General features: G+C 44.8%; 6 protein-coding genes across 6 annotated transcripts in view; 3 read left to right on the top strand and 3 right to left on the bottom strand.

Annotated features, from left to right (window-relative positions):
- LOC127314400 (protein H2A.5) overlaps window positions 1-561 on the top strand; it is a 637-nt gene extending 76 nt beyond the window's left edge. The window contains exon 1 of the mRNA XM_051344863.2: window positions 1-561. This exon is cut by the window's left edge and continues 76 nt beyond it. Coding sequence (XP_051200823.1) covers window positions 1-427 — 427 coding nt within the window. The 3' untranslated portion in view covers window positions 428-561.
- Window positions 562-5,544: 4,983 nt separating this feature from the next.
- LOC127315619 (uncharacterized) lies at window positions 5,545-6,554 on the bottom strand. The gene has a single exon (XM_051346091.1). It carries the CDS (start codon window positions 6,552-6,554, stop codon window positions 5,649-5,651), a length of 906 nt encoding a protein of 301 aa, XP_051202051.1. The 3' UTR covers window positions 5,545-5,648.
- Window positions 6,555-35,823: 29,269 nt separating this feature from the next.
- LOC127315620 (uncharacterized) lies at window positions 35,824-37,102 on the bottom strand. Its single transcript, XM_051346092.1, has 2 exons — window positions 37,013-37,102; window positions 35,824-36,192 (listed from the first exon to the last, which is right to left on the bottom strand). Exons 1-2 carry the CDS (start codon window positions 37,100-37,102, stop codon window positions 35,824-35,826), a joined length of 459 nt encoding a protein of 152 aa, XP_051202052.1.
- Window positions 37,103-37,174: 72 nt separating this feature from the next.
- Window positions 37,175-37,879, top strand: LOC127315621 (cysteine-rich repeat secretory protein 38-like). Its single transcript, XM_051346093.1, has one exon. It carries the CDS (start codon window positions 37,175-37,177, stop codon window positions 37,877-37,879), a length of 705 nt encoding a protein of 234 aa, XP_051202053.1.
- Window positions 37,880-47,252: 9,373 nt separating this feature from the next.
- Window positions 47,253-48,728, top strand: LOC127314398 (L-type lectin-domain containing receptor kinase IX.2-like). The gene is made up of 4 exons (XM_071824177.1): window positions 47,253-47,674; window positions 47,784-48,400; window positions 48,494-48,610; window positions 48,697-48,728. Exons 1-4 carry the CDS (start codon window positions 47,253-47,255, stop codon window positions 48,726-48,728), a joined length of 1,188 nt encoding a protein of 395 aa, XP_071680278.1.
- A 16,918-nt stretch (window positions 48,729-65,646) lies between these two features.
- Window positions 65,647-66,901, bottom strand: LOC127314399 (uncharacterized). Its single transcript, XM_051344862.2, has one exon. The coding sequence runs from the start codon at window positions 66,852-66,854 to the stop codon at window positions 65,946-65,948; it is 909 nt and encodes a 302-aa protein (XP_051200822.1). The 5' UTR covers window positions 66,855-66,901; the 3' UTR covers window positions 65,647-65,945.
- Between the last annotated feature and the right edge of the window lie 4,599 nt (window positions 66,902-71,500).

Below are 71,500 nucleotides of genomic sequence, written 5' to 3'. Positions count from 1 at the left end.
GGCCGGAAGGAAGGGCGGCGAGCGGAAGAAGTCGGTGACGCGGTCGGTCAAGGCGGGGCTCCAGTTCCCGGTGGGCCGCATCGGGCGCTTCCTCAAGAAGGGCCGCTACGCGCAGCGCGTGGGGTCCGGCGCGCCCGTCTACCTCGCCGCCGTCCTCGAGTACCTCGCCGCCGAGGTGCTCGAGCTCGCCGGCAACGCCGCCAAGGACAACAAGAAGAGCCGCATCGTGCCGCGCCACCTGCTGCTCGCCATCCGCAACGACCAGGAGCTCGGCAGGCTGCTCGCCGGCGTCACCATCGCGCACGGTGGGGTCCTGCCCAACATCCACTCCGTCCTCCTCCCCAAGAAGTCCGCCGCCGCCGCCGAGAAGAAGGAGAAGGAGCCCAAGTCGCCCAAGAAGAAGGCCGCCACCCCCAAGAAGAAGTAGGCGCCGCTGCAGCGAACGTGTCTTGTTGTTGTTGTTTTTAGCTCCGTCTAGAGTTGTTGACATTGTGTGGTATGGTTAGGTCCTCCTGGATGTAATTCTGGTTCGAAAAGGCAACTACTGGTTGTGATTTGGTCTAGAGTTGTTGCTAATGGAAGCCCAAAATATTTAAATCTCGCTTTACTGTCTGCGAAATGATGCTCTTCATACCTGATTGGATCTAGATCTTGATGCCCCTATGCAACTTCTTGGCTCTGTTTTCCCCTTGTTAGTTCTCAAGGGCGGTCCCTAATTTATTTGGTTCAGTGGGGTGCGAATCGTAATATTTTTTTAGGGGAGATCTGTTTTGTGGGAGTGGGTGGGTTGGATGCATCAGAGGATTTGGGGATTATTTCTAGGGTTTCTGAACGATGTTTAATTGGTGAAGCAGAAGTGCCGCCCCATGCTGTTCCATTCGTGAAGCTGCTGAATCGAAGCTCCGCACTGTCTCCAAATCGTTCGTCGGAGGTCCGATTTCGTGGATCTCTTGTCTTGCGTTCAGGTTATGTTCAATTTATTTGATTCTCGGTCCTGAACCTCTTCTGTTCAATAAGATCTCATGGGCTTCCTGTTTACGTATGGTAATTTGTGTATCTACTTAGGAAGACAGGTTTCTTGCTAGATTGTGAATCATCCCGTCCTGCTTGCTGATTGCAGTCGCAGTGCATTATCCTGATGAGGGATTATCGCCTTCAATGTTAACTCCCATGTACTATATGTTAGGAGGAATTTGTCTGAACATTAAACAGGCGTAGTGTAGACTGATGTATGGTTCTGGAATTTTCTGATGCCTTGCTGTTTGATCTACTGACTTGAGTTACAGATTTGTTCTATGGCACCAATGAAATTGCTCTCAAGGTTGAATTATCGAATGCAGTAACCCACCTGTTCTGGTTATTTTTGGTGGTTGATTTGTGATGTTTGTCCATTGAAGATTGTCCTCTCAATTGATGCCTGTCAATTGATGCCAGTGTGTGACAGTGGAAGTTATATGCCGTCCTGTGACAGAGAAATCCAAATGATACGGTTTCGACTTTTCTTCGGAAAATGAAGCAGCTGCAGCATCGGAGAACATGAGCAAAGAGGTAATCATGTGTACAAAGTTATTGAAGGATAATAAGCAACGCTCAGTGCAGTTATTTTCCAAGGATTATAGTTTTTGTTGCCATTCCTGATTGCTCATACTATCATGCTAGTTTTATTTATGAGATTTTCAAAGGTACAACTACAACCAGGACCCATCATCATTCCTTGGTTTTCTTCCTAGGTTGCAACATTTTAAATATGTCTAAATAAATTGTGATCTCTGGCATGCTAAAGGTGATTGGAGACATTGGTGACAGTTGACCTGCCTTCGCTAGGCATTTTTGTGATTGCTGTTAGTGCACTCACTCCACCATTGAACCTGCAAAACATACTATTTAGCAACATGTAACGGAACGGTTCAAAAAGTGAAGCTACTATTTCCGATTCTTATTTGTTACAACAACATAATTTTTTATGTAGTTGTTGATAAATCGTATTTTTTCTGTAATCATATTTGATTGAGTCAAAGAAGCTGCATGTATTCATTTCTTCCCCGGAAACAAAAGAAGTTTGCAACGGAAATCCTTAATTGCTTTTTCTTCTTCGGCATCCATCCTATAATTTGGATGCAAATGTGATTTTTGAACCCCTGGTCCCAATATGTGGAGTTGTGCAGTCTAGCACAAGGGAACTGAGTTGCTTCTTTTTCGGAATGTGCAGAAAAGCACTTGCAGGTTTGAGAAGAATCGATTTAGAGGTGCTAGGAAGGCGTGTGTATGATGCAAAGGGCCAGGCCAGGATTCTTTTACTTCTTCAACTGTAAGGATTTACTGAAGGGAAGTGGTTATGCAAGTAAGTTATTTCGCATATGTGGTAGGTGCTTAGACATTTGGCATCCCAAATAGCATTTGTGCTTTAGGGCAACAGCAAGCCAACCTATGTACTCAATGCAAAAGATACCAGTGTTGCAGACAGAAAAAATGACTGATAAAATTTACTACTGGCACACAGGGGTTAGTAATTCTAGCAAATACTGTTGAATACCTTCTTTGGTACCATTGTTAATTTTCTTCTGTTATGTGCATTTTTCAATAGGTATATTGGCCATCTGAAGGAAAGAAGGCTCATGGACCAGATGGAAAAACTCCCAACTTATGTAATTCGCAAAGCTATGTGATGTAAGTGAAACTTCATCTTCTGTTTGTTTCAAGGATCGGTCATAGGTTCATTCTTTTTCCTTGTTGAAGACCAGATTACTGTATGCACATTCGAGTTGAAGGTCGTGCATCATGTGTCGCTGGAGCTGGCAGGCCACTAGTTCTTCAGTGTTGTTCAGTTTTCGTTTTCGTTTTTTTAGTTGCTTGTGCTTGGTCGTGGTACTCTAGCCTTTGGGCTTTGTCATTGGTTAATAAAATCACATGCACTTTTCCTGCATGGTTTGATCTATATTCGACTTGAAGCTTCTATGAAATCTGTATGAACTATTGTAACAACAATGACCCTGTTACAAATCGACAAACTGAATGCTTTTGTCATGCATCAGCTAACTGGTGATCAACCTAATCTCTTCTTATTCCCTAAGCCGTGAGATACCAATATATATAAGAAAATTCCACGAGAGAAGTTTAGTCTTATGTGCGAGCAACTTATGTTTTGCTTAAGTTTGTGATGTGGATTTCCATACCATAATCTCCCTTCCATCTTTTCTTCAGAAAATGAAGCAGCTGCAGCATTGCAGAAGATGAGCGATGGGGTAATAGTGTTCTCCACGAAGTCATTGGAGGTTAATATGCAGCCCTCAGTGCAGTTTTTTTTCCTCAGATTATAGGTGCTGATTGACATCCCTGATTGCTCTTGCTCATACCATCATGCTGGTTATATGTAGATTGTGATTTTGCAATCAGAACCCATTCATTACCACCTAGTATGCTGCTAGTTTTCTCCTAGGTTCTAAAATTCTAGATCTGTGAAGGAGTGAAGGTGATTTAACACATTGGTGACAAGTTGACCTGCCTTTGCTAGGCATTTTTATGATTGCTGCTACTGCACTTACTCCAACACTGAACCTACAGAACACATTTAGCAACATGTAATGGAAAGGTTCAAAAAGTTAAGCTGTTATTTCTGATGTTAATTTGTTACAACTACATTTTTTACTAGTTTTTGTATGTTACAACGACATATTTTCAAGTATATTTTTTTTTCTGCATCATCCTATAATTTGGATTTATGCTAATGCAATTTCTGAACCTGCTGTACTAATATGTGGGGCTGTGGCAGTCTAGCACAGTGGAACTGACTTGCTTCTTTTTCGGAATTTGAATCAAGCACTTGCAGGTTTCAAAAGATTCAATTTAGAGGGGCTGTGATGGTGTGTGTATGATGCAAAGGGCCAGACCAGGTTTCTTTTGCTAGTTCAACTATAAGGAATTCCTCATGGGAAATGGTTACGCAGTAAGCTATTTTTGTAAACGTGATAGGTGCTTGGACAGTTAGCATCCCAATTCCCAAATAGCTGTTGTGCTTCAGGGAAGCGAAAAAGCCAATTTATGCACCTCATGTAGGAAATGGAGACATGTGCATTGTACTCAATGCACAAGATATCAGTGTTACAGGAAGAAAAAGGACTGATAAAATTTACTACTGGCATGCCGGGTTAGTAATTCTAGCAAATGCTGCTGAATACCTTGTTTGTATTATTGTTAATTTTCTTCTGTTATGTGCATTTCCAATAGGTACATTGGCCATCTGAAGGAAAGAAGTCTGAAGGACCAGATAGGGATAAGAGGATAGGTTGACCAGGAAAAGATCCTGCTATCCTATTTGTCGATAACTGACTGATGGAAAGAAATTCCATCCTCATTGTTTATGGAAAAAGATCCAACTGAAGTGATTCGCAAAACTGTCATGTACACGCTTCCCCGTAACCGGCTGTGCAATGTAAGTGAAACATCATTTTCCGCTTGTTTCTAAGATTGGTCATATGTTCATTATTTTCTTGTTGAAGACATGCTACTAGCTTTATTTGCTACCTCATATTTGGTAATTTAGATTACTGTATGAATATTCGAGTTGAAGCTTCTATGAACTCTGTATGAACTATTGTAGCCACAATGGCACTGTTACAAACCGAATACTTTTGTCATGCACCAGTTAACTGGTAATCCTGCTAGTCTTCTTATTCCCTAAGCAGTGAGATACCGGCCTATATAAGCAAAATTCATGAGAGAAGTTCAGTCATATGTATGATGCGACTTTTGTTTAAGTTTGTGCAGTGGATTTCCATACCATAATATCCCTTCCATCTTTGCTTTTGTGATTTACACATGGCTGGTGTTTCGCAGAGTGAATTGCTGATAGGCCATGGTCTTATCTTTTTTACATCTTTATGATTTTTTCCTATTGAATGAAGTCTTTCTTCCTGGCCACTCCGGTAAAATCAAGTTCGTCTGGACTTTGGAGATTGATGGTTTAACACCTGATGTGCATATTCTCTCCCTTTGTTTCCTTTCCAAATTGCCATTTAACACCTGATAAGCAATTCTTGTAAAGCTTCTGACGGATGGAATGGATTGGCCTCTGGGAGGGAAGCACACATCTGGAGCTTGTTAGTAAGTTGCCCCCTGGAGTGAGTTAGTAAGATGTTCACTTCATGGAAAATTATACTACCTCTGTCCATAAAATTATGTCTCAAATTTGTCTAAATTCAGATGTATCTAGACACTCTTTAATGTATAGACATATCCAAATTTAGACGAACATTCAACATCCTTTTATGGACGGAGGGAGTACTGTTCTTGCCGCCAGCCGTCTCATGTAAATAAGCATCAGAAAGAAATTAAGAAACACAAGTATCGTGATGCTAGCTAGCTAGACTTTAGGACAGCGGCCCGGTTTTTAATATGACATGCTGATGAAATTCATCTGTCTTTTTCTCTATGCTTTTCCTATCTCAAGGAGTATATTGGACGCCTGCATTTGCAAAAATGGCCATCCATCAGTAGTTTTGAAGATGACAAGTCATGTGTCTTTCTGAAGTTCAGTGAAATCCTCTCTGAATCGAAATGCAACCATCTGCAGTTTGATTGATACTTCTTGCAGGGAATCATTTTACACGCTCTGAAATTTGAAGCAGGATCAGGAACTCCACTAGAATCCTTCATTTGTTGCCATTGTATGGCCTCCACACATCAACATACTGGCGCAGCTGCAGCGGCAACCTAGCCTTCCACGCCGCAGCGGCGTCCTCTGGCGCGCCGACCGCCGGCCCGGTCATGGCGACCCAACTTTCATCCACATCCATCATGGCGACCATCCCGTCCCCGAACGCTGCAGCCATCGCCCGCAGCGTCGCATCCTTCACGGCCTCGCCGTCCCTCCCCTCCTCCTCCGCCTCCACGCAGCCCCCGCCGCAGTTCACCATGACCGTCCCTCCGCGCGCCACCATCCCGCCTATCCGGCGCCACGTGTCCGCTTCCTGGAGCTCCGGCAGCACGCTTCCGTTGGCGAACAGATCCACCAGCACGCCGCCGAAGCCTCCCGGCACGGCCTCGGCCTCCAGCGCGTCGCCGACGTGGACGACCAGCCTCTCGGCGTGGCGCTTCTCGAGGTCGGCGAGGCCGAAGAAGTCCCGCGCGACGGCTATGACGGAGGGGTCGAGCTCCCAGCCGTGGACGGACAGGTCCGGGTAGAAGTGGAGGAGGGCGCGGGCGGCGGAGCCTGCGCCGAAGCCGAGGACGGCGAGGGATGGGCGCGGGAGGAGGGGCGGGAGGGCGGCGAAGACGTCCAGGTAGGTCCGGGTGAGCGGGCAGCGAGGGAAGGAGACGGAGTGGATGTTGCCGGGGCCGTCGAGGAGGAGGAGGCGGGCGCCGGCGAGGGGGTGCCCGGTGGCACGGCGGGAGACGTCGGCAACGCGGATGTGGTTGTGCGGCGTGCGGAGGTCGGCGACGAGCTGAAGCTCCTCCGGGAGGGGGTCGGTTCTTGCAGCGGAGGCACGTGTGGTGGCGGTGAAGTGGAGACGGAGGATAGGAGGTCCCGGAACTGGAACAGCGACCAGGAATGCCATCGTTGTCAGGCCAGCTAGCACTTGTTTTTTCAGTGCTTCTACCGCTGCAAAGCGTTCTTGTGCTAACGTGCTAGAAAAATAAGTAAATAATTGACTATTTTTTTTTAAAGTGAGAACCATTTGGCGAGCTTTATGGATTAGGGAACCAGTTACATTGTTTATCAGATCACGCAATACTCGCTTTATTTCGATGAATATAGCCTTATATTTTTTCTAAAAGGTCAAGTCGAGTAAAGTTTAGATTCTAAGAAAAATCTGTCAGTAAATATGATGTTCTATATATATATATATCATATGAAGGCTGGTGGACGAGCTGCACGCTCGAGTCAAGCTGCCGCGGCTCGTAGCCCATCTCTGCGCCGCCAACCCCCGCATGGAGATGATGGAAACCACCGGCGGGGCTGAGGTGTGCGTGGGGATCTTAGCGGGGAATAATGAAGGCCGGGACTGACCAGGAGACGGAGGCGGACGCCTCCTGCAGTGGTGTAGGGCGACGGGAAGACGAGGTCGTGCTCGACCATGGAGGAAGAGCAGCAGACGGTGCGTGCTCTTGCGGCGCCGCCTTCGGCCAACGCCCGTGGCCGTCCGGCTCCATCCCGGGGGTGAGGCGGCGCTCGCCTCCATCCAACTTCGAGATGAGCTTCTCCAGCGCCTTCTGCGGCCCAGGCGTGCCCTCTACGGCCTCACGCGCGGCTGCAGCTGGGAAAAGAGGCCGGCCGACGATTGGGGGAGAAGAAGAGACAGGGATTGGAGAGGAGAGGAGGAGCGGGGATTGGGGAGTGGATTGGGTGCACCTCGATCTAGGTTTTCACCGTCCAGGCCGCTGGAGACGAAAGGCGACGTGAACGAACAGCCGTAGCTGCCTCTGACCATTGGGCCCCGTACATAGCTGGCCCCATGCGTCAACGATTCAGCGGCAGACGAGGAAGTGAGGAAAAAACTCATCGATCGAACGGCTGCAGTGAAAAGTGGAACTGATGATTTACTGTGTGGGTGAAACGAATAGTGCAGATTGTTTTGCCCCTTTGAACCCTCTGGTTGGCCGAGTAGCACAACTTCCTTTAGAGATAGAATTCGTATTTCTTATATGATCATCTTCTTAAATTACTGCGCCTAGCGGAAAGACGTTAAAGAAAAGCGCTTATGGAAGACAACCCATATTTTATTTACAGTAATTTTTTTTTGTTTAGTCTTGGAAGTTATTACTACTGTAATGACCGCACCTTATCATTTTTTATTTCATTTTTGTGCCAAGAATAGCCTCTAATAGGAAGAAAATAATGTTTAGGGAAGTTGCTGTCCTGAAAACAGATTCTCTGTTGTTACCATAAAAATTCGTAAAAATAGCTAAAGCAGAATTTTAAAATGTAATTGTTTATGCATATGCTCCAGGTTATTATCCAACTTTCGTTAGTTGACCACTTTTCGATATGAGCAACGGAGAATTTTCAAAAAAAAATCGATCTTTACCTGCTGTTCTGTTTTGACGGATTTCTACAGTATTTGCATTCGCCTCTTAAATCTCTTTCTTTTTGAGTTCTTTTGATCAAAGAGCTTTTTGAAAGGTTGCTACAGTAGCTTATGCTTTAATAAATGTTTGATATATGTTAGTACTGAACACAAGTATATTTGTTTATTTTAATTGTACTAATGCTGCTAATGAATAATTGTGTGAAGTTTTTGTATGAAAGAAGTTTTCAAGTGCAGGGAGAGAAAAATGATGTGATGAGATGAAGAATGGACAAAAGCTCAACCTTGGGGATGCCCGTGCACCCCAAGACATATTCAAGAGGTACAAGCGTCAAAGCTTGGGGATGCCCAAGGCATCCCCTCTTCATCAACAAAGCAACATGTCATCTCTCTATACGCTATATTTTTATTGCTTCATACGCTATGTGTTGTTCTTGGAGCGTATTTATTTTTGTTTTTTGTTTAGTTTTGTTTTATTTGCTGTAGCATTTGTTGGATCCCGACATATTTGTTTTGGAGAAAGACCCGCTTCTTTTTAATTGCATAGAATGCTCTAGTTTTCACTGTTATTATTCTGCGAGTGTTCTAGTTTTCTGATACTGCGTTTAGCTCTTGTTCTTTCACTTAAATTTTATTCAGAGCACGTTAGTATTATTTATTTGTGTATGATTAGCTCTATTCATCTCCGAGAGTTATTTCAAATAAGTTGATTGGTGTTGGATACGAGTAAAATATTTCATGACTATAGTGATGCAAAAAAAAGCTTGTCTAGACTGTGACATAGACTTTGGCATGTTATGTTGGATGTTATTCTTGTCATATGCTCAGTGTTTATTGTTTTAGCATGACTTGTTTTAAATGGTCGAGATTGCATAATGTGTCATTGAAAGAATCATGTGTTATTTCTATCATAAAAGCATAATATTGTGGTATTCTCCTTGGATGCTTTATTGGGTTGACTTGGCGCATGCTTATAACATGTTAGGACTATAACCAGTCAACTAAAGCCTCTATGATCATTTAGTTTTTGACATGTAATATCACTTTATGCTTTGATTGATAATATTTTGTCGCCAATATTGCTCTCTTAGTTTGTCGCTCCCAGTCTTTTGCTATCATTCACCTGTACTGAGTATGATCGCTACTCGTGCATCCAAGCACCAAAAACCAAAGTGCCAACTGTGTCCACCATATCTACATGTATGTGGTATTTCACCGCCACTCCAAAGTAAATTACTTGTGTGCTACCTTTAAACCTTCAAAAATTGCTCACCTGTTTTTGTGTAATTTATAGCTCATGGGAAAGTACTCTAAAAAACTATTGTGGCAAGTATTATGTCTTGTGCATTTTTAGTTCTTATAAGTTGCTTTTAATGTGATAACCATGCTGTCATGGGGAACACCATCAATATGCTTTTGTTGAATATCATGTGAATTACTATGCATGCTCATCTTGTTTGAAGTAAGGGAGATTTACCATGAGTTGCAAAGATTTGAGTATGCATATTTTTAGAGAGGAACATTGGGCCGCCAACTAAAGCCATGTTCGCATGGTGGAAGTTTCAGCTGGGAAAAAGTCCAAATATTTGTTGTCCTTGTTTTCCGGTATGGATGTCCAAAAAAGTTAAGATTCATCAAAATTGAGAAATCAAATGAGATTCATCTCCTAGGACCTTTGTACAAGAGGCAAGGAGGTACCCCTTTGTGACACTTGGTTAAAACATATATATGTGATGAAAATCCATGGAAGTCCAAACTAATTAGGACAAGGTGTGAGCACTATTGGTATATTATGCATGAGGCAAGCAAACTTATAGGAAGTAATTATGCATAAGCCATACTATTTATCACTACCATTGACATGAGTTGCATCTCTCAAAATAAATATTTTCAACACTCCTATTGCATTCAAAATAAAAAGCTGTAGCACGTGGGTAATCCCTGCTTCCCTCTGCGAAGGGCCTTTCTTTTACTATTATGTTGAGTCTTCACCTTATACTTTATGCACTGATTAAGAGAACATAGTTGTCATTCTTAGTGCAATGTGCATAGTCCCAAAATTATTATTGATTGATTCATGATTGTGCTATTGCTTGCTCTCAAATTACTTGTATCTAGTCACCCTCTGAACTTTGAAGGTGTCCTTGCATTTATGTTTTGCTATTCCATAAGGACATGTTGAGTACCACTTTGTTATGTTTACTCTATGATTATAAACACACAATTGCTTTCAATGCACTATTATTCATGAATCATGATCCTTTGTTTGAGTTACTTCTCATGTTATAACATAGTTGCTAAGTTCTATTAAATTATATCTATCATGCATATGTTAGAGTACTTAGATCCCAGCTCACAATGTTTTACATGCTTGATCAAGATTGTGTTGGCTTCATGTCACCTCAAAATTTAGAAATCAAATGAGATTCATCTCCTAGGACCTTTGTACATGAGGCAAGGAGGTACCCCTTTGTGACACTTGGTTGAAACATATGTATGTGATGAAAATCCATGGAAGTCCAAACTAATTAGGACAACGTGTGAGCACTATTAGTATATTATGCATGAGGCAAGCAAACTTATAGGAAGTTTTATGCATAAGCCATATTATTTATCACTACTGTTGACATGAGTTGCATCTCTCAAAATAAATATTTTCAACACTCCCATTGCTTTCAAAATAAAAAAGCTCTAGCACATGAGTAATCTTGCTTCCTTCTGCGCAGGGCCTTTCTTTTACTTTCATGTTGAGTCTTCAACTTCTACTTTATGCACTAATTAAGAGAGCATAGTTGTCATTCTTAGTGCAATGTGCATAGTCCCAAAATTATTATTGATTGATTCATGATTGTGCTATTGCTTGTTCTTAAATTACTTGTATCTAGTCACCCTCTGAACTTTAAAGGTATCCTTGCATTTATGTTTTGCTATTCCATAAGGACATGTTGAGTATCACTTTGTTATGTTTACTCTATGCTCATAAACAAACAATTTCTTTCAGTGCATTATTATTCATGGTCTTTTGTTTGAGTTACTTCTCATGTTATAAGATAGTTGCTAAGTTCTATTGTTTGAATTATATCTATCATTTGATTCCAGCTCACAATGCTACATGATACGTCCAAAACGTATCTACTTTCCCGAACACTTTTGCTATTGTTTTGCCTCTAATTTGTGTATTTTGGATGCAACTAACACGGACTAACGCTGTTTTCAGCAGAACTGTTCTGGTGTCTCGTTTTTGTGCAGAAATCCAACTTTCGGGAAAATCCTCGAAATTTATGCAGAAGGCCCTATTTTCCCAGAATACTGACGGAGCCAGAAGGACAAGTAAGGTGGAGGCCCGAGGGCCCCACACCATAAGGCGGCGCGGCCTAGGGGGGCCCGCGCGGCCCTATGGTGTGGCCCCCTCGGCCGGCCTCCGACGCCCTCCTTCGGACTACTTATTGGCCTCGACCTAAAAACGCACGGGAATTCATTTTCCTGAAGAGGCAGATAAGGTATTAGGCGGCTGTTTGATACCACCAGAAAGACAAAAAAAGGATTCTAAGGAATAAAAAAAAAGCAAAAATTGGAGAAGTCGAGGTCGCCAGAAACCCTCCAGAACGCCGCCACATCGCAAAACTCCGTCTCAGGAGCCAGAAGTCTCCGTTCTGGCACTCCGCCGGGACGGGGAATTGGAGGAGATCATCGCCGCCATCACCGCCAACGCCTCTACATCAACCAGCCATGTTTCCCCCATCCATGTGTCAGTAATTCCCCCGCTGTAGGCTGAAGGGGATGGTAGGGATTGGATGAGATTGGTCATGTAATAGTCATAAGATTGTTAGGGCATAGTGCCTAGTATCCGTAGATGTTACTTTTATGATATTGTTGCAACTTGTTATGCTTAATGCTTGTCACTAGGGCCCGAGTGCCATGATCTCAGATCTGAACATGTTATTGTTTCATCATGATATTCATTGTTTATTGATCTTACCTGCAAGTTGTATACACATGTCGCTGTCCGGAACCGATGGCCCCGAAGTGACAGAAATCGGGACAACCGGAGGGGATGGTAGTGATGTGAGGATCACATGTGTTCACGGAGTGTTAATGCTTTGCTCCGGTACTCTATTAAAAGGAGTACCTTAATATCCAGTAGTTTCCCTTGAGGCCCGGCTGCCACCGGCTGGTAGGACAAAAGATGTTGTGCAAGTTTCTCATTGCGAGCACGTACGACTATATATGGGACACATGCCTATTATTAGTACTTGGATACCGTTTTATTATTATCTGCAAATGCCCTGCTATGATTGTTACATGAGTTTCTCTCATCCATGCAACGCCCGTCATCCGTCCCCGTGCCTACAGTATTTTAATCCTGCTGTTTACTATAATCACTACTGCTATCTTTGTTACTCTGCTGCTGTTATTTCACTACTACTACTGCTATAAAACTGTTACTACTGATAAACTCTTGCGAGCAAGTCTGTTTCCAGGTGCAGCTGAATTGACAACTCCGCTGTTAAGGCTTCCAAGTGTTCTTTGTCTCCCCTTGTGTCGAATCAATAAATGGGTTTTACTTCCCTCGAAGACTGTTGCGATCCCCTATACTTGTGGGTCATCACTACACAATGCTTGATCAAGATCGTGTTGGCTTCATGTCACCTCAAAAATTATTTGTTATCACTTACTTACTAGGGGACGAGCATGAGTTAAGCTTGGGGATGCTTGATACGTCTCAAACGTATCTATAATTTTTAATGCTCCATGCTTGTTTTACACAAATTCATATATGTTTTGTTTACACTTTGTTGCACTTTTACATGATTTCCGGCACTAACCTATTAACAAGATGCCACAGTCCCAGTTCCCTTTTTTCTGCTATTTTTGTATTTCAGAAAAGTTGCACATGAAATATTCTAGGAATTGGACGAAACAAAAGCCGAAGTCAATATTTTACTGAAACGAAGACGAAGTCCGGAGGGGGGATGAAGAGGCGCCACAGGGCGGCCAAACCACCCCTAGGCGCCGCCTGGACCTGGCCCGCGCCTAGGGGGTCTGGGTCCACCAGGCGCCCCACCGACCTGAATCCTCCGCCTATTTATACATATTCTCGGGAAAACTCTAGATATCCGAGCCTCCATCCACGAAAAGTTCCGTCGCGGCCGCCATCGCCGAACCCATCTCGGGGGGGGGGGGGGGGTGACTCCAAGAGGGGGTATTTATGCTCGATAGTAGGTTCATGCCTCTAGTTTCCTGGGAGAGTGACTTTGTAACTTCTAAGGTTGTAGATGTGCTGTTGCTACTAGGGAGAAAACAACAATATTTTATCCAAGGGTAATTTTATTGTTTAATTTACACACATTGCTTAATGTGATAGTCTGTTGCTTGCAACTTTATACTGGAAGGGGTGCGGACGCTAACCTGAAGGTGGATTATTAGTCATAGACGCAGTTGGATTACAGTCTATGTATTATGTTGTGATGCCCAATAACAAATATCATAGTAATCATCTTGTCATTTATGATTGATATTCTGTCAATTACCCAACTGTAATTTGTTCACACAACATGCTATTTCTTTATGGAGAGACACCTCTTGTGAATTGTGGACCCCGATCCTATTTCCTTTACTGATAAATTCAACTGCAATCATGTTCTGTTTATTTTCTGCGAACATCTCCTTCCACTCGATACGTCTAATCCTCTGTGTTCAGCAAACCGGTGAGATTGACAACCTCATTGTAAGTTGGGGAAAAGTAATTTGGTTGTGTTGTGTGCAGGTTCCACGTTGTTTCTGACGCCGGTAGTGCGTCCTGCCACTAGTCAGCTAGCAACACCTTCAGATTCACGCCTTTCTCCTACTGGTCGATTAAACATTGGTTTCGTATTGAGGGAAAACTTGCTGTTGTGCTTATCACACATTCCTCGTGGGGTTCCCCAACAGCGTGTCCGCATACGTCGAGTACACACTGATACGTCTCAAACGTATCTATAATTTCTTATGTTCCATGCTACTTTTATGATGATACTCACATGTTTTATACACATTATGTGTCATTATTATGCATTTTCCGGCACTAACCTATTAACAAGATGCCGAAGAGCCAGTTGCTGTTTTCTGCTGTTTTTGGTTTCAGAAATCCTACAAAGGAAATATTCTCGGAATTGGACGAAATCAACGCCCAGGATCTTATTTTTCTACGAAGCTTCCAGAAGACCGAAGGAGATACAAAGTGGGGCGACGAGGCGCCGACACAACAGGGCGGCGTGGCCCAGGCTTTGGCCGCGCGGCCCTGGCGTGTGGGGCCCTCGCGTCGCCCCTAAACCTACCCTTCCGCCTACTTAAAGCCTTCGTCGCGAAACCCCCAGTACCGAGAGCCACGATACGGAAAACATTACTGTGACGCTGCCGCCGCCAATCCCATCTCGGGGGATTCAGGAGATCGTCTCCGGCACCCTGCCGGAGAGGGGAATCATCTCCCGGAGGGCTCTTCATCGCCATGATCGCCTCCGGATCGATGTGTGAGTAGTTCACCCCTGGACTATGGGTCCATAGCAGTAGCTAGATGGTTGTCTTCTCCTCATTGTGCCATCATGTTAGATCTTGTGAGCTGCCTATCATGATCAAGATCATCTATTTGTAATGCTACATGTTGTGTTTGTTGGGATCCGATGAATATTGAATACTATGTCAAGTTGATTATCAATCTATCATATATGTGTTGTTTATGTTCTTGCATGCTCTCCATTGCTAGTAGAGGCTCTGGCCAAGTTGATACTTGTAACTCCAAGAGGGAGTATTTATGCTCGATAGTGGGTTCATGCCTCCATTGAATGCAGGACGATGTGAGAAAGTTCTAAGGTTGTGGATGTCTCGTTGCCACTAGGGATAAAACATCGATGCTTTGTCTAAGGATATTTGTGTTGATTACATTACGCACCATACTTAATGCAATTGTCTGTTGTTTGCAACTTAATACTGGAAGGGGTTCGGATGATAACCTGAAGGTGCACTATTTAGGCATAGATGCATGCTGGATAGCGGTCTATGTACTTTGTCGTAATGCCCTGATTAAATCTCATAGTAGTCATCATGATATATGTATGTGAATCTCTATTTGTCAATTGCCCAACTGTAATTTGTTCACCCAACATGCTAGTTATCTTATCGGAGAGACACCACTAGTGAACTGTGGACCCCGGTCCATTCTTTACATCTGAAATACAATCTACTGCAATACTTGTTCTTTACTGTTCTTCGCAAACAAACATCATCTTCCACACTATACGGTTAATCCTTTGGTTACAGCAAACCGGTGAGATTGACAACCTCACTGTTACGTTGGGGCAAAGTACTTTGATTGTGTTGTGCAGCTTCCACGTTGGCGTCGGAATCCCTGGTGTTGCGCCGCACTACACTCCTTCACCAACAACCTTCACGTGCTCCTTGACTCCTACTGGTTCGATAACCTTGGTTTCTTACTGAGGGAAAATTTGCTACTGTACGCATCACACCTTCCTCTTAGGGTTCCCAACGGACCTGTGTTAACTGCACGCATCAAACTCTTTTTCTGGCGCCGTTGCCGGGGAGATCAAGACACGCTGCAAGGGGAGTCTCTCACATCCAATCTCTTTACTTTGTTATTGTCTTGCTTTGCTTTACTTTATTTACTGCTTTGTTTATTTTCTATATCAAAAATACAAAAAAATTAGTTACTAGCTTTACTTTATTTAATTCTGTTCTGCTTAGTTTATTTTTATTACTGTTAAAATGAATACTCCTGAAAACACTAAGTTGTGTGACTTCACTAGTTAGGCTTAATGGAAAACAACAAAAATATTAGAGATCTTTATAGTATTTATCTTGAGTTAGGACATGAGGTGTTTGAAGAGAAAATTAAAAAACCTATGGAACTTTATATGCATGCTAATGGCAATGTTATAAGTATGAATGCCTTGAATACCACTGTTGCTAATGCTATGGAAGAATTTAAGCTTGGGGAGGTCGGTTTTGATGAAAATGATCTCTTTAGTCCTTCGGGTATGGTGGAGAAAGTTTATGTTGATGATATGCCTCCTATATATGATGTTTACAATGATGAATATGATATTTTCAGTCCATCTACTATTGAGGATAAAATTCATTATGATTATTCTATGCCTCCAATTTATGATGATTACAATGATGGTTGTGATAGTTTTACTCCCACTATTACCAATAAAATTGATTATGCTTATGTGGAGAGTAATGATACTTTTATGCATGTGGATCATGACAAGAATGCTGTATGTGATAGTGATATTGTTGAGTTTGTTCATGATTCTACTGGAAATTATTATGAGAGAGGGAAATATGGTTGTACAAATTTTCATGGTACTAAAACACCTCTCTACATGCTGAATATTTTGAAGTTACTCGTGTTTTATCTTCCTATGCTTGTCACTTTGTTCTTCATGAATTTATTTGTGTACAAGATTCCTTTTCATAGGAAGTGGGTTAGGCTTAAATGTGTTTTAAATTTGCTTCTTGATGCTCTCTTTTGCTTCAAACTCTTATTTCTTGCGAGAGCATCATTAAAATTACTGAGCCCATCTTAATGGCTATAAAGAAAGCACTTCTTGGGAGATAACCCATGTATGTTTTTTACTACTGTTTTGTTGAGTCTTGGAAGTTGTTACTACTGTAGCAACCTCTCCTTATCTTTATTTTATTGCATTGTTGTGCCAAGTAAAGTCTTTGATAGTAGGGTTGATACTAGATTTGGATTACTGCGCAGAAACAGATTTCTTACTGTCACGAAATTGAGCAGCCCCGTCTGTAGGTAACTCAGAAAATTCTGCCAATTTACGTGCGTGATCCTCAGATATGTACGCAACTTTCATTAAATTTGAGCTTTTTCATCTGAGCAAGTTAAGTGCCCCAGAAAAATCTGTCTTTACGGCCTGTTCTGTTTTGACAGATTCTGCCTTTTATTTCGCATTGCCTCTTTTGCTATGTTTGATGGATTTCTTTGTTCCATTAACTTTCAGTAGCTTTGTGCAATGTCCAGAAGTGTTAAGAATGATTATGTCACCTCTGAATATGTGAATTTTTGATTATGCACTAACCCTCTAATGAGTTTGTTTTGAGTTTGGTGTGGAGGAAGTTTTCAAGGATCAAGAGAGGAGGATGATACAATATGATCAAGAAGAGTGAAAAGTTTAATCTTGGGGATGCCCCCGTGGTTCATCCCTGCATATTTCAAGAAGACTCAAGCATCTAAGATTGGGGATGCCCAAGGCATCCCCTTCTTCATCGACAACTTATCAGGTCACCTCTAGTGAAACTATATTTTTATTCAGTCACATCTTATGCACTTTACTTGGAGCGTCTGTTTGCTTTTGTTTTTGCTTTTGTTTGAATAAACTCGGATCCTAGCATTCTTTGTATGGGAGAGAGACACGCTTCGCTGTTGCATATGAACACATGTGTTCTTAGTGCTACTTTTAATGTTCATGGCGAAGGTTGAAACTACTTCGTTCATTGTTATATGGTTGGAAACGGAAAATGCCGCATGTGGTAATTGGTATATTGTCTTGAATAATTTGATACTTGGCAATTGTTGTGCTCATATAGATCATGTTTAAGCTCTTGGATCATGTACTTTGCACCTATTAATGAAGAACTACATAGAGCTTGTTGAAATTTGGTTTGCATGATTGGTCTCTCTAAGGTCTAGATATTTTCTGGTTAAGGTGTTTGAACAACAAGGAAGACAGTGTAGAGTCTTATAATGCTTGCAATATGTTCTTATGTAAGTTTTGCTGTACCGGTTCATACTTGAGTTTGCTTCAAACAACCTTGCTAGCCAAAGCCTTGTACTGAGAGGGAATACTTCTCGTGCATCCAAAACCTTGAGCCAAAACCTATGCCATTTGTGTCCACCATACCTACCTACTACATGGTATTTTTCTGCCATTCCAAGTAAATACTTCATGTGCTACCTTTAAACAATTCAAAAGTTATTACCTCTTATTTGTGTCAATGTTTTATAGCTCATGAGGAAGTATGTGGTGTTTTATCTTTCGATCTTGTCATTTACTTCGGACAGACTTTCACCAATGGACTAGTGGCTCATCCGCTTATCCAATAATTTTGCAAAAAGAGCTGGCAATGGGGTTCCCAGCCCCGATTAATTAACTTATATTAACAATTCTCTTCACATGCTTTGCCCTGATCAATCAGTGAGCAACTTAATTTTGCAAAAAGAAAAAGAAAAGAAAAAATAGGCACTCCTCCATGGTATGAGATTGTTGGAAGGCACCCGAGGATTCGGTTAGCCATGGCTTGAGAAAGGAAAGGTGGGGAGGAGTGTCATCCATAAATAATAAAATGCATGTGTAAACAAAAGAGAAGAGGGATGATCTACCATGGTGGTAGAAATAACGTCCTTCATGGGAGCCGCTCTTGAAAGTCTGGTTGATAAGGTAGTTAGAGTACCCACTACCATTCGTTGACAACAACAAACACCTCTCAAAACTTTACTTTATGCTCTCTATATGATTTCAAAACTTGAAAAGCTCTAGCACATGATTTAATCCCTGCTTCCCTCTGCGAAGGGCCATTCTTTTACTTTATGTTGAGTCAGTTTACCTACTTCCTTCTACCTTAGAAGCAAACACTTGTGTTAACTGTGTGCATTGATTCCTACATATTTGCTTATTTGCATTCATCATATTGCTTTATGTTGACAACTATCCATGAGATATACATGTTACAAGTTGAAAGCAATTGCTGAAACTTAATCATCCTTTGTTTTGCTTCAAAACTCTCTACTAAGAATTTATTGCCTTATGAGTTAACTCCTATGCAAGTCTTATTGATGCTTGTGTTGAAGTACTATTCATGAAAAGTCTTTGCTATATGATTCAGTTGTTTAATCATTGTCTTTACCATTGCTTCGAATCACTTGATTCACTTCATATGCTTTACAATAGTATTGATCAAGATTATGATAGCATGTCACTTCAGAAATTATCATTGTTATCGTTTACCTACTCGAGGGCGAGTAGGAACTAAGCTTGGGGATGCTTGATACGTCTCAAACGTATCTATAATTTCTTATGTTCCATGCTACTTTTATGATGATACTCACATGTTTTATACACATTATATGTCATTATTATGCATTTTCCGGCACTAACCTATTGACGAGATGCCGAAGAGCCAGTTGCTGTTTTCTGCTGTTTTTGGTTTCAGAAATCCTACAAAGGAAATATTCTCGGAATTGGACGAAATCAACGCCCAGGATCTTATTTTTCCACGAAGCTTCCAGAAGACCGAAGGAGATACGAAGTGGGGCGACGAGGCGCCAACACAACAGGACGGCGCGGCCCAGGCCTTGGCCGCGCGGCCCTGGCGTGTGGGGCCCTCGCGTCGCCCCTAAACCTACCCTTCCGCCTACTTAAAGCCTTCGTCGCGAAACCCCCAGTACTGAGAGACACGATACGGAAAACATTACTGTGACGCCGCCGCCGCCAATCCCATCTCGGGGGATTCAGGAGATCGCCTCCGGCACCCTGCCGGAGAGGGGAATCATCTCCCGGAGGGCTCTTCATCGCCATGATCGCCTCCGGATCGATGTGTGAGTAGTTCACCCCTGGACTATGGGTCCATAGCAGTAGCTAGATGGTTGTCTTTTCCTCATTGTGCCATCATGTTAGATCTTGTGAGCTGCCTATCATGATCAAGATCATCTATTTGTAATGCTACATGTTGTGTTTGTTGGGATCCGATAAATATTGAATACTATGTCAAGTTGATTATCAATCTATCATATATGTGTTGTTTATGTTCTTGCATGCTCTCCATTGCTAGTAGAGGCTCTGGCCAAGTTGATACTTGTAACTCCAAGAGGGGGTATTTATGCTCGATAGTGGGTTCATGCCTACATTGAATCTGGGATAGTGACAGAAAGTTCTAAGGTTGTGGATGTGCTGTTGCCACTAGGGATAAAACATCGATGCTTTGTCTAAGGATATTTGTGTTGATTACATTACGCACCATACTTAATGCAATTGTCTGTTGTTTGCAACTTAATACTGGAAGGGGTTCGGATGATAACCTGAAGGTGGACTATTTAGGCATAGATGCATGCTGGATAGCGGTCTATGTACTTTGTCGTAATGCCCTGATTAAATCTCATAGTAGTCATCATGATATATGTATGTGAATCTCTATTTGTCAATTGCCCAACTGTAATTTGTTCACCCAACATGCTAGTTATCTTATCGGAGAGACACCACTAGTGAACTGTGGACCCCGGTCCATTCTTTACATCTGAAATACAATCTACTGCAATACTTGTTCTTTACTGTTCTTCGCAAATAAACATCATCTTCCAAACTATACGGTTAATCCTTTGTTTACAGCAAGCCGGTGAGATTGATAACCTCACTGTTACGTTGGGGCAAAGTACTTTGATTGTGTTGTGCAGGTTCCACGTTGGCGTCGGAATCCCTGGTGTTGCGCCGCACTACACTCCTTCACCAACAACCTTCACGTGCTCCTTGACTCCTACTGGTTCGATAACCTTGGTTTCTTACTGAGGGAAAACTTGCTACTGTACGCATCACACCTTCCTCTTGGGGTTCCCAACGGACGTGTGTTAACTGCACGCATCACACACCATCACCTATCTTTTACTTTTATGTTGAGTCAGTAAAACTATTTCCCTCTATCTCAAGCAAGCATTTGAGTTGTTGTGATCCAAACATTTATATGTGTTGATGTATTCAATCATATCTTTTACCCTTTCTTGTGTAGCACAATGCTTCTATCTGAATGAATATAACGTTGAAAGCTATTTATGATTGTAAAGAGACTGTAATGATTGAGCATGTGATTTATGCAATGTAAGCTCTAATATAAAGACTCTGCTCGAAAGATAAGTACAATCTCTTAATTGTTCTCTGACCAATAACGAAAGTTCGCCATCACCAATTATGATTTTCTCTGTGCACTTCTATTAGTGACGCAAGTTGAATTATATAAGAGGAAGTTGTTATCCATAATGACTTGTGTATTGGTAAGTATGATGCTTCTTGTCCGTATTTTGTATATCGACACTTCACTCCATAAACCCGTGGTCTGGTTTACTAAGAGTTTTCGCTTGGGGACAAGCGAGGTCTAAGCTTGGGGAAGTTGATACGTCCAAATTGTACCACTATTTTATATCATACATTACTATTATTCATTGATATATTTTATATTTAGAGATGATACTTGTGTTATTTCATCTATTTTTGCATGTTTGATAATTATTGGAGAATTAACTGCCCGAGTCAGAATTCTGCTGGAAAAAGGACCGTCAAGATACCATATTTGTGAAGAACAACAATTCCCAGAAAATACCCAGAAACTCCTATTTTTCCAGATGCCGGAGGAAGCCAGAAGGGGAGCCTAAGGTGGGCCAGGAGAGCCCTACACCACCCCTAGGCGTGGGCCACCCCTGGCCGCGCCTAGGCATGGTGTGGTGGCCCTGGCCCACCTCTGACATTGTTCCTTCGCGTATTCCATCCCCCGAGAACCCTAAACAGAGGGGAGCGAACAGAGAAATATTCCACCGCCGCTACGGGGTGGAAAACCACAGAGAGAGAAAAGCTCTTCGGTAGGTAGAAATCTGCCGGGGAAATTCCTTCCCGGAGGAGGGAAATCGTCGCCATCGTCACCGTCATCGAGCTGGACTTCACCGGGATCATCATCATCATCATCATCTCCACCACCAGCACCATCATCACCGCCATGTCCATTCCGTCCCGCTGTAACATCTTGGGTTTGATACTTGTCTAGTTCAGAGGGGAAAATTTCCCGGTGTTGATTATTCCGTGTAGTTCATGCTATTGAGTGAAACCATTGGATTAAGATTTATGTCCAGATTGTTATTCATTATTATATCACCTCTGATTATGATCCATATGATATCTTGTGAGTAGTTCGTTTAGTTCTTGAGGACATGGGAGAAGTCATGATGTTAGTAGTGGAACTATGTTGAGTAATATTTAATGGTTTGATATTTAATTTGTGGTGTTATTCTTCTAGTGGTGTCATGTGAACATCGAGTACATGATACTTCACCTTTATGGGCCTAGGAGAATACATCGTGTATTTGGCTACTAATTGTGGGGTTGCGGGAGTGACAGAAATATAAACCCCCATTAGGAAACCAGTGCATCAAGGAGTGTAGGATCTCAAAGTTTAAGGCTATGGTTAGATTTATCTTAATTACTTTTTTGTAGTTGCGGATGATTGCAAAAAGTATAATCATAAGTATGCATTAGTTCAAGTAGGGGTTAGTGCATTAGCATCGGAACACCCACACAAAACCTACCAAACCAACAAAGATTATTCAGCTGCGTGAAGCGAAAGCATTTGACGAAATTCCTGTGTGTCCTCGGGAACGTTTAGTCATCATAAGTAAAACAACCAGCTTATCCTTTGGGCAGCGCTAGGAATCGGCTCCCGATCCTGGCTTCCCATCGGACTCCTCTAGAGACGTACGATCTGTTTAGCCTTTTAATGGATACGTGGGTCTTTTTGAGTAGATATTCTAAGTATCTTTTTGGGTAACTGGCGCTAATTAAGTGGGTAATGTAATTAACTACTCCGATTTAAATAATCTTTATTATTTTAGGAAACTAATTTCGGTATTGTTAGGGAGAAAATCTTGATTATTTTTATTTAGATAACACAAACGATTTTTTGTGATATATGCAAAAATATTTTTTTATGTTTCCAAAGTAGCATGGTGTTGCTTCCGTTGATCAGACTACTGCTTCCTACAAAGAGTTTATTTCCATCGGTACGAAATTATTTATTAGACCTGCTTCAAAAGGCGTTCCTTCGAAAGAAATAAATATTTGCTACCATCGAATGGAAAATTGCTCCAAGGAAAAATAATTTCAATATTATATAACATTTTTTACAAGAGATATGATAACAAAATGTCTGCATCACTTGTGCTACTTTCTTTACAAATGCTTCTGCATTGGACGAAGCACAACTTTTAGAGCATGAGCGATAATTGTTATTGTTCATTATATGCTACATGAAGGTTTGCTTCCATAAAGCAAAAAATGTGTCATATGGGACTAGACTCTACGCCGTCTAGAAAGATGCAGATGGCAACCCACGATGATTTCCATGCTTCCTTTTGATCTTGGCCGTGCTTCATTCCGATGGTGGTCATGCTTCGTCCCGCTCCACCGGCTGATTTCGCCATGGCAAGGTTACTTATGAAGCTATATTCTTTTAATGTGGAAGCATGATATGGTTGCTAATTAAGCTATAATAATCGTTTTGCAAGCACATAAGCTACACATGTTGCTGAGTGTGTGTGGAAAAAGATGGTGTTTCATCGAAAATCTAAAGAGTAGTGGTGAAGCAGTAATTAGGACAGTGCCATAGAAGAAGTACGGATGACAAAATAAGAACTCGCACAATAAATGGACACTAACTCTATGCATCATATATCATCATGAATGTAGGAGGCATGAGGTCATTTTTCAACCAAAAATAGTTCTATCATGGGCACAAATACACTAACTAAATCAAGAAGCAGAGAACTTTTGTTAAATGTTAACTTGAGTCATAAGAAATATAGATGAAAATTTTAAGAATCATGGAGGTAGTGTTCAAAATACAAATCTACTGACAAGTATATATACAATAATGGATGGCTTGTGCCATGGTGGTAGTCTAAAAACCGTTGGAAGCAAAGAGGATGTGTTTAAAAGATAATGGTACCGACATAAAGTGCAAAATCATGAAGCATGGTTCTATATATGCAAACAACCTCTAATGTAGAAACACTGAATAATATGCATGAAGCATGTACAATTGGAAGCATCAACGTTACAAAATCTGAGCATAATTAGTACCCTATAGAAGCATACGAATTTGAGAAAGAAGAAATGAGTTGAGAAAACTATACATCGATAAACAGTTTCATTTTTCTAATTGGAGAGCATGTGAGCTTACATAACAAGAATAGGGAAACACATGCAGCCTAAACAGATCATTTCCAGTAGCAGATCCCTTCGTTGTAGATATACTAGATACAACAAAGTATGTCAATGAACATGAATTATACGGGTGTAGTGTTTGTGTGAGTTTCTGGTTCGCTGGAGTGTACCTTGGTTGTCCCGGCAAGGCCGCCTCCAACTTTTGCATCGGCCGACGGCGGTCAGCGAGGCTCCGCCATGATTCCCCACGGCGAAACAACATGCGCGCCGGCGCCAGAGTCGATGCAGGTGGAGGCACGGATCTATGCCTGGATGTGAGGGTGCGGTGAGGCGGCGAGAGGCAAGGCACCGTGGTATACCAGAATCGCAGCGAGGAGAAGGCGCCGAGCAGATCAATTTCCTAATTTGGTGGAGGCATAACTGGCCGGAAATTTGGGGATTTGGGTGGTCAAGGTGCGGGGTTAGGGGGTCTCTTTCTTTTTTCTTTTGAAGAAGAGCCAGCCGTTGGATGGAAAGAAAATTAACGACGTTGGAGTGGTCCGACGATTTCCTTCCCATCAGACTCTGATTTGGAGTGTTTACCTTATCCTTTGCTCTAGAAAGGATTGGGCCACTTGCTGCAATTATTATTACTGTCTTTTCTTTACTCATACTTTATTTATTTGCAATACCAAATACCCCCGAAAACTCGTTTGCTAGTGTTTACAGTAAATCCTTGATCAAAACTGCTTGTCAACACCTTCTGCTCCTCGTTGAGTTCGACATTCTTATTTATCGAAAGTACTACGATACACACCCTATACTTGTGGGTCATCAGAGTCCTGCACGGATTCGACTAGGTTACAGGTAAAATCTAATCTATCCTTTCCTTAATCGACGTCTTCCCACCTTGTCCGTCAAGGAATCGTCTCCTTTCATCTTTCCACCGTTGCAACCGATGTATTGGTCCATCTTGGGCCGCTATGATTCTCATGGGCCCCATGTCGGGCTAGGGTAGGTAGGGCAATGACGGGTACACGAAGGCTAATGCCCACATTATTGTGATTCATGAAACCATAGGGAAATACGCTTAAGGGTTCGACGAGATTGTTTTGGATTCGTTGGAAATATCAGAGAATAGAGAAGAGGGAATCGTAAAGGGTTCTAGGAGAATCCGAATGTTTGGAGTGGTTCGAGATGTATCTCGGATCATCGGGAATTAAATATTATGATTTATATATTAATTAAGTGAATTAATATTAAATATATGTATTTATTTAACTAAGGGGCCTAGCCGGTCACCTCTCCCATTGTCCCCTTGTAGTCCCACATGGCTTAGCCATGAAGTCCACCCTCCCCTTCCCCCTATATATAGTGAAGGGATTTGGAGAGGAACACACAAATTCCCAGAGAAAAAGTAGACCCCCTTGAGCGCCTCCTCACCCCTCCCTCTCTAATTTTCTCTCTCCCGCACGTGGTTCGTTGAAGAGCCCCGCACAGAGGGAGTACTCCACCCGGTACGCGGGAGCGCTGCCAAGATTCGGATCCAGAAGATCAATTTTAGGACCTTAGCTGGATCTGAGGCGGGAAGAGTCGTTGGGCACCATAATCCTACGGGGCCTATGAGGTGCAACACTTGGATCCCTTGACGTAGTACGAGAGGACTTCGTCTCGACCTTTAGGTTGCGTCGTGTACGGCTACATCACCCATGTTCTAGCGGAACGTAACCACTATCGGTCTACGAGAGGTATGTCACCGATGTCACCTTTCGCGTTGCAGCATTAATAATAGATAGATCTTGGGCAATTGGGTTGCGTTAGTATAATTTTTTTTTTGTTTTTCGTTACTAGACCCAACATGGATTGCTCTAACATAACTTGTCTGGTGAACCGTCTGGAAGGAAAGAAACATGCATAGTTTTCAGACGCGTGAGGGCTCAATGGCAAACATCATTGCAATAATTCTGGGTGAAGCGGATCAATGGTTGATTGCTGGACGTAGAAAAGTGTGCAGATCAATGGTTAATTTTTGTAGCTTAGCTTAGTGTTTTACTATTGTTTCTTACTCGTCCGTAATTTTGTAAATTTTTCTCTATTATCAATCAAAAGTAGCTTCGCGGTGCCTTTTTATTTAAAAAACAAAAATACAATAGGATGAGAATGACCTCTTTTTTTTTCCACTAAATATAAACCCCCCCCCCCCCCCCCCCCCCCTCCCCCGAAAATTCAAGGTGGGATGAAGGCCACGGCCCACCTATCCACCCTACTATGTACGCCCCTGCCACGATGGAGTACCCAGGGTCGTCGTTAGGTTGCAGGTGAAAGTTACTTGGTCTCTGATGAATTAGAGGTTCTAATTTGGTCAATTCATGAAAGGATGTACAAGATGTGTATAGGATAGCACATGTTCGTACTTTCAACTACCCCCTGGTAGAATGTTATTTTTTAATGTTGCCATTGATCGTTGGCTCTACTTCTATTATGAAAATTAGTAGTTTTAGTGAAAAAGTATTTATTTGTAACAAAAGCGTACCTCTACAGCTCTACCTATATATCGGCCAGGGGTATGTACTCACGATCGATCAACATATAGGTGGAGGAAAGAGAGTTCGAGGCGGGACGCAGATGCAATGGATTATAAAACTTGTTGAAATTAGATAAGACATCTCTAGCAGATCCCTTGGAAAAGGGAAAAAAACCTTAAAATAACCGCTTCTTACATGTCTTATCATAAAAAGGTGCACCGAATAGATCTGCAAAACTACCGAAATCGTAAAAAACTTCAACTCCATCGTACCCGACGTTCCCGTTTAGGAGAGCAAATTTACATACTCCCTAAGTCAACCCCATCGTACCTAACATAAGCATCTATTGTGAACACATGCCCAAACTGAGTGGACGAAAATGTGTGCAAAGTTTAGAGATTACGATGCAAATAAACAAATTCAGGATTATACGAGACAATAACGCCAAGTAGAGGGGGGCAACATGGGACCTTTTTTTATAACATTTGTTGCAGGCTGGGTTTGCATGGGAGAATAGAGGCTTGCATGTGGTGGCGGGGCCGCGTCATTCTTGTATGAGTGGGGCGTTCCACGCAACCGCATAAGGGCATCTCCAACCGGGCGACCCATCCCGCGCCCGCGCGTCCGGATGGGTCGAAACGGACAAAAACCCGGCCCAACGCGGGGACGCACCGCAAAAGCGGACGGCCGCGGCGTCCGGAACGACACAAACCCGGCCCAAATCTGGGCCGGGTTTGCGTGGCCGCGGATGGCACGCGGCGTCCTCGCGTGTCCGCCCTGTCCGCCTGGCTGGCCCACCTGTCGGTGCCCCGTCCCTATTAAATGTGGATCGGGAAGGGGACTGTCCCTATCCGGTCCCCACTTTCCACTCCGGCCGCACGCGCGAGCTCGAAGCTTCCGCGCCGCCATGGCCCCGGCGCGAGTTCGAGCCGTCCGCCAACGACCACGAGGCCGGCAGCGGCGGCAAGTCGCGCCGCCGGCGTTCGCAATGGGGCCGCCGGCGCCTCCCAGACGCGACCGGATCTACGTCACCGTAGCGGTGGCGCAGATGTTCGGGACGCCGGCGTCCCAATGCCGTGGGGACGTGCACCTCCCCACGGCCGGCACCTGAGCCCAGATCGGGTTCCGGTGCCGCCCATCCCGGCGACCGCCGCGCCCGCTACGCCGAGATCCGGAGGCGCGCGCTCAGCTGCCGGCGCACCTCCGGCAGGACCCCGCGTACGGCGACGCAAGTCCCAATCGGGACTTGTGGTTCGAGTGGAACACGATGCGCGCCGGCGCACATGCTTCACATCCGCGACGGCGCGGCCTCGCGCGCGACCCACCACACACCGCTAGGCGGGCTGGCCGCCGCCCGGCGGCCTCTACATCAACGAGCCCGCGCCCGCGCCGCCCCAGCCCCGGGAGGAGGAGAACGACCCGGAGCTGCAGGGCGGCGCTCGCGGCGTCCCGCGAGCAGCAGGACCTCGACGAGCCGGCCAAATGGCCGCACCTCGCCGAGGCGCTGCGCACCTCCGCGCTGGAGGAGGCGGCCAGAAGGCCCGGGGAGGACGCCCGGGCGGACGCGTGGGCCTTCCCGGAGCCGGCGCGCCGTCGGGAGGAGGCTACGCGTCGAGCGGCGCTCCGGGAGGAGGAGCGCCGGCGGAGGAGGAGCTCGGCGGCGGTCCGCGCGCTCGGCGGAGGAGGAGCTCCGGCGGCGATCCGCGCGCAGGGCACGGGCTGCGCAGCCGGCGAGCCCGCGATCCCGCCTGGGAAAGGGCGCGATGGGACCCCGGCCGGAGTCCCGGTGCCCTCCGGCGTGTCGAGCCGAACGCCGCGTCGCCGGGGGCGTCGTCGTCATCGACGCCGACGATGACGAGTACTACCGGGGTAGTATCGCCGGCGGCCATCACGCGTGCTCGCAAAACCCTGGCTAGGGTTTGCTTTTTTTTTAGTTTAAAGCCATATATGGCTTTCTTTTGTGTAAAATTTGCCCAAAATAGGGCTAAGTTTAATGACCAACTAGTTTAAATTTATGTTTTGTTCTTTTCCTTTTTTATTTTCATTTTTGTTTTATTTTATTACCAATGCGCTGCGTCCGCGCGTTGGGCGCAGCGTGCGACCCAAACGGACACGCGGACGCGGGGCGCTGTCCGGGTGTCCGTTCGGCCACGCAAACGGCCCAAAACGGACGGTCCAGCGCGTCCGTTTGGGTCGCCCGGTTGGAGATGCCCTAAGCCCCAGGCCACCTTTGTGACAGGTGAACTTCAGGTTGCATCTTTTTGCCCAGGCCGCATGGTAGCTCAGTGGTTGGTAGTTTCCTGCTTTGAACTAAATGTTTTACATGGGTTACATAGTACTACTTCCTCGGGCCTTATATTTGTTTTAGCGCTTGTTCAATAAACCTAGACTGATTGTAGCATACATTTTGCCTAATTCTATGGTAAATATTTAGAGCCTCTACAGTAATCTCAAGATTTCTTTTTGAGTTTAGGGACAGGTGAAACTTGTGACGAAGTCGATCAAGGGAAGGCATAAAATATAATTTAGGTAAAGTACTCCCTCCGTCATATAAATGATGTCTTAGATTTAACTAAATTTGGATATATCTAGGCGAACATCTTTATCGGAAGCCAGAGGAGAGAATATTATTTTGGCGTTGGGCTTTGTTTGTATGGACTAGAATTATAGATGCTTGCAGGTGATGGCAATGAGGCATTTTCTTGCTATAGTTCGTACGGGTGCGGCCTTCCGAGCAATTAGCCCGCACCACCTTTTTACATGTACGGAGGAGCTTCAGTTTAATGGCCGCCTGCAGCTTTTCCTACGCGGCATTACAAGGAGCTTTCGGGTTTTAGAGTCATTGACTCACTGACCGCTGCCCCTCTCCTCGGCGAGGGACATACATAAAAGAAGAGCTCCCACACTCAGCAAAAGTCCATCGGACAGAACGCAGAGACATCGAGAGAATCCACAGCGCTTTTCATCGTGTACTGAACAGATGCGCATCTTATGAATCTCCGTGCATCTACTACAGATCAGGTACTGAATCCATGCTTCCCTTCTTTCTCTGCAGCTTTCTTCTTTTATTGCTATCTCATTTGGCTTGAGGAATAGCAGGTTTGTGATAAGTAGGCTTGATAGTACTAGTATATAGTAGTGCCTCAATTAGGGATCGTAGTTTGGGAATGGAAGGGCTGTTTATTTCCATGTGAATTGGCTTTCTTACACAATAATCCAGAGATTCCAAGTTCCAATTCCCCCAACTCAAACCTGCAGCGTCCACCTCTCGTCTTGCTTCGAACTCCGGCGAGATGCACGAGAGATACCGGAGCGCTCCCTCTGATCGCCCCACCTCAACCCCCCTCCTAGGGCAGCTTTTCTAGAATAGATGAAGTATTTGACTTATTATTGTCGCGTTAGGTTTCTGAAGTTGATTTGTCGTGTGATATGCATCCTCGTACCTGTAGTCGATCGATTCATCGCGTGCTTTGGATCGGTGGGTTCCCTTCCCTAGACTAGGCAAGTCGTTTGGTTGGCTAGCTAATTCGGCTCCCCTCTTGCGCCAATGCAATTGTAGCAGTTACCGGTGATACTGTCTAGAAAAGCCGGATTTTTTTTGCGAAAAGAAAAGCCGGAATTTGCAAGTGCTAACAAATGACCTTCCTCATCTAGCAAAGTAGCAACACTAGGAGTTCAGAGCGCACCCGAAAATTACACTAGGTTTTGGATAGCGAGAGATAGAGGTACGTAGGCTGTTGTTTCGCAGTGTTACCTGTTTTACGTTGTTATTCTTTTCCGAATTCCCTGTAGAAATTTATGGCTTTCAATATTTTATATATTCACTATATTGTTATTCTTCCCAAATCAAAACCTCAACGTGAAATTATTTATGGAAATAACATATTGAATAATTGATGTGGAATTGTACGTAAGGAAATATATTCAAGGAAGCCGACACAACTCTACTGGAAGTATATGAATATGTTGGAATTATACCTGGGAACAACATAGAATGAAATACCAGGTTGTCTATAGAATTGGCTCTATAGATTGTTAAAGCCCGTGAGTTTGTGCGTGCTTGGAACCTAATTGATTAACCGTATTGGGCTCTGTAAATAATTGTTAATGACAATGGTTGGTTATCAAGTCACAATTCCTATCTGAAAACAGATTGCAATATCTGAAAGTTGAAGTATGTATAAAGGTCTCACCCTCTAACCTTAATATGCATTGTGAGCGGCACCACCGATTACACATAGGAATAGACGATAGGCCGAATAGCTCCTAATTAAATCCTATTTTCTTACATTCCCTGCATTTTTATCAAATATCCGGTCAATTATATTATCAGGGTTGATTTTTCTATTATTCCTCCATTCTTTACTTGTTCGTATATTCACTATGCATGAGCTGCACCTTCAAATAGCTTTTCTATTCGTGTACAATATTGCAGTTGTTCACATTCTGTAGTTCGGATAACACAAGCAAACTTTCATCGAGCTATGATGAACAGAAATCAAATACTTTGTGTTTATAACTTCACTATGATAGTTGCGACAAACAAAGAAAGCGCAATGGTCAATTTTTATTCTTGTATCGTATTTGATTGCCTCAGAGTCGGCTTGCTAAATGTCATTCTTTGGTCATGCCTCGTTCGGCTGACTTTCCTGCATCGTTCTGCTGATCTTCATACTCCTTTGTCCTAAATTAATTGAGAAGATTTATCTAGTATAGATGTATTGACATACTAAAACACGTTTAGATAAATTTGTACCAATTGATTTGAAATAGAGGGGCTAGTGTTCTAACCACACTAATTTAAGGATAAGACATGAGATTAACTCTCCCCTCCGTCTAATATAGTTGTTTTAGATTTGTTAAAATTTGAATGTATCTACATACTAGATACTTTCTAGAGATATCAAAATCTAGATAAACTTAAGCCAATTTTTTTGGGACGAAGGAAGTATATAATGAATTATTGCTTAATTTTATCTTTATATTAGTAATTACAATTTGCATGAAGATGATTAATATTAAAAAAGAAATTGTGTGAGTACGAGAGGTACAATAAGAGAAAAAATTCAGGGCGTGTACAGTGGTACTATCTTAGTGATGCCACGTAGTTAATGTTTGCCCTTTTTTAAGAACCTAATGCGTGTTACCGAGTGATGTTTTGACTCTAGGGTGCATATGCTCTCTTTATTTTGAAATGCATTTTTGATATATTTTAGAATATTTAAAAAATTCAAACGAAAAATTTACATATACATCATCACATGCTACGTGCGTGCAAAGTCAGATAAATCAGTCATGAAAAATTGATTTGCTATTTGTCTTGTGTGAAAAAAAAACAAAATTTGATCTAGAAATGAGGCCTTTGTGAGACATGTAAACAAAACAAAAAGTTGGTGCATGTTTTGATTGTGGCCAAAAGTTACCCTACCAGTATTTTTGCTTATGGTCAAAACTTTGATCTTTGTTTTGATGGTTGCCAATTATTTGGCATGCCAATGGTTACTGGCCAATACAGTTTATTTTTTCTTGCCAATGTTGGCCAACTTAATGGGCAACTAAAAGGTAAACCAAAATTTTGGCTAGCCAAATATTTGGCAAGGCAACCAAGGGCTATAGAAATACCTTTGATACGCATACAAGCCATGTCCAACCCACAGCACGAGGCCACAGCAGATTTCGAAAGTCCTTTTTTTTTAAGAATCCTCCTCGTTCACGGCCCTTTGCTCGCGTCTGCCCCCGGCGAGTATCCTCCCCCGAGCCCCCAATAACAAGGCAGTGGCCAGAACGCCGCCGCATGAGTTCCTCCCCCGAGCCCCGCTCGGATTCCTCCAACGCCACTGTAGCTCCTCCTACCGGCCGCCAGCACACGCAACCCCCACCCCCCACCCCCTGGCGCAGGCGCCGCGATCGCCCTGTCTTCTCCCCGAACTCTATGTGTGAATGTGTCCCTGCCCTTCCTCTCTTCCGCGTCCGGCGAAGGATGCGACATTATGGCAGCGACTTGGGATCTATCAGCGAAGGAAGGGACGGGCCCTGGCTGTCCACGGCCTTGTTATTGTTCCTTACTATTTTTTCAACCCTTTTTCTGCTACTGTGGAACAGAATGCATTTTGATTCTCGTAACTGTCAATCTGTCATTTCTTGCATGTTTTGTGAATCTAGGGAAGGAAGCGAGGGGCTGTCCACTGCCTTGTTATTGCTCCTCAGTAGTATTATATTTTTTCCGTGTTTTCTTGCATGTTCAGTATCAGTCATGTGCTCGCAGTCGCACGTGTTGCTGAGAGCAGCGGCATGCTTCAATCTTTTTTCCAAAATTGGACCGTCATCTTTCCAGTTGTTTAGAGTAGCGGCATGCTTCTAAGAGCATCTCCACCGGTAGGGCGCCGACACTGCATCCTCTATTTGGAGACGCTGCTCTCACACCGGCACCCCCAAATAGGCGGTTTCGATAGATTTTAAAATTTAAAATAATATTAAAAAACTGAAATTTATAGGAAATTTATACGAAGTTCATACAAAGGTAGCTCGAATTTAAACTTAAACTTAATCCTATCTACTGGCCGTCGGTTGGGCCGCTCGACGGCCCTGCCTCGTCGTCCTTCTTCGCCATTGCCGCCTGCGTCCGTGCCCGCTTCTCCTCCCTTGCTTCGTGCATCTGGCGGTGGAGCATGGCGACCGATGTCGCAGGGGCTTGCCGGCGGCGCTGTCCACGCGCTTCCATCCTTTCCCGAGAAGCTTCGATCTCGGCGCGCCTCTCCACCTGGCGGGCGAACGCCTCGTAGTGACGATGAGCGTTGAGCTCTGCGAGCTTCTGTCGCTCCGCCTCCATGAGGGGGCGTCCCGCCTCCTCCGTGGCCGCTCGCTGGCGCGAGATCTCGAGGCCGTGCTGGAGGTTCGCGTCGTTGATGAACTCGTCCCTCTCCTTCTTCAACCGCTGGTATCGTTGCGCCTTCAGCGACGCGAGGATCGCCGCCTGATCCGGGTGGGCGGGGGCCTGTGGCGGCTGCCCCGACTGCGCTGCCTCCTCCGCCGCCTCTTCTTCCGCGACTGCGACATGGACCTCGTCCCACACCGCGAACCATGGGTTTACGTCCTCGTCGGTGTTGTAGTCGGCGTCGGCCTGCGGCTCCGACTCGGGCTGCGGCTGCGGTGGTGGCGGAAGCAGCGCGCGGTCATTGAGGCCAAGCATCGAGTAGGTGGTCTTCAGACGGCGCGACATTTTGCTGTGGAGAGGAGAGAATAGAGCGGCGGTGGTGGAGAGGAGAGAATGGAGCGGCGGTGGTGGACGGCGTACGTACTATATAGCGGCGGCAACTACCCACATTTATGCCGAATGGTTGCCGCGTGGTCAGTCGTTGCTCTCGTGGCCGCCTCGGTTTCTGCGCGGGAGGTCATTAAACGCCGATGATCAATCTTCCCGTGTCGCGGCCGATGCGAACCGTCGCGTCCTCTCGCTGACTTGGCGCCCCACCCGTAAAAACCGTCGTTCCGCGAGGCGCCGGCGCGCCCGATTCGCGCCCTTGGCGAAGGGGCCGACACGGGGATGTCGGCGATTCTATTGGGCTCAAAAAATGGCCGGCGCCGTTTGGGGCGCGCCGGTGCGAGCCAAAAAACGACATCGGCCCCCAAAAAACTATCGGGGCCGCTATCGGGGCCGTCGGTGGAGATGCTCTAATCTTGCTAGGACCATTCTGACTAGTCTTGTTTGTATTCTCCGTGAGATTAAGAAAGATAAGGAGCAACAATCTTTTGACCATCTCTTAAACATGTCTCTTTCATCATATAGTAGTAAGGTTGGATCATTTCTTTTGATTTTGGTCTATCGCTGGTTTGATCCTTGTGATTGTTTGGTCATTGCAGTACACCTTTTTCCTGGCCTCTCAGTTTTATTTTTCTTGTATAATATGAGTACAGTGTTATTGATCACAGCGGATTTTTTCTAATTATATACTCCCTCCATCCCATTAAAGATGTATTAGATTTGTCTAAACTTGGAAATATGTAGATAAATTTAAGATATCCTTTATGGTACGGAGTGACTATATATTCCCTATGTTTGCAATAATCTCTTGTTTGGATTCGTTTCAGTGCGTCCCTATCTCCTCTTCAGTGCAATTAGGAGTCTTCATCAGTCCAGAGCACTGACTAACACGGCTGGCTTCCTAGGGCTATTTCACTCTTCCATAGGTAACAATCTGGTGCTTTTTTCCTCTTTTTTTTGCGCAGGACATGTCGTTGTGCGTTTTTGTACATCGATTGTATCATTGCTTATGTACTATGAAGCATATCTTTTCGAAATCTGTTAAACTACGCTCTGGAGTACACAACATGGGTTTGAATTTCAGTTTCAGCAAGGGCTGTTTTACGGTGCAATTTACTAGTCAGGTGGGCTAGTAGTATTGAGACATGGTATTCTGGGTAACTAGTATTTTGGCATTTCTGTTTCTTCTCCAGAATCTTGAAGAGATTTGATTACAACTCTGATAGTCACGAGCCGGCTCCACAAAGGTGCAGACCTACTATCTTTTAGTCCACAGAATGGAAGTTAAAATCGTGATAAGGGGTGAATGTACTTGTGCACTTGAACTTGTGAACTAGCGCCCAGGAAAAAAACTTCAATTTTTTTTGTTAAAAGTCAAAATTTAAAAAGTTTGACAAAACAAAAAAGTATCTAGCTATAACATGATACAAATATATAATATATTTACCGGTAAATCTACTAATATTAATTTGGTATCGTAGTTATTTATATTTTTATCTAAAACATTAGTCAAGAGAAAGTTGATTGTGGACTAAATTTATAAGTTGTATTCATTGAAACGGGAAGAGTACTTAGAGCATCTCCAACAGACGTTGTATAATCGGCTTTACAGCACGCCCTATGCGGATGCAGCGCCGACGAGAGCTTCGCCGGGTGCTGTAAACCACCACGCCAAACTTCAGCGCTGAAACGGTCCTTTTGCAGATGCGCTAAAATGCAGCTCCAAAACCACATTTTCACACAATTACACATCTAAATGGATCAAACAAAACCTAAAAAATAGACTGAAAATATAAATATATTACATAGTTCAACCCACATTTGTTACAACCGAATTTAAACCTAAAAGATAAACTACGCTAAAACTAATTGGACCACTCGAACTCGGAGGATTCCGGTGTTGTCGACGACACCGGAGTCGACGACCACTCGAACTCCGAGGAGGAAGAGTCAACGGCGATGGTCGACGTACCGGCGCCCTTCTTCTTCTCCTCCTTCCTCCTCGCGGCCTTCTCATCCTTCTCCTTCTTCTTGGCCCTCCCCGCCTACCGATCTTTTTTCTTCGCCACCTTCTGCGTCGCCTTCATCTCTTCCTTCTCGGCAAAGAAGGCGACCTCCGCGGCCACGTCCTCCGGGAAGCTTCGCGCCCACTCGAGGCGCAGGCACTCGTCCCGCTCGGCGACAAGGTGGCGCTGCTCGAGCTCGCGCTGCCTCGCCTCCTGCGTGACGGTCGGCGGCGGCGGCGTGAGGTCTTTGGCCTGCTGTCGCGTCCAAATATCGGAGAAGTTCATCGACCGTCGAGGACGGCCGAGGCGCCAGGACACTGCGTTGTACGCGCGCGCCACCTCGTGCGCCGTCTCATACGTGTCGAGCCCGATGCGCTCCCCGCCACTCCAAATCTCCGCGTAGAACGTCTCGTTCGGGCGCGAGCACACCGCAGTGGCCAGAGCTCGAGCGGCGGCGGGGAGGCATCACGGCGGAGCGGCGCACGAGGTGAGGTGGAGCGGAGTCAGAGCGATGCATGGAGTGAGTTTGAGCAGCGGGAAGTTTCCACGCGGTTGGGTGCGTGCGCGCCTCGTTTAATAGCGTGCGCTGGAAGCAGCGCGCCAGTTTTAACGCGTAGGATGGCGCAGAAGCCCGTGCGCATGTACTTTTTTACCGCACACTGTGTTTTCTCGTCCCTGCTGGAGCATCGCGCATACGCTCCCGACCGGTATTTCAGCGGGTTTTTTAGCGCGCGCAGTTTACAACACCTGTTGGAGATGCTCTTATGTTTATCCGTATTGGCATCTAATGATAAGCAACAAAAAAATCCACAAATTAACAAACTCAAGAATACAATGGTGTTACTAGACGATCGGCACTACTAATATTTGTGGGTATAAATTTAATTATAGAGATGTGGTGATACTTAATGCGCTAGGGTCTGACATGACAAATATAATTTAGTGATCAGAAGTTCATCACACTTTCCACGTAGGTAATGCAATCCATAGATTAAATTTGCTAGCTATGCATGCACCCATTTATTTTTGGAACGTATAAGGAAGATTCATATATTACGGAAGCTAGCAAGTCCGGTCACCCATGCTGCCATAATTTTTTTATTAATCTGCCAATTTTGCCCTTTGGTGAGAAAATACTACTACTTTGGTCAACAAGTATTAGTAATTCTGAACCGTTTGATCAGTTGGTTTGGACGGCCAGTATTTGTCCATCCCTACCGTAAAAAACCTCTTCAGCAATATCTCGCCCCTTGCTGAAATCACTGAAATTCAGTGAATTCCAGTGATTTTGGTTTTCATTTCGGCCAAATGCAGGCATCGCCTCTGGATCTTTTTTTCTTGCTTGAATTAATGTTCTTCTAATCATGTACAAGTTTCCTGCCGTCCACCCATGGAGTCCCGCCTTCTCGGTTTTCCTGATGCTGAATCCCGCAGCCTTGCTCTGCAGGGTGGGAGTTGGGCTCGAGAACCTTCATGCTCCAACACGGGCACCATCAATGGCCAGTACAAGAAGAACCTTGATGAGCTCCTGTCCAACCTCTCCAAGGATGCTCCCGAGAACGGGGTGTTCCGCACTAGCACGGTTGGGACAGGGGCGGACCAGGTCCATGGCAGCCTCATGTGCTTCGTCGACCATGACCAAACCAAGTGCCTCGACTGCCTCGCCAACACCACCGCTTGGATCACCAGAACATGCCCCAGCAGCCTGACCGCAAGTGCTTCTTACGGCGCTTGCCTGCTCCAGTACTCGGGCCCATCCTTCATTGACTCTGCCAAGCACAGCTACGGCTTCGACATGAACATAACCTTCATGTCGTTTTCTCCCCCGTTCGACGGGGACACAGCCAGCATGGTCAACGCACGGTCACGGCTGTTCGAAGAGATCTCGCGCAGGGCCAGCAACCAGACACTTGGGTTTTACAACCAGAGCCGACGGTACACCGTAGACAAGCAAATGATGAGGGTCTACGGTCTTGCGCAGTGCAGGGGGGACCTGGCGCCCGGTGGCTGCAGCAGGTGTATTTCAGGGTACAACAGAGTGCTGCGGAGATTGTTCCCGAACAACAACGGAGGTATCGTCAAGGGGCACAGCTAGGCTGCTACGTGAGGTTCCAGCCAAGTAAGATTGGCATCTTCGGAGAGCCGATGCCACCATCATCGGCTAGGAGAGATCCGTTCCTGGTGCTACCACCACCTTATTCTCCGCCGCAAGGTCTGCTCCTGCCGCTGCCGCCATCATATAGAGGTCAGTCTTCCATGGTGGCGCCATCTTTCTACCTTTAGAGTTGCATGTCCTTGCACATATTCTTCTTAGGTGCTAACAAAAATGGTGCCCGGGGTTTTGCCCGGTTTCCTCTAAGTAACTAGACAATTCTCTTATATTTAATTAACGAGATGTAGTAAAACTTTCTCCTCCATTTTGTTTTATCGTTGAGTTATAATTTCATTTGAAATTTCTTATATACTACACCATTTTAGTATAGTGTGGGATCCCATCAAAACATTCTATCTAGAGCCCAAAAGGCATCATCTATCTGTTTCTTAAATTTATAATGGACCAAAATTTCATTTATCCATGTAAAGATTCGAGAAAGCAGACATAAAACCAATTTACATAACAATTCCTCTCTGACACACGTTGTTGTACAATAACATATTATGGATGCGGTAAAGTGGTACTATTTTTCTTGTTCTAATTCCAGTTTGCACAATGATAAATGAAGCAAAAAAGGACAATCATATTCAAGGACTAATGCTATTTTAGCCATCTCTTTCAGCATCTTGTAGTAAGTTTAGACCTTAGGCATATTATTTGTTTTTTGTCACTCGCCTTTTTTTTGACAATCAATACCATGATATATTTATAATAGCAAATAATACGTGGTAGTGATACATAATCTGTCTCCAATGATTACAAAATAGAAGTCTAAGAGAAACGGGAAAGTCTTCGAGGTCTTCAAACTCCTCTCTTCCTCCATAATACAATTTTGTACTTTTCTAAGGGTGACCGAAAAATAATAGAATAGATATCAAACCATAGACCTGTGAATACCAATGAAGGTTCTTCCATAATTTTAATTTGAGCCACAATGCCAAGACTACATGCACGCACACAACCATTAAAGTAATCAACCAACATCGGCAGGATTATCAGCACCAATGTTTGCCTTGTTGACTTTGCTGGGGAGATGATTATATGAACCACCATTACCGATGACTTAACACCCGGGAAAAAAATTGAGAGGACCCTCCTCTTGGTAACCTTGATAGTAATTTCAAAATTGATCAAACAAAGTAAGATCTGAAAGACCGTATCTATAGAACTTTGATCTTTCAATGCCACCACTGACGTCGGAAAGAAGATCTTATCGTGGAACGAAGGGCTATTTCTTCATGTCAAGTTGATTAAACACGGGCTCTTTTATTGAATTCCATCATATGACAGAAATAAAAATAATCAGTGCAGGACAATTATTTCTTCGGACATCATAGATATACAATAGGCTGGCACGCGAGACATATAATATACTCACTTACCCAGTTATTCTACAATTAATACAAACATAGCATCTTATGGATTAGGAAAAATACTATTTCTTTTTTATTCTGATCTGTACACTAAAGGGCGGGCCTGACACAGTGGTAGAGTATGTCCAGTTGTGTCCTGGTAGTCATGAGTTTGAATCAGCCTTGTTGGGTAATAAAAAAGTAAGAGACAGATTGGCTAGAAATACCCTTCCCAAGATCCCACAATCTTGTCTTTATTTTAAATCCGACTAGAAAGGAAGAACAAACTGAAATAACTAGATAATGTGAATGATTAGCTGCAATGCAAGGAAAATAGGAGATATTTAGACAAACTAAAAGTGGTATAAACCTCTAGTGACCGCTCACAGAACTGACCTAACAGAAATTTCTGACTTGAAGAGCGCCAAAGCAAGTGTGGAATCACCGTAGCATGAACTCTCATCAGAACATTCTATAAGCGGTCAATAACTTGCGGGCTTTCATTGTTGTCAATTGATTTGGTGATCTGATCTCTAAGCCTATTTATCCGTGTCGATCAATATAAAATTGACACTGTATATGTACTATCTGTACATCGTTCAACGCGGTAATTATTCCCAGAACACTCATACACGTGGTGGGAACTTCTCAAAGCAGCATTGCATGAGTCTCACCTTATAAACTTCCACCCAGAACTGCTCTAGGTACAACATGCCCATCATGTAGCACAAAATATGACAAATATTTAGAGGTCCTCACATAACCGCAGACAATTGCATTTCTACATTGAAGTAAAGAATGCATGAGGATTGAGGAGTTACAAAGCAAACTAGTATAAGAAAGTATTAAGCAAGCTTATATGTGCAGATCAGGAAAAAGATCGCGAAATACACATCCTAGGATTTTGCTAATTGAACAAATATTTTTACAGAAAACGCAAAGGACCTTTGCATCTCATTTCATTGAAAAGATAGGCTTGTTTTGTTTACAATCCTCCTAGGATGTGTGTTACATGTTACACACAGAGCTACCTAGTGCACGTCCCAGATCGTCGATAAGGCAACACGAAGCTCCAGTGCTCCAGCTCTAGCCCAGAGGGATGCCTCTTCGTTGATTCTGGACATCAGGTCGTCGACCGACGGCTGTGCTCCTTCAAAAGCACGGTCTTTCCTGTGTTTCCATATCAACCATGGCAAAAGCAACCCTAGCCCCTTGCGGAGTGGTTTGGGTGTTGCTTGCTTTGCAGCCTCTAGCCACGTGAAGATGGATTCGTCGGTATCCCTTTGCGTGTGGCAAGACATACACATCCAAGCCAGAGCCTTATGCCAAACCTGCGGCAATGAGCGTGGGGTTGCAGGCCTCGGCGCGCTAGACGAGCAGTCGAGCAGCGGTTTTGGAACGCCAGCTAGTGGAAGAACTTGACGCGTGGGGGCGCCCAAGCTTTCCAGATGTGCTTCCATGCCGGGCAGGAAGTAGAGTCCTAGAACGTGGACGTGGCAAGGTATGCGGAGCGGGCCGGGTAGCTGCCGTTGGCCGTCCACTTCCATAGTAGCTGGGGGATCGTTGAGCTGTGTGCCATTGATGATTCGCCATATCATGAGGTATTGCCCAATCTCATGCAACCCGAGGGTGCCGTAAATGTCTCGCGCTGAATTGTGGCCTTAGCTTCCTTCTACGTTTAGGGATGCACGCATATAGCGTTGGTGCGATATCGCTGATGGACCGTCCATTGAGGCACCGGTCCTCCCAGAACAGGCGCGGCGAGCGTTAGTGCGATTCAGCCAGAGCCAGCGCAAACGCAAGGAGATGCTCGTGCATTCCAGGTCGTGCATGCCTAGGCCGAAAAGGGAAACCGGTCACGCCACGCGCTGCCAATTTACGTGGCAATGTCCGCCGTTGGCGACAGCTCGCCCCGCCCAGAGGAACCCCCGCTGATCTTGACGATCAGCGGGATGGTTTTCTTGTCAGGGGCTATGACCAGTAGCTGGTGTATCGGGATGGCGCTGAGGACATATTTCACCATGGCTAGGCGTCCAGCCCTGTCCATGAGTCCTGCCTTCCGGGTGGGGAGCTTTGCTGCAACCCTGTCGACCACGGGCTGCAGTTGTGCAGCGGTGGGCTTCCTGATGGTTAAGGGTATACCTAGGTACGTAAGCGGCAGCTCGACGACGGCCACCTGTAAAATTGAACAAATATGGAAAATAACAAAAAAAATCTCAAGTTGGTACCTCAGACCTAAAGATTCACTAAATTGCCAAAGTATTTAAAGCCGCTACGTAGATTAAGCTCATATAAGAGCCGTATCTAGGATTGTGATGGTAATTTTTAAGTGCTGCCGTAAAGTTTCTCAGCGAATTATTGAGAAAGTACACTTTTACGGAACAACCTATGTTAGGATAACAACGTAAGCTTTCACAAAGTGATACCTGGATCTTTTAATTGCAGTAAGATCAACCTCTGTCTTGAAAGGAAGTCGTTCCTGACACCTCTCATCATCCACTCACCAAGTCTTCTGTCATTTAAAAAATGTCGGGATATTGATAAGATAAAGATACCCAGAAATGAAAATAATTTTGTCTCTATGTCAGTACTCTCCACCTATTGCTCAAATATGGCTGTTACGAAGCATTCAACACATCACATCTAAAACCAAGATAGAGTCATGTTGTTCGTGACAATTTTAGTCTCCATGGCAATCAAAGAGTTTGGATTTTGTTAAATGCCTAGGATATCTTCTTCTTTCTTTGACTTGTTCTTCCTGTTTGCTACTCTCTCAGTCCCTTAAAGGAATATGTTATTACAATACTAATATTCCCTTATGGTTCTAGTACCATCTTATATTTTGGGACTGATGGAGTACTAGAAATAGATAGGTTGTGATCAATAACTATAATGCACCAACCATGTAGAAAAAATGAAGAAGCATACCACCACCTTGTGTTGGTAACGGTAGTTACCTTCTGCTTTTCATAATAAACCATGATATATCTAGTTATTGTCACCAGAAACTGTGGACTGTTCCTTTGCTGATTTAGCAAATCTTCCTTAGAAATCATCACCCTGGCATTGCTAAATCTGAACACCATCAGTGTACACCATCTGTGCCTACAATAAATAAGCTTGTGGTCCATCGTCAATAGAACAAAGCATAACTACATTGCTATATACAATACACAATTCACGCACATCAGCAAATCTGATTGGTAATCCTACTGGTGCGAGAGATTGTATAAATTTCAGAAACTGCTCTGGAGGGAACTAGCACTATATTCCACTAAGTTAGGTAAAAGTTTGTTAGCCTTTAGTTCGCGAGACAGACTCTTAGTGTATACTCCCTCCGTTTCTGAATATAAGCCATATATTTTTTCGAGAAAAATTTCAGAACATAGCCTTTAGTGCGACACACCACTTGTATGGAAATATTTTTTAGAGATTTGATTATATTTTCTTATCTTATACAAAGTTCTATTTTCTGATGTCGAATGTACAGGGGTAACCCCGCCCAAACCTGATATAATTTTCTCCCAATATGCATTCTTTAATTTCCGTGCCAAAAACTATATGGCTTATACTAGCAAATTACCCGTGCGTTGCTACGGAAATAAAGAATTACACTGTTATGTAGACCATCTGATTTTAAGCTATAAAAGATGCAACAAGGTTTTGGTATTGGCATTGGAATCAACATGATAGTAATGTTTGTCATGTTTTATATAGTGAATTAACTTTAATTATCTACAAATTGTCATTAGGAAAGAGTACACATGCTTTCAAACTTGGCTAACTGATACAAAATATATAATTAAATTTTATTTTAAGGATGTCTCTAACGCTCATTCGACTGAGACTTACGTTATGTCTCAGTCAAATTACATCAGCATGTATCAATGCGAGTCTAGATAAAGTGCAAACAATAGCAAACATGAATGTTTAAGCAGGAAAAAAAATTCAACGGTGGGGCACATGATTATGTCTCAGCTAGCTGAAACTTAGCAATTACATTATTTTAAACCAAATCATACTTTCTAGTGCAATTATAACCATAGAAAATTCATATTCCAAAAAATTCTATCATCCAAAACAATCTAACATTATTTCTGGTGCAGTTAGGACTCTAGAAAAAATTCCAACTTCAAAAAGACAAGCTAATAACTTGTTTGCTAAAAGGGCACATCGTTAATCTGAGGTAATTTTTCAGCGCACTTCTCATAATCATTTCATTGATATGAGGTAACACAAATCCTCGTGTACTACATTATGTTCAGTACAAGCAATCAACGTCAAAACAGATTATTTGTCATATATATCTTCCCACCGAAGCAATCAGCAGCAATGATTCAGCAATACAAACAATCAGTATCAAAACATCTATTATGTCTGCCATTTTATCAGAACTGAAGCAATCAGCATGAACGAAGCAGCAATCACCAACCTAAATTCAGTTAACCGCAGCAGCTTCACATCCAAAGCAATCAGCGGGAACGAACCATCAACACATAGAGAAAATGAAGACCTATATTCAATTAACAGCACCGGGTAGATTCAGAATAGAAGCAAAGTACATGGACCCATGCCCTTCATTTTCCTGTGTCACGGGGTGGCAAACAGGCCGCGCGGTGACCTGCAGCTGGAGGTAGTGGTTCGAGCCCAGCTCCTAGGTGCTCCTCTGCTTTCCAGGACGCCGACTTCTCCCTTTCCTAGCGATGCTGCAGCCAACTCCGACACCAACGGTGCTCCTTGTCCACCATGGCTCCCTCACTTTTCCTCAGCTGCGCCGCTGGCAGCCATCAGGAAGAGCCCCGCCTCCTGCTGCTGCAGTGCTGCTACAATCCCATAGGTAGGCCGCCACGAAGGGGAGAGATGGGGAGGGAGATATTTCTCGGGAAGGAGTAGGGGAGCGGGGCGACCCATCCCGGGATGCGGCGGCCGCCCGGGATGAGCAGGGCTGCAGTGTTTGTCTTGTCTGGAAAGGATCAGAAGGATCGGTTCCGTCATGCTATGTTTACTGGGCTGTTGTGTTGGCTGGACGCAGGACTTTGTTTGGGCCGTTTTGTTGGATGGGCGCATCGCGCACGGCTGGGTTCAATTGTTCGTTTCGGTCTTCATTGTAGCGAGGTGCAATGCGACGTACGCCTACGAACACCGGATCCCAATTTAATAGTTAAGATTCAGGAGGAGGGAGTATAATACTAATCGACAATTTTATTCTGTTTCTCTTCTATCTTTTTTCCTAGGGCAGCGCTAAGAATCGGAACCCGATGGATCCCTTTCCATCGGACCAGGATGTGGCCGCAGGATCGAATTGATTATGTCCGTACGATGTTGAAGCCGTCCCAATTATGAACCAGCCCCGCGCGAGACTATCTCCGGAAATCGTGGGACAGATTGCGTTGTTCAGTGAAACCGATCTGGGATTCAGAGTAATTATGAATTATAATTTGTTTTCTACTAAATGCTTCCTAAAATGAATCCAGATTTTTGGGAGACTAATTAATCTGATAAACCGTGTTTCCAAGCAGCTCAATCTGTTTCCTTGTTTGGTTTCTTATGGAGAAAATTTTGTTTTCAATATTATTTGATGTTTCAAAGTAAATATAAATTTGCTTCAAAAATAATGGGAGCGTGCTTCTAGTAATTCGTTTCCAACAAAATAAATGTATAAAAATAATTACAGTTTGTATTTTCAATATGCATGTTTCGAAGTAAATATAATTTTGCATCCAAAATAATGGGAATGTGCTTCTAGGAATTTCATGTTTCAAAGTAAATATAAATTTCAAAAATAATGGGAGCGTGCATCTAGTAATTCATTTCCAACAAAATAAATATATAAAAATAATTACGATTTGTATTTTCAATAAGCATTGTTCTTGATGCCCGAAGCATTCTCCTTGATCGATGGAAGCACCATTTCCAGCAGACAAATGGAAACATCATTTTTGTGGCCTTAGAGTCATATTGTTTGCATCATGGAACATTTTTTCTATGACCAACCAAAACAATTATTAATCTGATGAAAATATTTGCTTCAAACAAGAATCTGTGGAAGCACTACATCAAGCACTGAGCAATGTATACATAATTTTATTTAAACAAAAAAAATTACAACTCTTGCAGTGACAAATTTAAACACTACTATTACAACAACACTTTTCTAATTTCTCTGTAAGCAGCATTATTGACCTCTGCATGGTCTGATCATGGATGATCTCCCATGCGCTGCAAGGTCCTCCTCAATAAGGCATTTGTGTCCCAGCGGCAGCGTAGAAGGGAGTAGAGCAACATCACTGACTATACAACTAGAATCAGGTTAGGCAGATTTATGTTTATATAATAGAAGCATCAATTAGTAACAAGAAGCACACCCTAGCAGTAAGAAAGGTTTAAACACCAGTTAGAAACTGTGCGTGAAGCAAACACACATGGTGGAAGCACATACTCGTAGCCGTTGAAGCAAAATTATTGTATGATGAGAGCATCACACAATGGCACCAGTTAAAGAAAATAACATCGAGTTGAAAAACTTGGCAGGCGTAAAGCAGCAATTTGATGCCATCAGAGCATATATAACTTGCACATATAGAAATTTCGTTTTTACAAATTGGCATGCTTCCAGACAAATTTTGGGTACTGAAGCATGGAGACAAACTTATGAAGCATGGACATAGTGCCAATCAGTATAGACATGAGAAGCACATATTGCATATATATGAAGCACCAGATCTCTTTAGCAGTTAAATATTGCTGAACCTAGTGGAAGCATATAATTTTAGAAACGAAGAATACCATGCCGCAGCAAAGACGTAGGTGATCAAAATTGTGACTAACAACAAGTGAATATTCGGGAGCCTAAGACATACGAACAAAAAATCTGTGGATTAAGTGGTATGTATGTACGATTGTACTTCAAACCATAGAAACTGAAATATAAATCATGGGAGCTTGCTGGACCTGTTGCTACATGGGAACCTGATATTAGTTGGTGGAGCTTGCTGGACCTGTTGCTGCCGGTGCCAAAATGTACTTGAGTACCATGGGAGCTTCAGTGCATCGTATACGAATCGGCTGTTAAATATAAATCTCTCTCCGAGCATAACAAGCATACATGGAAGTACAAAACTAGATTGTAACAACATGAGCATGACTGATACTACCACGTATAAATCTACAACCTAGAAGATGCAAAATATATGATGAAACGGATGTTAAATTGATTTCACAATTTCAAATAGCAGAGGACTACTAGGATCTGGTGTTCAGAAAATTCAGAAAATATTCACACATGGGGACCTAGGTCAGTTCCTAGCTATTACCTTCTCTCCCAGATCGTGTAGTTGCTAAGGTCTATGGCTTGCAGATTTGGTCATCGGATGGTAGCCTAGACGGCCTGGTTAAGTCGCCTCTCACACCACCTACGCCGACCGCCTGTTAGTGCCCCAACGACGTCTCCTCGCGGCGGAGCGTCGCGCGTGTCGCCGGGGCACAAGTGAACCAGGTGGAAGGGGAGGTGACGATCTGGAGGGAAGCAGCTGCACGGTTGTAGCGATTGGGACGATGATTTCCCGGAGCACAACGATGAGGAGGCGAAGTTTGCTCGTCAGCGTGATTTGGGGTAGATCTGGGAGGCGTTTATGACCAGAAGTTTCGGGATTTTGGACAAACCAGCTGTATCGTTAACGCGAAAAAAATCGAGGTGAAAATCCAGTCCGTTAGATCCCAACCAGATGGACGTCGCTCGAGAGGTCCGATAATTCTCTTTCATCGGACTCTGATAGATAGTGTTTACCTTTTTCCTATGAGGTAGCTAGCTGCTTTTAGTGCCTCAATTGAGTTTTTATTGAATGTTTTTGTTTTCTAACAGTGTCTCTTAGTGTGTATATAATACTGGAGTAATAGACTATTCAATTTTCCACACAGGACAAGATTCACGTCTCATCTCGATGGGTGTGATTATGGCCGTAATGTTCGCCTTCGGCATGACGGCCCTCCTCTGGTGGGGCTGGCGCAAGGCCAAGGCATGCTTCTTTCCGAATTTAATCGGAAATCTGGATACTGGAGGGCAGGAATTTTCATACCAGGAGTTGGTAACTGCCACTAACAGCTTCTCCAAGAAACTCGGGGAAGGAGGTTTCGGAGCGGTGTTCGAAGGAAAAATTGGCGACTTGATGGTGGCTGTCAAGAAGCTATCCAATGCCTCTGAGTCGGTAGATGGATATAAAGCTGAGGTGACCACCCTAAGCCGTCTTAACCACCGAAACGTTGTGCCACTCATCGGCTGGTGCCACCACAAAAGATATCTGCTGCTCGTCTATGAGTTGATGCCCAACGGCAGCCTTGACACTCATCTCCACCCGGAAAAGCCTGTGTTGCCATGGATCGACAGGTCAGGAGTAGTTAGCTTTGTTACTATTACGTAATAGCATAGCACTTGTATTATGCATGCCAAAATAGTTTACTTATAGGCTATTGCGGTCTGTTATGTTCAATCGCAGGTATAAGATCGCGGTAGGCTTGGCTTGTGCCCTTGCATACATACACGAAGACTCTAATGATAGTCGTTTAGTTATTCACAAGGACATCAAGCCAAAGAACATCATGATTGACGAGTCCTTCAACGCAAAGCTGGGCGACTTTGGGCTCGCGCGTTTCGTCAACCGTGGTCAGAGCGCAGAATTGGAACCTTTGGCAGGCACCTTTGGGTATATGGACCCCTATTCCTACGGAACTAAGTCAGATATGTTCAGCTTTGGTGTTGTCTTACTGGTGATGGGAAGTGGCCGACCTGCCATCAAAGTAGTCAAGGATGATCACGGTACTGTACTGGAGAGTACGCACATCAAAGACATAGTGTCCGGTGAGTACGGCAGTGGAGGGGCTAAGGCCGTTTCTGATCTTCGTCTAGAAGGAAATTTCGTACCAGAAGAGATGAATGCCATGATACGTGTCGGGCTCCTGTGTGTGTCTAGCGATTCGAATGAGAGGCCGTCAGCCAAGGAGGTCTTTAGGTGGCTAGATCCACCGGTGTCGCTTGAGAACATACCATCCCCTAGGAATGGTGGATCTGTTTCAGGTTTCCCGTTCACCACCAACATTGACGGGGCATGGTCAGGTCAGTCCTCCGTGCTTCTCACCATCATGTTGCTTTTGATTATTGCTCAATATTACTATTTTATTTCATGTTCAAATTATTCGGTCGTGACAGATAGTAGAGAGGGAGCAATGTCCTCTCCCCTCCTCGATTTTCCATCTCGTGCTGCCATTCAGGACTCCAACTCCGACCGCTCCACAGCAGCTCTCGACAATTTTGGGTCATGGCCAGGTTAGTTTTCCATGCTTGCCACATCACACGGATCTTTGAATGCTTGGAACTACTTGTGCTCTTATTATTGTACATATTCCACTTAGTTTTGGATGAAAATAACTCGGGAAAAGTGTGAGAGAGCAGGAGCTCTGCACACCTCCACATTTTTTGACCTTTTCTTTTTCATATCTCTCAAATTATGTAACTTTTTGATTTTATTGTTTTGCAAGTCACTCAAAAATAACAAATAGAATGGGACAAAAATAGTCCTGAAATTTTTTGTGCAATTTCAAATTTCAAATTATTTAAAATTTAAAATAAATTCTTGAAATATATATATACACAATGACATAAAAAATCCAAAATATTTTTTTCATATTATAGTTGTTATGTTTAAGTGATGTGCAAATTTTCAAGTTCAATGATTGTGTGGTGTGAAAGATACAAAAATAAAAAGTTATTTCAAAGAGATAAAAAAGAGCTAGCACGGATCTTGATGCAGTATAAACGGTACAGATACGGGTGCGCACTAAGCATCTGCTCTAAAAAAACTGCTCTCACTAACTAACCTAATAACTCATTTCACTGAGAAGCTAATTTAGTCTTATTATCTGATGATGTTTTTATACAGCGATGCAAAAGCTGGTGGAAATGATTGTCGGAGCTATGAGTATGAGGGAAAGAAGCTTCTCTCATGGGATTGAGAAACGAAAGCTAGGGAAGAAAGATAGTATCGAGGGAACAATTTCCTCTCCCAACCTCGATCCTCCATCTCGTGCTGTCATACATGACCCCAAGTCAGACCGCTCCCCAGCAGCTCGCAACAATGGTGGGTCATCGTCAGGTTAGTCTTTCATGATTGCCACGTCGCATATGGATCTTTGCATGCTTGGAGCTACTTGTGTTCTTATTCTTATACAAATTCCACTTAGTTAATTCCACTTAGAATCTAGCCTTATTATCTGCCGTGTTTATACAGTACCATCAGGTGAGCTTCCTATAGCGCAGCAAAAGCTGGTGGAGATTACCCACCTCTTTACTGGAGGAGCTACGGGGCAAGAAGACTTCGTCTCGGTGTACAAAACGAAGGCTGGGGAGATGATCAACATCTTTAATGATAACAAGATGCTAGGGAAGGAAGATTGATTTGAAACACGCCTCAATCGGCGGTACCTACAGAGAGCCCGTTATGGCTAAGTCTCAGCTTTATCTCATTCCTATCGCGGATTAATGAAATGAACAAACTTGGTAATCTACTACCAAAATGGTTGGAGACATACTCTAATGATCATACCTCCACCATTTTTTAAGTTGTTTCATCTTTTGTTTTTCAAGTTGAATTATTGGTATGGATTATGTGTATCTTTGTTACACAAAGATCGAGCGTAAACCCCTTTGTTTGTATCATGTTGACACGATATTTGAGTTAATAAAACACTTTTTTCTATAAGATATTCAATACTTTGCAAAAATATTTTCTTTAGCATGGTCCCAAATTAGTTTGGGGCTTCAAATCTAGTTGGCACTAGTAGAAAAGAGGCCTTCCATTCCAACCCATTAGTCTCCAAACATTTTGGCCCGGAACTAATGGGGTCTTTAGTCGCAGTTCTGCTGGGGAACCGTAACTAAAGCTTCGGGCCCAACGGCCTCCATCGACAGCGGGTGTACGGCCGAGCCTTTAGTCCCGGTTGAACCGGGACTAAAGTTGCACATGAAATATTCTAGAAATTGCACGAAACAAAAGCCGAAGTCAATATTTTACTGAAACGAAGACGAAGTCCGGAGGGGGGACGAAGAGGCGCCACAGGGCGGCCAAACCACCCCTAGGCGCCGCTTGGACCTGGCCCGCGCCTAGGGGGTCTGGGTCCACCAGGCGCCCCATCGACCTGAATCCTCCGCCTATTTATACATCTTCTCTGGAAAACTATGGATATTCGAGCCTCCATCCACGAAAAGTTCCGTCGCGGCCGTCATCGCCGAACCCATCTCGGGGGGGGGGGGGGGGGGGGGTGAAGCTCTTCCGGGTACCCTGCCGGAGGGGGAAATTATCGTAGGAGGCATCTACATCGCCATGCCCGCCTCCGAAGTGATGCGTGAGTCGTTCATCCCTATTGGTCCATAGCAGTAGCTAGATGGTTGTCTTCTCCACTTTGTGCTTCATGTATCGATCTTATGAGCTGCCCTACATGATCAAGATCATCTTTATGTAATCCTATATGTTTGGTTTGCTGGGATCCGATGAATATTCAATACTATGTTGAGATTGATTATATATTCATGGCATATGTTATTTGTGATCTTGCATGCTCTCCGTTGCTAGTAGAAACTCCGACCAAGTGGACACTTATGAATCCAAGAGGGGATATTTATGCTCGATAGTAGGTTCATGCCTCTAGTTTCCTGGGAGAGTGACTTTGTAACTTCTAAGGTTGTAGATCTGTTGTTGCTACTAGGGAGAAAACAACAATATTTTATCCAAGGGTAATTTTATTGTTTAATTTACACACATTGCTTAATGCGATAGTCTGTTGCTTGCAACTTTATACTGGAAGGGGTGCGGACGCTAACCTGAAGGTGGATTATTAGTCATAGACGCAGTTGGATTACAGTCTATGTATTATGTTGTGATGCCCAATAACAAATATCATAGTAATCATCTTGTCATTTATGATCGATATTCTGTCAATTACCCAACTGTAATTTGTTCACACAACATGCTATTTTTTTATGGAGAGACACCTCTAGTGAATTGTGGACCCCGATCCTATTTCTTTTACTGATAAATTCAACTGCAATCATGTTATGTTTACTTTCTGCAAACATCTCCTTCCACTGGATACGTCTAATCCTCTATGTTCAGCAAACCGGTGAGATTGACAACCTTATTGTAAGTTGGGGAAAAGTACTTTGGTTGTGTTGTGTGCAGGTTCCACGTTGTTTCTGACGCCGGTAGTGCGTCCTGCCACTAGTCAGCCAGCAACACCTTCAGATTCACGCCTTTCTCCTACTGGTCGATTAAACCTTGGTTTCGTATTGAGGTAAAACTTGTTGTTGTGCTTACCACACCTTCCTCTTGGGGTTCCCCAACAGCGTGTCCGTATACGTCGAGTACACGCCATCACCTATCTTTTACTTTTATGTTGAGTCAGTAAACCTATTCCCCTCTATCTCAAGCAAGCATTTGAGTTGTTGTGATCCAACCATTTATATGTGTTGATGTATTCAATCATATCTTTTACCCTTTTTTGTGTAGCACAATGCTTCTATCTGAATGAATATAACGTTGAAAGCTATTTATGATTGTAAAGAGACTGTTGATGTCTACGTGTGCTTCTATTCTTGTAGACAGTGTTAGGCCTCCAAGAGCAGAGGTTTGTAGAACAGCAGCAAGTTTCCCTTAAGTGGATCACCCAAGGTTTATCGAACTCAGGGAGGAAGAGGTCAAAGATATTCCTCTCAAGCAACCCTGCAATCACAATACAAGAAGTCTCTTGTGTCCCCAACACACCTAATACACTTGTCAGATGTATAGGCGCACTAGTCCGGCGAAGAGATAGTAAAACACAGGTGGTATAGATGGTGGTAATATTGCAGGAAGTAAAGATGCAGTAAAACAGTAAACAAGCGATGCCAGAAAATAGCTTGCTGGCGTGGGAAACAATTCTCCGTGGTGTAACTTTCTATTGGAAGCAAGGCCTAGGGATCATACTTTCACTAGTGGACACTCTCAACATTGATCACATAACTGAATAAACAAATACTACTTTTTCTACACTCTCTTGTTGGATGACAAACACCATTCATTGTGTAGGGCTACAAGAGCACCTCAATGCCGGAGTTAACAAGCTCCACAACATTCGATGTTCATATTTAAATAACCTTAGAGTGCATAATAGATCATTGCAATTTAGACCGAGAACTAACATAGCGCACACACTGTCACCATTACACTATGAAGGGGGAATAGATCACATCAATACTATCATAGCAATAGTTAACTTCATAATCTACAAGAGATCACAATCATAGCCTACGCCAAGAACTACACGATGCACACACTGTCATCATTACATCATGAAGGAGGAATAGACTACTTTAATAACATCACTAGAGTAGCACATAGATGATATTCAACTAGATCACAAAGCTCATGATCACATAAAGATCACATGGGAGAGAGAGATGAACCACATAGCTACCAGTACAGCCCTTAGCCTCGAGGGAGAATTACTCCCTCCTCATCATAGGAGACAACAACGGCGATGAAGATGGCAGTGGTGTCGATGGAGATGCCTTCCGGGGGCACTTCCCCGTCCCGGCGGCGTGCCGGAACAGAGACTTCTGTCCCCCGAATCTTGGCTTCGCGATGGCGGCGGCTCTGGAACTTTTCTCGTATCGTGGCTTATATTTTTAGGGTTTTCGCGACGGAGTCCTTAAGTAGGCGGAAGGGCAGCCTCGGAAGGGTTCTGGAGGCTCCACACAACAGGGGCCGCCCCCCCTTGGGCCGCGCCGGCCACCTGTGTGGTGGGCCTGTGGCTCTCCTCTGGCCCCTCTCCGGTGTTCTGGAAGCTTCGTGGAATTATAAGATACTGGGCGTTGATTTCGTCCAATTCCGAGAATATTTCCTTACTAGGATTTCTGAAACCAAAAACAGCAGAAAACAGGAACTGACACTTCGGCATCTTGTCAATAGGTTAGTTCCGGAAAATGCATCAAAACGATATAAAGTGTGAACAAAACATGTAAGTATTGTCATAAAACTAGCGTGGAACATAAGAAATTATAGATACGTTTGAGACATATCAACTGTAATGATTGAGCATGTGATTTATGCAATGTAAGCTCTAATATAAAGACTCTGCTCGAAAGATAAGTACAATCTCTTAATTGTTCTCTGACCAAGAACGAAAGTTTGCCATCACCAATTATGATTTTCTCTGTGCACTTCTATTAGTGACTCCTTACTCATTGCAAGTTGAATTATATAAGAGGAAGTTGTTGTCCATAATGACTTGTGTATTGGTAAGTATGATGCTTCTTGTCTGTATTTTGTATATCGACACTTCACTCCACAAACCCGTGGTCTGGTTTACTAAGAGTTTTCGTTTGGGGACAAGCGAGGTCTAAGCTTGGGGGAGTTGATACGTCCAAATTGCACCACTATTTATATCATAAATTACTATTATTCATTGATATATTTTATATTTAGAGATGATACTTATGTTCTTTCATCTATTTTTGCATGTTTGATAATTATTGGAGAATTAAATGCCCGAGTAAGAATTCTGCTGGAAAAAGGACCGTCAAGATACCATATTTGTGAAGAACAACAATTCCCAGAAAATACCCAGAAACTCCTATTTTTCTAGATGCCGGAGGAAGCCAGAAGGGGAGCCTAAGGTGGGCCAGGAGGGCCCTACACCACCCCTAGGCGCGGGCCACCCCCTGGCCGCGCCTAGGCATGGTGTGGTGGCCCTGGCCCTCCTCTGACATTGTTCCTTCGCGTATTCCATCCCCCGAGAACCCTAAACAGAGGGGAGCGAACAGAGAAATATTCCACCGCCGCTACGGGGTGGAAAATCACAAGAGAGAAAAGCTCTCCGGCAGGTAGAAATATGTCGGGGAAATTCCTTCCCGGAGGGGGGAAATCGTCGCCATCGTCACCGTCATCGAGCTGGACTTCATCGGGATCATCATCATCATCTCCACCACCAGCACCATCATCACCGCCATGTCCATTCCGTCCCGCTGTAACATCTTGGGTTTGATACTTGTCTAGTTCAGAGGGGAAAATTTCCCGGTGTTGATTACTCCGTGTAGTTCATGCTATTGAGTGAAACCATTGGATTAAGATTTATGTCCAGATTGTTATTCATTATTATATCACCTCTGATTATGATCCATATGATATCTTGTGAGTAGTTCGTTTAGTCCTTGAGGACATGGGAGAAGTCATGATGTTAGTAGTGGAACTATGTTGAGTAATATTTAATGGTTTGATATTTAATTTGTGGTGTTATTCTTCTAGTGGTGTCATGTGAACGTCGAGTACATGATACTTCACCTTTATGGGCCTAGGAGAATACATCGTGTATTTGGCTACTAATTGTGGGGTTGCGGGAGTGACAGAAATATAAACCCCCATTAGGATACCAGTGCATCAAGGAGTATAGGATCTCAAAGTTTAAGGCTATGGTTAGATTTATCTTAATTACTTTCTTGTAGTTGCGGATGATTGCAAAAAGTATAATCACAAGTATGCATTAGTTCAAGTAGGGGTTAGTGCATTAGCATCGGAACACCCACACAAAACCTACCAAACCAACAAAGATTATTCAGCTGCGTGAAGCGAAAGCACTTGACGAAATTCCTGTGTGTCCTCGGGAACATTTAGTCATCATAAGTAAAACAACCAGCTTATTCTTTGCTCTAGAAAGGATTGGGCCACTTGCTGCAATTATTATTACTGTCTTTTCTTTACTCATACTTTATTTATTTGCAATACCAAATACCCCCGAAAACTCGTTTGCTAGTGTTTACAGTAAATCCTTGATCAAAACTGCTTGTCAACACCTTCTGCTCCTCGTTGAGTTCGACACTCTTATTTATCGAAAGTACTACGATACACACCCTATACTTGTGGGTCATCAGAGTCATGCACGGATTCAACTAGGTTACAGGTAAAATCTAATCCATCCTTTCCTTAATCGACGTCTTCCTGCCTTGTCCGTCAAGGAATCGTCTCCTTCCATCTTTCCACCGTTGCAACCGATGTATTGGTCCATCTTGGACCGCGATGATTCTCATGGGCCCCATGTCGGGCTAGGGGAGGTAGGGCAATGACGGGTACCCGAAGGCTAATGCCCACATTATTGTGATTCATGAAACCATAGGGAAATACGCTTAAGGGTTCGACGAGATTGTTTTGGATTCGTTGGAAGCATCAGAGAATAGAGAAGAGGGAATCGGAAAGGGTTCTAGGAGAATCCGAATGTTTGGAGTGGTTCGAGATGTATCTCGGATCATCGAGAATTAAATAATATGATTTATATATTAATTAAGTGAATTAATATGAAATATATGTATTTATTTAACTAAGGGGCCTAGCCGGTCACCTCTCCCATTGTCCCCTTGTAGTCCCACATGGCTTAGCCATGAAGTGCACCCCTCCCCTTCCCCCTATATATAGTGAAGGGATTTGGAGAGGAACACACAAATTCCTAGAGGAAAAGTAGACCCCCTTGAGCGCCTCCTCACCCCCCTCTCTCTAATTTTCTCTCTCCCGCACGTGGTTCGTTGAAGAGCCGTGCACAGAGGGAGTACTCCACCCGGTACGTGGGAGCGCTGCCAAGATTCGGATCCAGAAGATCAATTTCAGGACCTTAGTTGGATCTGAGGCGGGAAGAGTCGTTTGGCACCATAAGCCTACGGGGCCTATGAGGTGCAACACTTGGATCCCTTGACGTCGTACGAGAGGACTTCGTCTCGACCTTTAGGTTGCGTCGTGTACGGCTACATCACCCATCAACTAGCGTAGTGCTGTAGTGTAGACTGATATATGATTCCAGATTTTTATTTGATGCCTTGCTGTTTGGTCCACTGACTTGAGTTACAGATCTGTCCTACGACACCAATGAAATTACTCTCAAGGTTGCATCATCGAATATAGTAACACATCTGTTCTGGATGGTGGTTGATCTGTGATGTTTGTCATTCGGATATTATCCTCTCAATTGATGCCTGTGTGTGACAGTGGAAGTTATATGCTATCCTGTGTCAGGGAAATCCAAAGGATACCGTTTCGTCAAGTTTTCTTCTGAAAATGAAGCCGCTGCAGCATCGGGGAATATGAGCAATGAGGTAATCATGTGCACAAAGTTATTGAAGGATAATATGCAGCACAGTTCTTTTCCTAGGATTATAGTTGTTGTTGCCATCTCTGATTGCTCATACTATCATGCTGGTTATATTTATAGATTAAGATTTTCGAAGGTACAACTACAACCAGCACCCATCATCATCCCTTGGTTTTCTTCCTAGGTTGCAAAATTTTAAATATGTCTAAATAAATTGTGATCTCTGGCATGCTAAAGGTGATTTAAGACATTGGTGACAGTCTGACCTGCCTTCGCTAGGCATTTTTGTGATTGCTGTTAGTGCACTCACTCCACCACTGAACCTGTAAACATACTATTTAGCAATTAGCAACATGTAACGGAACAGTTCAAAAAGTGAAGCTAATATTTCTGATTATTATTTGTTACAACGACATAATTTTTTATATAGTTGTTGATGAATCGTATTTTTCTGTAATCATATTTGATTGAGTCAATGAAGCTGCATCTATTCGTTTCTTCCCCGGAAACAAAATAAGTTTGCAATGAAAGTCCTTAATTGTTTTTTCTTCTTCTCCATCCATCCTATAATTTGGATGTAAATGTGATTTTTCAACCCCTGGTCCCAATATGTGGAGTTCTTTTTTTTCGATAAAGGATGCTTTATTACTTTAATAAGCAATTACATCCAGCCTCTGCATAACCAGGATGCACACAGCTGTTTTGTTGTCTCAAGTCCAAAAGGATAAAAAATAAAAACTAGGCGAGATACATATCGGAACGATGAATCATATAACGCCTAAAGTGTAGGTGGGGCATCTATCCGTAGACTATGCTGTCACCCATGTAGGGAAAAAGTATCTCTCGCCGTAGTCTCCAATCGTGTACAGACCTCCGTAAATAGCTGTCGGTTCTCCACTCGCTGTAGAGGTAACCATGAATGGAGAATACTTGTACATCTGTAGATGACCTGCAACAAAGAACAATTTTTGTCATTAAAGATTTTGTCATTTCTACATAGCCAAAGCGCCCAGATAACTGCTAGCGCCCCCACCCTAAGAAGCAACTTAAACCTTGAATCTATAGCATGAAGCCAATTGCCAAAGACATTGGCGACACTAGTTGGAGGATACAAGATAGACGCTACTTGGATGATAGACCATATAGATCTCGCGAACTGGCACTGGAAGAATAAGTGTTTGATTGTTTCGTCCTGATGACAAAAAACACACCGTGTACTTCCATGCCAATTCCGCTTAACAAGATTGTCTTTGGTGAGAATAACCCCACGACGAAGATACCATCCAAAATTTTTAATTTTTAATGGTGTCTTCATCTTCCAAATCTTCTTATTGTTGTCAACTGGTAAGTCAGAAAGAAGGATCGCATTGTAGAAAGATTTTACGGAAAAGGTACCATCTACATGAAGGTTCCATCTAAATTCGTCTGGTTCAGGTGATAAATGAATATCTCCGAGCCGTTGAATTAGGGTATTCCATGCCACAAGTCTTTGTCCAAGTAAAACCCGTCTGAACGTCACATTCGGAGGTGAGGTAGCCATTACAGTAGCAATGGTATCACCTTGGCGACGAGCAATCCTATACAGAGCAGGATACTATTCACTTAAGGGTGCATTGTCTAGCCAAGCATCTTCCCAGAACCGTATCTGTGCTCCATTCCTGATTGAGAAAGTACCATGGAGAAAGAATACATTTTTTGTCGCCATAAGACCAGCCCAGAAGTGAGAATCCCCAGGTTTCCAAACCACTTGGGATAATGTCTTCGAACCGATATACTTTCTCCGAAGAATAGTTTGCCAAGTCCCATCCTCAGTAAGTAGCTTAAATAGCCATTTACCTAGAAGAGCTGAATTCTTGACCTCAAGGTCATGAACTCCAAGCCCTCCTTGATCTTTGGGACTACAAACTATACTCCACTTAACCAGTCGATATTTCTTTTTCTCGCTGTCCCCTTGCCAAAAGAATCTGGATCGATAGTAATCGAGTTTATGCAGAATTCCTTTCGGTAGGATGAAGAATGATAACATATACAGTACCATATTTGTGAGTACCGAATTAATGAGTACCAATCTTCCTCCCAGGGACAACAATTTACCTTTCCAACTACTAAGGCGTTTTTGTAATCTTTCTTCCACTAATTTCCATTCCGCGATTGTAAGTCTCCGATAATGAATCGGAATACCCAAATAACGAATAGGAAATTGGCCTTGCCCGCAACCAAACAACTCTGTATACAGAGCCGTATCGTTTTGGGCATCACCGAAACAGAACAATTCGCTTTTATGGAAATTTATTTTCAATCCTGACAACTGCTCAAAAGCCGCCAAAATTAATTTCAGATTTTGAGCTTTTTCAAGATCATGATCCATAAACAGAATTGTATCGTCGGCATATTGAAGTATAGATCAACCACCATCAACCAGATGTGGAATCACTCCTTCAATTTGGCCATCAGCCTTGGCCCGCTCTATGAGTATAGCCAGCATATCCGCTACAATGTTAAACAACATCGGTGATAACGGATCCCCTTGGCGTAACCCTTTTCGTGTTTGGAAATAGTGGCCGGTGTCATCATTAACCCGGATTGCGACACTACCTCCATACACAAAATCATTTATTAGAGCGCGCCACTCTGGAGAAAAACCTTTCATCCTGAGTGTCTGCTGTAGGAAAGACCACTTAACTTTATCATACGCCTTTTCAAAATCTAGTTTTAAAATAACCCCATGTAATTTCTTAGAATGCATCTCATGTACCGTCTCATGCAAGACAGCCACTCCATCAAGGATGTTCCTTCCTTGCATAAAGGCTGTCTGTGATGGCTGAACAACATGATCCGCAACCGTATTAAGTCTAATGGTGGCCACTTTCGTGAAAATCTTGAAACTTACATTTAAGAGGCAAATAGGTCTATATTGTTGAATCCTTTCTGCCTCATTAACTTTCGGTAACAAGATTACTTCACCAAAATTTAGACGAAATAATTCTAGTTGTCCAATATGTGGAGTTCTGGCAGTCTAGCACAAGGTTTTCCTGCATATTATCACCTGTACATGTAACTATATATTGTGGCCTTTGGCCCTCACGGAATACAACTTGTCTATTCCTAACATGGTATCAGAGCCCCAGATCTCGAGTTCAAATCCTGGCTTTCACATGGTTTTCGCAATTAAGCCTAAAAATTGCTGTTGCCCCCCTCTTTAGCCACCGCTGATGCCCTGTTTCGGTGTGCTCACTTTTGGTTCAAGTGGCTAGTGCATGAAGCTTAACATGGCATCAGAGCCGGTTTTAGGGCTCTGCTCGTGACCGCCGCCGCTAGCTCGCCCAGGCCACCGCCGGTTCCCGTTCTAGCCGATGTTCGTCACTCGTTGTTTCCGCTCATCGTTCCGCATCACCGCCCAGCCGCGCGTCTGGGCCTCATCCCGCTCGCCGTCTCTCAGATCTTCCGCCCCCGCCTCGGTCTCGTCGCCTCGGATCGGTCCCGAGATCGAGATCGAGATCGGCTGCTCCGTCCCCGCCCGGCCTCTGCTGTCCCGTTCCCGCCCCGTCCCCGCCCGCTGAAGATCGGCCGGCTTGTCCCCGTCCGCTGGACCGAGCCGCCCGGCCTCTGCTGCCCCGTCGCCGCCCCTGGACCGAGCCGCCCGGCCCCCCGCGATCGCCCCGGGCCCTGCCTGCCTCGATCTCCCGGTCGCCAGCAGCTCCCCGTCGCCCGCCAGCTCGCCAGCTCCCCGTCACCAGAGCTCCTGCTCCCCGTCTCCGTGTACCTGCTCTGTGCTCTGTTCTCGATCGGAGCGGCCGTTTCTTATCTAGTTGACTTACGTCTGAGGTAAAAAAGAAAAAAAACGAAAAAAGAGCGAAAAAATAAAAAATACTATCGTCGGCTGTTGTTATCCGATGTCATCTTCCGCTGATCCCGCCTTATCTTTGGGCCTCCCTTCGGTACTTGGGCTTTGTCCGCTGCCTCCGTGTATGACGGCTAGCCATTCTTCATTGCCGTTTGCGGCCTCTTCACGCGGCTCTGCCCGCGCTTCACCGACTCCGTCTACGTCGGCTCGCCGCTCTATACCGACTTTCGCGGCCTCTTCCCACGGCTCTGGCCGCGCTTCGCCGATTTTTTCTCCCTCGGCCTGCCGCTCTACATCGACTTTTGCGGCCTCTTCATGCGGCTCTACCCACGCTTCGTCGGCCCGCCGCTCTACATCGACTTTTGCGGCCTCTTCCCGCGGTTATGGCCGCGCTTCGTCGACTCCGTCTACGTCGGCCTGCCGCTCTACATCGACTTTCGCGGCCTCTTCACGTGGTTATGACCGCGCTTTGCCGACTCTATCTTCATCGGCGTGTTGCTCTCTGTCGCCCCCTTTGGTGGCCTCTGTGCGTGTGGGTGATAGCTCCTCGTCGGCACCTGATTGTATGTCGACCTCTCCAGTCGTGCCCCTCTCTGCGCATGAGATAGCGCAGCTTCACTGCCTGCTTGATGCTTGGGATTCCAGTTTACGTCAGCAGCCTCGCGGCCCGAGTCTCCGCCCTCGTCCTCATTGCACCTACTGTGGCAAGGTTGGCCACACTTCCTCCACCTGCTGGACGCGGGATCCCAGTTTACGTCCGCAGTTCCAGGATCGTCAGTAGGCTGGCTCTTCAGGATCTTCTGCAGTTGCACTCTCAGATCAGGACATTCTCAGGGGTCTTCGTGGTCTGCTCGCTAATACAGACTCTTCCTCGCCGGGCGCTGCTGGTTCTGTGACTGGCTCTTCTGGCACTGCGCGACCACCACTTTCTACACAGTCAGGTACATCCCCGTGGTATCTGGATTCTGGAGCTTCCTTTCATATGACCTCTGAGTCCTCTATTCTGTCTGCTCTTCGGTCTCTTATTTCTCCTGTCCGTGTTGTCACGGCTGATGGTACCTCTATTCCTGTTTCTAGTAGAGGCACCCTTTCTACTCCCTCTTTCTCTGTCCCTGATGTTTCTCATGTTCCTCGCCTTCAGATGAACCTTTTCTCTGCTAGCCAGCTCACCGATTCTGGTTTTCGTGTCATTCTTGACGCTAAGTCTTGTGCGGTTCAGGATCATCGCACACAGGCCCTGGTTGGAGCTGGCCCTCGTAGCCGTAAGTCTCCGGGGCTTTGGGAGTTAGACTGGCTTCGTGTTCCTTCCGCTGCCACTTCATCTGCCAGTTCTCCTCCGGTTGTTGCCTCTGTCACCGGCTCTTTTCAGCAGTGGCATCATCGTCTTGGTCACCTTTGTGACTCTCGCCTGTCGTCTTTGGTTCATCGTGGCCTTCTGGGGTCTGTCTCTGGAGATGGGTCGTTACACTGTCAGGGTTGTAGGTTAGGCAAACAGATTCAGCTTCCCTATCCTACTAGTGTGTCTGTCTCTCAGCGACCGTTCGATTTAGTCCATTCAGATGTTTGGGGTCCGTCTCCCTTCGCTTCGAAAGGGGGCCATCGATACTATATCTTATTCATTGATGATTTTTCACGGTACACCTGGGTGTTTTTCATGCGCTCTCGCAGTGTGGTGCTCTCTATTTATCAGCGTTTTGCGGCCATGGTCCGCACTCAGTATTCCTCACCCATTTGCGTGTTCCGTGCTGATTCTGCTGGTGATTATATCTCCCAGCACCTTCGTGGTGTCCTTGCTGAGGAGGGCACCCTCGCTCGGTTTTCTTGTCCCGACGCTCATGCTCAAAATGGCGTCGCCGAGCGTAAGCATCGTCATCTTCTTGAGACCACCCGTGCTATGATGATTGCTTCTTCTCTTCCGCCACATTTCTGGGCTGAGGCTGTCGCTACGTCGGCCCACCTCATTAACATTCAGCCTTCCGCTGCTCTACAGGGTGGCATTCCTCTCGAGCGTCTCTCTGGTGTTTCTCCAGACTACTCGACTCTCCGTTCATTTGGTTGCGTCTGCTATGTCCTCCTGCCTCCTCGCGAACGCACCAAACTGACCGCTCAGTCTGTTGAGTGTGTTTTTCTCGGATACAGTGATGAGCATAAGGGCTATCGCTGTTGGGACCCTGTTGGTCGTCGGATGCGCATCTCTCGTGACGTCACGTTTGATGAGACGTGTCCCTTCTATCCTCGCCCCACCTCGGGTACTTACCCGGTGGATGATATCTCTTTTCTTCTTTTCCGGATGCACCCCCTGCTGTCCCTCCTCCCCTCCCTCCTACTTCTGATGCGCCCCCTTCGGCGCCATCCTCTCGTTCGTCTAGTCCACCTAGTACTCCTCGTTCTCCGGCTTCGGCTCCTTCCGATGCTGTCCCTTCTTCCTCTTCTTCTGATGACTTGTCTTCTGCAGATGAGCTTCCCCCTTCACGGCCTGTTCGTCAGCGTCGTGCTCCAGTTCGTTACTCTCCTAGTCAGTATGGTCTCTCTGTCGTTTCCGAGCCGACTTCTTATCGGGATGCCGAGCGTCATCCTGAATGGCAGCTTGCCATGGCTGAGGAGATCGCTGCGCTTGAGCGCACTGGCACTTGGGATCTTGTTTCTCCCCCTTCTGGTGTTCGTCCCATCACGTGTAAGTGGGTCTATAAAATTAAGACTCGCTCTGATGGATCTCTTGAGGGCTATAAAGCGCGTCTTGTGGCTCGTGGTTTTCAGCAGGAGCACGACCGTGACTATGATGAGACTTTTGCCCCTGTGGCTCATATGACTATTGTGCGTACCCTTCTTGCTATTGCTTCTGTTCGCCGCTGGTTTGTCTCCCAGCTTGATGTTCAGAATGCTTTTCTTAATGGCGAGTTGAGTGAGGAGGTTTACATGCTGCCTCCTCCTGGGTATTCTGTTCCCGATGGGATGGTCTGTCGTCTTCGACGTTCTCTCTATGGTCTCAAACAGGCCCCTCGTGCTTGGTTTGAGCGCTTCGCCTCTGTGGTGACTGCTGCTGGTTTCTCTCCTAGTCTTCATGATCCAGCACTTTTTGTTCACACTTCTCCTCGTGGACGTACTCTTCTTCTTCTCTATGTTGATGATATGATCATTACTGGTGATGATCCTGAGTATATTGCCTTCGTTAAGGCTCGTCTTCGCGATCAGTTTCTTATGACTGATCTTGGTCCTCTTCGCTATTTTCTTGGCATTGAGGTTTCCTCCACTTCTGATGGCTTTTCTATCTCTCAGGAAAAGTACATTCAGGATCTTCTTGCTCGTGCTGCTCTTGGGGATGAGCGCACGGTTGATACTCCTACGGAGCTTAATGTTAAGCTTCGTCCTACTGATGGTGATCCTCTTCCTGATCCCACTCGTTATCGCCATCTTGTTGGGATTCTTGTTTATCTTGCTGTCACTCGTCCTGATATTTCTTATCCTGTTCATATTCTGAGTTAGTTTGTCTCCGCTCCTACCACTGTTCACTATAGTCATCTCCTCCGTGCTCTTCGTTATCTTCGTGGCACGATCACTCGTCGCCTTTTCTTTCCCCGTTCCAGCTCTCTCCAACTCCAGTGCTACTCGGATGCTACGTGGGCGAGTGATCCTACGGATCCTCATTCACTTTCTGCTTACTGTGTGTTTCTTGGTGGTTCTCTTGTTGCTTGGAAGACGAAGAAACAGGTAGCAGTTTCTCGTTCGAGTGTTGAGGCTGAGTTGCGGGCTATGGCTTTGTTGATTGCTGAGGTGACCTGGTTACGGTGGTTGCTTGCATATTTTGGGGTCTCTGTTACGACACCCACTCCACTTTTCTCTGACAGTACATGTGCTATCAGTATTGCACGTGATCCGGTCAAGCATGAGCTGACCAAGCATATCGGTGTTGATGCTTTTTACACACGTGCTCAGGTGCAGGATGATGTTGTTGCGGTTCATTATGTGCCTTCAGATTTGCAGTTGGCGGATTTCTTTACGAAGGCCCAGACTCGAGCGCAGCATGATTTCTTACTCTCCAAACTCAGTGTTGTGGATCCACCATGAGTTTGAGGGGGGGTGTTAGATGTATATATCTGTATATTGTAGTTTCCCCATATGTTAGGGGGTTTTCCTGCATATTATCACCTGTACATGTAACTATATATTGTGGCCTTTGGCCCTCAGGGAATACAACTTGTCTATTCCTAACAAAGGAAAGAAGTCTCAAGGATCAGATAGGGATAAGAGGATAGGTTGACCTGGAAAAGAACCTGCTATCCTATTTGTCGATAACTGACTGATGGAAAGAAATTCCATCCTCATTGTTTATGGAAAAAGATCCAACTGAAGTTATTCGCAAAACTGTCATGTACATGCTTCCCCGTAACCGGCTGTGCAATGTAAGTGAAACATCATTTTCCGTTTGTTTCTAAGATTGGTCATATGTTCATTATTTTCTTGTTGAAGACATGCTACTAGCTTTATTTGCTACCTCATATTTGGTAATTTAGATTACTGTATGAATATTCGAGTTGAAGCTTCTATGAACTCTGTATGAACTATTGTAGCAACAAATCAACAATGGCCCTGTTGCACAAACCGAACACTTTTGTCATGCACCAGTTAATTGGTGATCCTGCTAGTCTTCTTCTTCTTCCCTAAACCGTGAGATACCGGTCTATATAAGCAAAATTCATGAGAGAAGTTCAGTCATATGTATGATGCAACTTTTGCTTAAGTTTGTGCAGTGGATTCCATACCATAATATCCCTTCCATCTTTGCTTTTGTGATTTACATGGCTGGTGTTTCGCAGAGTGAAATGCTGATAGGCCATGGTCTTTTTTTTTTTACATCTTTATGATTTTTTCTGATTGAATGAAGTCTTCTTTTCCTGGCCAACTCCGGTAAAATCAAGTTCGTGTGGACTTTGGAGATTGATGGTTTAACACCTGATGGGCATATTCTTTCCCTCTGTTTCCTTTCCAAATTGCCATTTAACACCTGATAAGAAATTCTTCTGAAGCTTCTGACGGATGGAATGGATTGGCTTCTGAGCTTGTTAGTAAGTTGCCTCCCGGAGTGAGTTAGTAAGATGTTCACTTCATGTAAAATTATACTCCATGGGTACTTTTCTTGCCGCCATCCGTCTCATGTAAACGAGCATCAGAAAGAAATTAAGAAACACACGTATCGTGATGCTAGCTAGCTAGACTTTGTGCTCTAACTGATATCGTTTCAAGGCTAACCTTGCACGACCTAAGCATATATATACAGATGGTTTTGGCCTAACACAATCCTTTTGGAACACCACTCAATTTAAATGATGCAGTCTGTAACATGATCAGATGAGAGATTTATGAATTCATAGGACACCGGTCCTGCTTTTTAATCTGACTGGGAGATTCACATGCTGATGAAATTCATCTGGCTTTTTCTCTATGTTTTTTCTATCTCAAGGAGTATGTTGGACGCCTGCATTTGCAAAAATGGCCATCCATCAGTAGTTTTGAAGATGATATATGCCATGTGTCTTTCTGAAGTTCAGTGCAATCCTTTCTGAATCGAAATGCAACCATCTGCAGTACTTCTTGCAGGGAAAGATTTTACACGCTCTGAAATTTGAAGCAGGACCAGGAACTCCAATAAAATCCTTCATTTGTTGCCATTGTATGGCCTCCACACATCAACATACTGGCGCAGCTGCGGCGGCAACCTAGCCTTCCACGCCGCTGCGGCCTCCTGTGGAGCGCACGCCGCCGGCCCGGTCATGGCGACCCAACTTTCATCCACATCCATCACGGCGACCATCCCGTCCCCGAATGCTGCAGCCATCGCCCGCAGCGTCGCATCTTTCACGGCCTCGCCGTCCCTCCCCTCCTCCTCCGCCTCCACGAAGCCCCCGCCGCAGTTCACCATGACCATCCCACCCCGCGCCACCATCCCGCCTATCCGGCGCCAAGTGGCCGCTTCCTGGAGCTCCGGCAGCACGCTTCCGTTGGCGAACAGATCCACCAGCACGCCGCCGAAGCCTCCCGGCACGGCCTCGGCCTCCAGCGCGTCGCCGACGTGGACGACCAGCCTGTCGGCGTGGCTCTTCTCGAGGTCGGCGAGGCCGAAGAAGTCCCGCGCGACGGCGATGACGGATGGGTCGAGCTCCCAGCCGTGGACGGACAGGTCCGGGTAGAAGTGGAGGAGGGCGCGGGCGGCGGAGCCTGCGCCGAAGCCGAGGACGGCGAGGGATGGGCGCGGGAGGAGGGGCGGGACGGCGGCGAAGACGTCCAGGTAGGTCCGGGTGAGCGGGCAGCGAGGGAAGGAGACGGAGTGGATGTTGCCGGGGCCGTCGAGGAGGAGGAGGCGGGCGCCGGCGAGGGGATGCCCGGTGGCGCGACGGGAGACGTCGGCAACGCGGATGTGGTTGTGCGGGGTGCGGAGGTCGGCGACGAGCTGAAGCTCCTCCGGGAGGGGGTCGGTTCTTGCCGCGGAGGCACGTGTGGTGGCGGTGAAGTGGAGACGACGGAGGATAGGAGGTCCCGGAAATGGAACAGCCACCAGGAATGCCATCGTCGTCAGGCCAGCTAGCACTTGTTTTTTCAGTTCTTCTACCGCTGCAAAGCGATCTTGTGATAACGTGCTAGGGTGCTAGAAAAATAAGTAAATATTTGACTAAGTTTTTTAAGTGAGAACCATTTGGCGAGTTTTATGGATTAGGGAACCAGTTACATTGTTCATCAGATTAGGCAATACTCCCTTCATTCTAACATACAAGGCTTATATTTTTCCTATAAAATCAAGTCAAGTAAAGTTTAATCAAACTTTAAGAAAAATCTGTGAACAAATATGACATCCTATTGATATCATATGAAAATAGAGCTAATAGCACCACACATACACAAACTTGTCTATCATGTGCAAACACCTCCAACTACTTGTAAAATGTGTTCCACTTGTCCATAAACTTGAGTGTCTGGTGCAAAAACATCCAAAGAGTCCGAATTGGACAGTTTGGCGCCACGTTGGCGCAGTTATTTTTTGAAAAATACCCTCAACAAGGTTGAATAGCAGTTGGAGGTCCTCAAAGCCGGTAAGCTCTTATAAATATAGACCACAATCATCGTTTTCTGTCTAAACTTTATTCATCTCGCCGCTTATCTCTAACTTCTCAAAACTGATATTATCTAGCAATCTTTAAGTTGAATTTATTCACATAAAAATACTCCATCTACGACTTGTTATCATCAGCGTGAAATCAAACTCCCGATGTTGGTTGACGTCGGCGTTCTGGAGGCACGCGTGGAGAGTAGTATGTCATGGCGCCGAGGACCTTGTGCCAGACCCCCCGATGCCGCATCCGCGTCACGCTGGTCCAAGAGCCGCTGCGACACACTGGTGGACTCCATCCAACTTCACGACCTTACCGGCGGGCAGCGACAGAGTACATGAGAGGTGCTCGTCTCGCGTCAAGGGGAGTATGAGCTGGCGCACGGAGCGGCACAAGCTGTGCACGTCGGCGTTTGTCGAGTGGCTTGTGCAGCGCCAGGAGGGCTTCCACCACTGGTTGCTGGAAGGGGACCTAGCGGCTCATGGATCTGGCGTGGCCGACACAAGTAGAGACCGGGTGCGAGGCGGAGCTCGCTTGCGTGCAGAGGAAGGGAAATGGCCATGGCTCCTCACCCCTCCTCTCCGCACACGACACATCCTCAAGATCCTCGATGGATTCTAGTGAAACAGATGAAGAAGGAGCTGATATGTGGGTCCCTCTAAAATTTAGAAATAGCCCCCCCAACAGTTAAATTCCGCTTGGTTGCGATCTCTCTCCTCTTCCACGTCACCCAAACAGTGGGACCCACTGTCAGATTCTTCGTTAACACGGTTAAATTGCCAAATCAATGCACATTGCAATGTTTTTTTTGCATTTTCGATCAATATTGGTGGTTTTTCTAATTTGTTGCTCTAATGTGGTGGGTTTTTGGAATTAACTCTCAACAACCAGCTGAAAGTGCCTGGAGCCCCCATGTGTGGTTTTGGTAATTAATGACAATCCCTATGGACTAATGTTTGCATTGAATAATATTTGTAGGTGTTGTCCATAGGCAAGGCTTGAACCATATGTTGGCTTCAAGGTTGCAATAAGAAGAAATTGACAAAGATCTAGTAACAAGTATGTATTGAAGATGAAGATTAAGTGAGCTCTCATGTGTATCTTCAAGACATCAACATAATGAAGAAAGAAGAAATGGTGTGCAAGTTCAAGATGAGACATATCGAAGAGATCATATGCTTGAAGCTTGCCATCCATATGGTGATCATGGATATGTGAAGATGAGCCGAATAAGAAGCTCTCCCAAAGTAGATTATGAGGGAGCACTCACAAGACTTCATCAACCAAGCACAATCAAAAAGGCGTTCCACCTTGTTGCGGTCAAGATCGTCATCATCAAAATCAAGTGAAATGCGAAAGAAGTCCATATAACCCCCCTAAGTATTGGGTTTTGGGCACTAACCCCCTTAAGTTTGGATTGGAGCATTTAACCCCCCTAAGTATGAAATACCAGACAAATTGCCCCCTCTGCCCACTTATGGCTGTTTTCGTAGCTGTTTTGCTCCACCTGGACAGTGGTTTTGCCGCCGGCCTGGAAGACTGTGTTGTGCGCGCATCCACTTCGTCGCAACAAGCTTGCCCAAATCTCTCGAGCAGTGGCTTTTCTGCGATCGCTTGCCATTCGTTGCTCGACTGCATCCGCTCCAAGCCAAGCAGCGCTGCAGCTGTCCATCGCCACCAAGCCAAGCTGCTGATTGCTTTTCTTTTCTTGCGCGCGCACGCCACAAGCGCGGCTCCCGCATGGCCGCATCGGTCCGTGGCCGCTTCCCTTAATCTGAGTGCCAGGCCACCACAAATCCCAGCACCGTCCAAAATTACTCTTTCCTTTGCCAAAATTTCTGTCCAAATCCTTCCGCCGTCGCGTTCCAGACTTCCGGTCGAATAGCTCGGCAATATTCTCCAACTCGCTGCACAGCCGTTTTCTCCTTCGTTTTTCGGCCGACCAGGCTCCTGCCGCGTGCACCTCCTAGCTCCAAGCCTCCAATCTCGTTTTCCCCTGTTTTTCTTTAACGAAGCAACATGAGCGCTATAGCTCTGCACAGTCCGGCCCTGACTCCCTTTTCTTCCTGCTCGCGCAAGACACAAACGCCCCACTCCCTCGCCAATGCGCGTGGCCGTCTTCTCTTGCTCTCCCTGCCCATGCGCGACGCCGGCCTCGATCCGCTCCCGGCCTTGGTCTTCTCCAGCACCACACGCCAGCACACCTCCATGTCCCTGTGCGCATCCGTCGAGCAGCCGAGTCGCTCGCCCGAGCCACGCTTGCCCCGCCTTGCGCCAGCTCCATCAGATCCCACACGACGCAGATATCCAGGCTTGCGGCAAAACCACTGTCCACTTGGAGCAAAACAACCATGGGTGGCCGGAGGGGGTAATTTGTCTGGTATTTCATACTTAGGGGGTTAAATACCCCAATCTAAACTTAAGGGAGGGTTAGTGTCCCAAACCCAATACTTAGGGGGTTATATGGACTTCTTTCAGTGAAATGCGCAAGATTAAGGTTTGGTCTTGATAGGGTTTCTTTCTTACCGGTCTCACGCTTTAGTTGGGAGACCGGGTTATAGGATAGTTGCCGCACTACCAAGAGGCCCTAGAGTGAGTAACTCGATTGTATCATTTGGGGTGAGGTCAAACCTTTGCATGCTTGCATCATCTTTCTTGGTTGTCTTTTATATCTTATCCATGTGGTGTTTTAGAGCTTGTGGTTATTTCCATGACAACCTCTAATTCATCGAAAATGGATTATGCATGGATCATTTATTGCGTTTTCCATATTGGAGGTTTTACTGGTTGTCTTTCCTAAATAGGTTAAACCTTTTTTCCATTTAGTTTTACACTCCCTTTCTGTACTATGATGGTTCTCTGCATTATCTTGTAGAGTTTGATCCTAGATTAAAAATGAGCCCAAGATCATCAAAATCGGAGTCCGCATGCTCTAGTTATGGTCGTTTCATTTTCAATTGTTTTCTGCATTTTCCAGGGACGGAGACTTCGGTCTAGGGCCGGAGACAACGGTCTCGGGGGCGCCAGAGACCCCGTGAAGTCCCCGGTCCCCATAGCCTCACTTTCTGGTGGTGTTGGGGGGGGGGGGGGGATGGAGACTCCGGTCCTAGACCAGAAACTCCGGTCTAAAAAGGCTGTAATAGTCATATTTAGTGGGGTGGACGTATAAAAGGCCCCCCTTTCCCCAAGGTCTGGTTGCTTCTTCTACTCTCTTCCTACTCCATTTTTTACCTTGATAAGCTTCCTCTCCCTTTAATGCCTCTATGATTCCTGCACCTATTTGAGGGATAAGTGAGAGGAGATCTAGATCACATCTTGACCAATAAAATCCCTCTCTTTGTGAGGGGAATCCACTAGATCTAGATCTTGGAGAAATTTGGTGTTACTCCCCTTATTTGTTCTTCCTAACTTTTTCCCCAGACAGCTTTTGTAGCTTTGTTGGAATTTGAGAGAGAAGGATTTGAGCATCTTTGTGGTGTTCTTGCCTTTGCATTTGGTGCATTGGTTTGAGTTCTCCACGGTGATTCGTGGAAGTGAAAATGAGAAGGTTCTTCCTCTTGGGTTCTTGGGCTCACTAGTCTTTCAACGGAAAATTCGTTCAACCAGCATGCTGGATGATTGGGTCGGCACGAGCCCCCGAGGACGGGGTGGCTCCGTCAAGCTCCTCGATGGATTCTAGTGAGAAAGAGGAAGAAGAAGGAGCTGATATGTGGGTCCCTCTAAAATTTACAAATTAGCTACCCCAACAGTTAAACCCGGCTTGGTTGCGATCTCTCTCCTCTTCCACGTCACCCTAACAGTGGGACCCACTCTCAGATTCTTCGTTAACATAGTTAAATTGCCAAATCAGTGCACATTGCAACAAATCAACGCAATAGCGATGTTTTTTTTTGCATTTTCGATGAATATTGGTGGGTTTTCCAATTTGTTGCTGTAATGCGGTGGGTTTTTGGAATTAACTCTCAACTGCCAGCTGAAAGTGCCTGGAGCCCCATGTTTGGTTTTGGTAATTAATGACAATCCCTATGGACTAATGTTTGCATTGAGTTATATTTGTAGGTGTTGTCCATAGGCAAGGCTTGAACCATATGTTGGCTTCAAGGTTGCA

This window comes from Lolium perenne, chromosome 7 (genome assembly GCF_019359855.2).
Source record: "Lolium perenne isolate Kyuss_39 chromosome 7, Kyuss_2.0, whole genome shotgun sequence".
In the NCBI taxonomy this organism is placed as follows: domain Eukaryota; kingdom Viridiplantae; phylum Streptophyta; class Magnoliopsida; order Poales; family Poaceae; genus Lolium; species Lolium perenne.
Note: the sequence above shows the minus strand (reverse complement) of the source record. Positions and strands in the feature narration are given on the sequence as shown.

Excerpts from the sequence above, each read along its gene's own strand:
- LOC127315619 (XM_051346091.1), bottom strand. The coding sequence starts at position 6,554 with ATGGCATTCCTGGTCGCTGTTCCAGTTCCGGGACCTCCTATCCTCCGT.
- LOC127314399 (XM_051344862.2), bottom strand. The coding sequence starts at position 66,854 with ATGGCATTCCTGGTGGCTGTTCCATTTCCGGGACCTCCTATCCTCCGT.
- LOC127314398 (XM_071824177.1), top strand. The coding sequence starts at position 47,253 with ATGTTCGCCTTCGGCATGACGGCCCTCCTCTGGTGGGGCTGGCGCAAG. Across the intron at positions 47,675-47,783 it reads GTGTTGCCATGGATCGACAG|GTATAAGATCGCGGTAGGCT; the intron begins GTCAGGAGTAGT and ends GTTCAATCGCAG. Across the intron at positions 48,611-48,696 it reads CAATTTTGGGTCATGGCCAG|TTTTGGATGAAAATAACTCG; the intron begins GTTAGTTTTCCA and ends TATTCCACTTAG.
- LOC127315621 (XM_051346093.1), top strand. The coding sequence starts at position 37,175 with ATGGAGTCCCGCCTTCTCGGTTTTCCTGATGCTGAATCCCGCAGCCTT.
- LOC127315620 (XM_051346092.1), bottom strand. The coding sequence starts at position 37,102 with ATGCCTGCATTTGGCCGAAATGAAAACCAAAATCACTGGAATTCACTG. Across the intron at positions 36,193-37,012 it reads GGCGAGATATTGCTGAAGAG|ACGTTCTACGCGGAGATTTG; the intron begins GTTTTTTACGGT and ends CGCCCGAACGAG.